The sequence below is a fragment of the Diachasmimorpha longicaudata genome, chromosome 7, assembly GCF_034640455.1.
Source record: "Diachasmimorpha longicaudata isolate KC_UGA_2023 chromosome 7, iyDiaLong2, whole genome shotgun sequence".
NCBI classification, from domain to species: Eukaryota; Metazoa; Arthropoda; class Insecta; order Hymenoptera; family Braconidae; genus Diachasmimorpha; species Diachasmimorpha longicaudata.
Genome location: NC_087231.1, coordinates 4,184,416 through 4,256,504, shown reverse-complemented (window position 1 = coordinate 4,256,504; position 72,089 = coordinate 4,184,416). Strand labels below are relative to the sequence as shown.

The following is a 72,089-nucleotide window of genomic DNA, read 5'->3' as shown; positions in this document are numbered from 1 at the left end:
AACGTTTCACCAATCACACGGACGCAATAAAAGAGTTCATTGTGAAGTAAACAGAATCGATCTTGACTGGGTAACTTTATGCCGAAGTACTAGGCGTACACACAAGTCACGTGCAGATAACAATTTTTTTTGTCTGACGTTAAGAGCCTATCGCCTGTGTTTGCCCTCCCGTATCCTACATAAGACATGAGACTGCACGATTTTCTGGGACTGCAGTTCGCCAGTGGCTTTCACGTTTATTCGACAGAAAGAAATTGTTTTTATTTTATTTATTGTCACACCATCCACCGAAAATGCGTGTGGGATATTTCATGTGAATTCCACGTGATTGTGCGTGACATTAAAATTTTTCATTGTCTTTCACGTTTTAATAGTAAAAAGTAAGAGGGACAAGAAATTGAGAGATTACCTTCCGCCCAGGGATGTTTTTCGGCCCATAAAATAGTGATTACTATCCATTTAAAATCTAGGTCGATCGGTGAATATCCTAAACCGATCGAAGCGATGTAAAATAACAATAAAATTCTTTTTTGTTTACATGGAATAACCCACATGCATTCAGCTGCCTGAGCCATCACTTTTTAAAGAGCTAAAATGGCCCGTAAAACCAATCTAATGCCCCGAGAACTTTCCCATTCCCTGGAAAAATTTTCTTTTTTTTCATTTTTCAAACTCTCTCCGACTGGCTCTTACAGCTCCATCCTCTCTCGATAGTTCTTCGCAGTTGCAATTCTGTTGTGAGACTCGGGTCATTCACATCGATTCGCGGAGGAGATTTAAAATCACGGAGGGGAGATGGAGCACAGTTGTACGCCCAACGGCTACATCCTAGGATTTTCATACCCAAGAGGATGAAACGTACGTTTCTCGAGAGCTACTCCACACGCTGGAGATGTTTAAATTCATCTTACGTAGATGCGCCACGTCAAGCATCATCCGATGAGTACTTGGGACAGTTATTGGCAAAAATAGTCGATTGGTAGCGTCTTGGGCAGGGGATAATCGCCTTCGAAGGGTTCTGTACTTCTTTTCAAAACAAAGTTGAAGAAATTGGGAAGATTTTCAAGATGTTCTGAGTGGCCTTGAACGTACGAAAGGAAAAATTCTATCAAAAAGAGAAATGTAGAAAAATTATGTACTAAGCATTGTTAATGGAGCCCAATGTGACGCCTTCGTGCGAAACTGGTTTCCCGGACTCCAATAAAATCGACTAAAAGAAGAAATCCCTCACCCCTTAGCCGCGTAAAAATATAACAATCAAGAATATCCTTTGACGAATAAATTGATTTTTCCATCCCACAAAATTGAGGGAAAAATCTACTATTCACGCTGCCGTGAATTGGTTAACTGGAAATTTCGCATTCCGCATCGAATACAATAAAAATGTATAGCACTGTATCACGCATGGATAGATTGAGTGGGGAGTATTGAGCGTTGTTCATCAAATTGCAAAATCCAAATAAGTATTTCAAGGTGGAAAAAAAAAAATATTGAAAGTCGGAGGATGAAATCGATATGCGGCGGCCGATGCCGAGTGGTTGCGCTTCTACGATGGACATTCATGGATTCACAGTAATTACTCCCAATCGCGATTGGAACAATCGAAATTGGGATCAAAGTTCGATTCGCCTGGGTGTAGGGAAAATAGGGTAGAGTGGAGGGCTGGGTGGGGTGAGAAATTGGGGCGCAGAGCAGATTGAAAGTTGAAAACACACGGCCAGACTATTGCCATCCTCGTGAAAGGGCATTAAATTCTCAATCACGTATTGTTATTCTCATATTTTTAGTTAACTTCTGTCCTCTCGCATTATGTTTTACTGTCCTTTAAAAAATTATTCTCGCTACTTTCTCACACCTATGCCTATATTTTCAGCATTTTTTCGTTCACATAGTCGTATGTCTCGGCTGTTGCTTCACTGTCGCTTATGTGCTACTCTTCAAATTAAATATACTTGTATCAGCATCAGCGTGTATATCGTGTGGATAAAATATTTTTGGGTAATATTGAAATAATAATGAATATTGAGATTAATTCGCTTGGTATGGATGGTGAACAATAAACACATATGCACGCACGAGTTTTCATAAATCATGGATTTTAAATGGATTTTGAGAGTTTATGTGTTCTTCAGTGATAAATATTTACTGTTCCAGACCGTTGATGAGTTCTCAGGGTATTCTCTGATAATTAACGTGCATTATGATTAAGATATACCGATGTGCAGCACCCAAGTGCCGCTCTAAACGATTAAAAATATTCTGATATTCACAGTTGAGTATGCAATACACAGTGTCAAGGGGATTCCTGTGTAGTTGAAATTTCTGGCTTCCAGATATTTTACACAGGTCACAGTAGAGAATGCAACTCAGAGGGGGTATGATCGTGGCCATTGCACGTGGTTACATCGAGAGCTTAAGGGGGATCTATACGCATTGTAAGCCCAGAGTTTCCGAGCTTTCGGAACACCATGAAAGTCCCGGTATTACGAAACACTAACGCAGGGCGCCGGAGGGGGAGTTGGGGTGAAGGGGATGAATCTCTCTGAGGCATAACCGATACTAATTTTTCTGTGCGCCGTTGTACAGAAACGCAGATGGGCGCTTGTCTATTATAGGAGCCAGTGGTGCGGCGTTAAATGCGGACAAGCTGCTGAAGCACTTCGGACAAGATGAGATGAAAATAAAATGAAAAAGAAAAATGAGGAAAAATGTGACGGTGGAGAGGTCATGACCCAGGGCTTTGCACTGCACGGAAAATATCGCCGATCCTTATCCCCCAGAAAATTCAATTTCACTGGTGCCAAAATTTATTCACTCACCGAGTTAAAATGAAATTTCTTGCTGCTGAAGGATGGAGATTGAAGGCTCTTGATACGAGGGCTGAGGATGGGTTCGCTGGAATTAATGGGGGACAATTGTTATTTCGGGCTTTCGGTTTCTTCAAAGGCAGGTGGGAATTCATTGGGAATTGAGCGGGAAAGAGAATGTTTCAGGAGGTAAAAAGGTAACGAGTGATTTTAGAAAACTCATGATCCTGACAGGACATGGATTTTTATTTATTTGAGTAGTAACTGCTTGGAGAGATAATGATTCCGAATTGATCTCCACATTGTGTATTAATCCTGACTATTCAGAGGGTAGTAAATTTCGTTGAAGGATCAAGTGAATGATTTTAAAATCCATGAAAATTAAAAATTTAAGAGGAAATTAACATTCCGATTTTTTTTTAATTAGAAACTTTTCCACCAACGCTCAGAGTTTCCCCCCTGGAATATTCCGAATAGCCCGAAGAACCTTCAATATCTCAGAAAATAATTGATGTCCAAAGTTTTCGAACTGCTGTCTTCGATCGGGAATCCCCTCTCGTTCCCCCCCAGCACTAAAAAATCGGGGGAAAAATTGGATGAACGTTGAACTCCAGCTATTAAATCTGCAAAGTTTATCTGTCATTTGTGCTAGTCATAACATTGAATGCGGCAATGAGTTTTCCAACTTGTTGGTCGACATAAACTCAAGGCAACAGAATCGCATAATGAAACAAGACAAGAGCAAATGCTCAACTGGAAGATACCACTCGGCGGTAATATGATATTTCAGGGTTAATTGCACACTCGAGTCCAAGGCTAATTACGATTCTCGAGAGTGACCAAGAGGGTTAAATGGTGTGAGTGTCGATGCGAGAGTCGAGTAAGACGGCTCCGAGTGCTCAACCCAGTCATAATGATGGTTGACCTTGTAACTGTTCTCCATAACTACAACCAGCAATAATTATACGTACGAAATACCTTCATACGATGTACACCAGCCACCGCCACTGGCCCATGATGAATCAGCCATTCAATTATCACTGGAATAATTAATTAATTTGGTATTTAATCGCCTGCTGATCTTCATTGAAACAGTTCAACGATGAGATTCCCGCTATTGTCGAGGATATGAGAAATAATTACCGATATTTTCAATCCACTGTCTTCCCTAGAATTAAAATCACTGCAACGAATCGGCGGAAGGGGGGGGGGGAACAAAAAAAAGTCCCCCGAGGACTGAGTAATCGGGCTTTCAGTCAATAAGAAATTTTAATTGACGTACGAGCGCATCGCACTTACCCTACTTTCTCGCCATCGATAATAGAAAATTACAATGAAAAGACGCGAAGGCCTCGCTATGCCAAAAGTCATTTCACGTACACCATTACGCCACTCTTGCATTATTTTTTCATCTCCGGTGTATTTTCAAACAATGAAGTTACTCACAATGCATAATACGGGTTGTTCCGATGCCAGTAGAGTGTGAAATTAAATAGAAACGGGGGAGGGTGGGCTTTAAAGTTGAAATTGAAAACTAGACTTCGCGAAATAAACAAGAAAACAAGAAATAGGGGGAAGTGAATACAATGAGGGAAAACGTCTCGACACGAGTCGTTCGCGTGGGGAATTTAGGGAGTCATGTCTGCGAGAAAATGTTGGAAAAAATGGGGGGGGGGGGGAGGGGGGGAAATAAATATCAACTGAAATTTTATAAATATTTGAGTCACATCGCTTGCACCTCTGCATGACTTACCGCCTCCTACTGTCTGTCTCTATTCCTTCATTTCATATTTCAGGCGATGCCATTTTACCTTCACCGCTCGCTTCCACATTTTTTTTTGAATTTATTTGATTACAGGGATCGTTAGTATTATTTTTTATAGACCGTAAGGGAATTATTCAGACACTATTTCATTTGGAAATTAAGGAAGTCATTGACAAATTGAGGTGCCGGGTGAGAGGCGTACGCCAAGAAATATTCGTTAAATATTTATTTCATAAAGGAAATGTAAATATCTATAGAATATATATTTATCGAGGGCGAGGATTTTTAGAGAGAACAGGGGCGATATTTCATTAGTGGCCATTCCACCCGGTCTTTGTGATACTGATAAAAAAAACAATAAAAAAAAATTCATGGCTGTACAGAATTAACAGAGGAATCTCTGTGAAATTGGAATTTACATCATTAGCCGAAAGCTGTGAATGAAGCCAGACTGATGGGAATTCAACTGATACATTTCTCTCATTTGACGACAAACAGAGATTACAATCGCTCTAGCACAACCGCAAGAACATTGTAGCCAAGGAGCTGGAGTACATTATAATGCCGTTTCATGCGTGAATTTCACGATGCATTGTACTGACATTGTTATTATTACTGTTCAGTCATACGATAACGTATGAATCCAGCTCGCTGCCTGCCCACATGACGAGTGTCACTCGGGGCTCGTGGTATTCCCTCTTTGAGTGGTTAGAATTATCATGCTGTGAAGAATAAAAGCCCAATGCGCATGCCGACTACTGACGACAATTTGTAAATTCCCTCAGTAATACACCATGTGAAATCAATCCACCCTTGGCATGAGGTAATGGCAGAAATAGCTGATACGTGGAAAATTCTGTTCGTTTGTGAATAAAAAATTGATCAAACACCATTCAAAAATTTATAGAACAATGAGAATTAAAACAATGGTACCGTTATCCCACCACGATAACCCATACATACGAATTTTCATCGTCAACGGGGATCCGATATCTCCTATTGTTCGAAAGAAATTGTAGTGTGATAAAATTCCCAACGATATCCATTTCACGGAAAAATTATTTGGTTTGAAGGTATCAATGACGGTAAAATCTCTAGCATAATAATCGGGTTTGAGAACAACTGCAGAATCTCGTGGAGTGGGCGACTAGGAAGGTACGAGGACTTGAATAATGCAGTGGAGCTGGTGGAGCTGCGATCACCACCGTCATTTGAATGCCAGACCAGAACGGATCAACTGACGTAGACCAGGAGGAACACGAGGAAACGTCCTTATTACCTCAGTACTGCTGTGAATTCCGGTGTTGAACGCACCGAGGGCCTTTTCTACTGGCGCTTTCACCGGAGAATGTGTTTAGTATTCCGTATATAAAAGCTCATCGTCGCTGGGTTGATCCTGCCTGAGTGACACGGAGGTCTAGAGTTTGCAGTTGTAATTCTGCAAACGGTGGCTCATTGTTAATAGTTCAGGAGGGCTTCTGTCGTAGTAAATTCTTCAACAATTTGTTGACAGAATGGAGAAACGGTTCCTTATTACGTCAGTGTTGAGAATTCCATCGATTAGAACTCATTATCCCAGAATATCACAAAGATAATTCTAGAGTTGTTGATTCATCGTTCGGGAGGAATTCCCTTCCAAGGTAGGCCCTCATAATTTATTGGCGGTTGCGATCGCAACTGTCGTTCAGGTCACAAATGTCACACCGACCGGATCAGAAGGTACATCCCACCGTGAACACGGGGAAACGTCGGTTCCTTATTACTTCAGTAGCGCGGTAAATTCCAGTGTTGAAGACGCCCAGGGCCCTTTCAACTCGTCCTTTCACCGGCGAACGTGTTTAATATCCCGTCACTGTAAGCGACGTATACCAACACATCTTCGTCGCTTGTCTCAAAGGCGTTAATGTCGTCCTCCTCTATCATCCCTTCTTCCTCAATTGCCTTATTTTCCAACGCAACATTCGCAATGCGCTGTGCAGAGCGATCGATCCATCTTCCTGGAGAGAGCTGGGAAAATGGAAAGGGCTCTGTACCACAGAAGACTCCAGGACTGTACGAGGTCGGTGGTAGCAGATGGTATGCCAAGACAATACAGAAAAGAATTTCCGAAGACCACGACAACAAGCGAACAGTGAAACAGACGCACAAGTACCCGATTTTCGATTTTAAGTCGTTATCACAGACTCTTCGATCTGCGGAGAGGTGAAACGTGTGGTTCAGAGTCACGTGTGGTGCTGCAGATTTGAAGTGGAAATGAAGAAAAAAGGGGGTGGAAGACTCGCTGCGATGGCCGATATGTAGGTCATACCTGATAACCTTCAATTGAAAAGCAATCAGGGAATGTATAGCCAGATCCTACGAAGATGGATATCACGAGTTCCTGCTAGCATCGAGTGGTGGATCAAGTGACAGATATTGCTCTCCTCAGTCAGTATATAATACTCAAGAAACCCTGGAAAAATTTCCAGGAAAATTTTCCTTGGAATATTGGAAATGTCACGAACCAATTTCCAAATAATTAGACAAAATAAACGGACAAATGTTCGAATAATCAATTCATTAGCTAACGCCTCTGTAACGGAATACTTCTTCACCAATTTCGCGAAAAACCGAAGAGTACCGGTGCGAAACAATCGAATGGGACTATTCGATTGAGTTAGACAGTGTGAATAAGTGGATAAGGACATTATGAGAAGTGAGAGCACCGGAAGACAGACGGACAAAGCGAAAGTAATCGCCGGAGCATCGATAATTTGTCAAGTGTCCTTAAGTGCACTTCCGCTAGGTTAATCCGCCCTACGATTCAACCCCAAACCCTATCCAACTATCGCACGGGTGGGGGAAGGGAATGGCTGCCCTATCCACGGGTATTTAGTTCGGCGGAGTGTGTTGGAGCGAAAGACGCTCTCCGTGGTAATAACTCGAAAGTGCGCACTCGAGCATCAAGCCTCGCTTAGTCGGCGACCAACTGCCGGAGCTTTTTATCGAAAATCAATTCTGGAAATAATTATCACTCGAAACAAACTGTAATTGAAAAGTAAAGCATTTAGAATTCATTATAATTCGATTTATAATTCGATTCGATTTTGTTTTTTCGACGTAGCCTGGGGGAATCGATGGGGACAATTTGTTCTGCTGATGAGGTAATCTCGCGGGAGTACTTCGAAATTTTCGAGTTAAATTCATTTAATTGTGCATACGTTAAACGAATTTCAACGGAATTCACCGGTGAAAATGCTGACTCTGGAGGGAATTTTTATTGTCTCCTTTAACTGAGTTATCAATACGTCTGTTATTCCCCGATTATTTCGACAAAAAAAAAACAATTTCACATTTTGACTCGCTACCAAAAGATAATGCGATACTGAGAAACGAATAATCCATATTGAACATTTCAGTTGTCGATTTAAGCGTTTAAACTGCACGTGTGTGTTATTACAACCGAAAATCCTCAGGGGAATGCACCTAAATACCTCGTGTTTTGGGTGGTAGAGTATATGCGTGTGATGTTGCAGGTGTTACGATCCTGCTGTCACAGACGGTGTTTTCGCTGCTGGTGGCCCACGTGTTGACGCGATCCTCCGAAGCGGTGCCGCTTATAGGTACCTAATATTCCAATCCATCCCATTGAGAGATAAATGATAACAACATTTTTTTCCTTCCATGCAGTGTTAGATAATTATTCAAGTTTCATGGAGAGTCGAATTGTAATTTTCAGGAGAGCAATATCACCCACACACACACGCACAGCACAAAATATTCCATAAAACTGTAATCCTTCCCAGAGCTGTAGAATTATTTAACAAATGACTACAAATCTTCCCACACTTTTCATTTATCTCTATCAGTCCGTTGATTTTTTTAACAAAATTCCCTGATGTGACGAAACAAGAAATATACAATTCAACAAACGGAGCTGGCCGAATCCTCGGGTTGTAAAAGCCCCGGGATTTGACCTACCGTTTCTCCGGGAATCCAGTGTCGTTCACTAATGCGACAGAGCTATATCCCACTGCCGCAAAAACCCTTTCCCAAACCCATACAAAAGTCGTTGTCCTTCTCAACAAACTCTGAGTTGCCCGCATTCCCCACGTTTTAGTCACTTTCGTACAAAATTCACTGAAAATCTGGTAACATTGCTCTAAACGGACAAAAGCATCTTGCGGTGGATGAGAATATCCACCAATCTGCCCAACCGGTTGACCACACTGGTTTAGTAAATTCATATAAATTTGAGAGAGAAATTTAATGCGAGAGAAAAATTTCGCCTAATGGACGCAGAGACTTGGAAAAAAATTACAACAAAAATCCAGGGGGGGGGGGGTGGTGAAATCCCCTCCTCAATTGCGGTCGAAAAAAGCACGAAGAAGATTCGTTAAATAATTTATTTCATTATTCATTTAATATAACTAGTTGGTCAACATTCATTTTTCGTGGTTTTTCACCATTATCTATCATATGAAGAACAAAAACGTGGTCATCTTCTAGATAATTTTTAGCCAATCAGTCTCTCCGCGTTAATATTGACCTGTATGAGGAAAATAATTGTTTAGATTAATCAAATAAATTGTTTTTGCATTTAGAAACATGAGAGCAATATTTCCAAAACCATTCGATCTCGAAATTTTCCCTCTGATTTCTTCATTCTCCTTCAAAGAAAATATAGTCATCAGACTACAGTTAATTTTCTGTCTCGCTTATTCACTCACCTCTGCCATAATATCAGTCTCTAATCTCCTATTACTTGCATAAACTAACAACTCTAAAATCAGCAATAACTCATGTGAATAAATTGCATGATTAAAGCGAAGTAATATTGTGCATCACTTCAGGCAAATTGAAGACTAATGGACATGAAGAACATCTCTATAACTCAGTGATCAACTGCGAAAGTATAATTAACTCGAAACGATAAAATTGTGATGAATAAAACTGTGAAAGTGTATAATTCTCCTATTGTCTAAGTGGTAGATAGTTGAAATATGGCTGTCTCATAGAGCGTGACAGCATCTTGCGTCTGGCTGGACCACACAAATGAAAGTATATGAATTAATACTCCCTAACTCTATCTCACGTATTGACTATCAATCGTTCATTGATGGAAGGAATTATTTATCGAAAAGGAAAAATGGGGGCTCCTGTACTAGGGGGCCATTTCTACGACAGTATCTATTTTTTCAAAGTGAAAAAAGATCGGGTTCGATATGACGATTTATCAAGAATTGAAAGACGATTTTTAAAGAGCCATTTTTTCACATTCAAATTTTGTTGACAGTAAATAAATCCTTCTATCGGTGCTCACTTGCACTGTCGCGCTGCGTTGTCTTCTCTTTGTCATCTGTTCATATTGAATCATTTTTTTTCGCAACCCTCACTCATACACTGATAGAAGCCATTATTTATTATCAACGAAAAAAATTGAATTCGCCGGAAATTCGAGCTGTAAAATTCACCTTCTCAAAATTTCCATTTAATAAATAACCGTACAATCATTGGCTCATCAGAAAAATTCAGTTATTCACATCAAACTCCGGTTTTTTTCAATAGTTATCAACAATCGGCGATCGTAAATAAATCCTCCTATCAATGTTGAATTCATGATTCATGACGCCTTGGCTTACTGCTTCTCAAGAGCTTGAGAATAAACAAATATGTCTAAGCATCGTAAATTATCATCACCCTCTCGACAGTGAGAAGATGTATGGTTTACTTGACGTTAATTTATTTCACCAACAGGAACATAATGACGGGTTTACCTGATAAATGAAACCTGTCAACGGTGCATATGCCAGAAGTCTCGAGTGTCACACGCTTTAGGTCACGATTCGCCAGGCAATATTCACGAATGCATTCGTCAGCGGTAAAAGAAATAAAAATGCGAGGAAAATCGATGAATTGTTCAATATAATTGATAATTTTAACGATATTATTTCATCATTTTATCGGATACCCAATGCAATTTGCACCGAAAAGGCTGTTAGTGTGAAATAAAATCGAATCACCCCTGGCAACTCGACTCGCCTTCATTCTCCGTTATCAAATAACTGTTGTGTATGGATATCACTATGCTACCATCAACAAAACGATCCACGCGAATACACTGTAATGCAGGTTGAGACAACACAAGAGCAGTAACCTATAGAGCATTGTGTTAGCATCGAGGGAAGCTAGCAATATCAACATCGTGCGCATATGCCCATGATATTCAGTAAGATTGATTGGCTCCCTCGAGACTGGTTCGAACCACTGACCAATTTCCCGCCGTCTGCTATTCTTCCGAGCTATGGACTGCTGCCAGTGAATTTACAACATTTCAAGGTTCAACTGCAAAGGGAGGGGGCTGAGGATACAATTGCACAGGCACTGGGAAATTCATTGGATTCGACGTGGATTTTTTCATGAAATTCTGTTGAAATTTTTCTCAATTCCCTTGGCATTCTAACAGAATTCAAAGGCGTTTCGGGAATTCCTCCATCACTAAAAAGTAGAAGCAGTAATTCAAAGCCCATTAACCCGCTAATGTTCATCCCACATAGTCCCTCGGAAAATAAGGGCGAGTAACAAGAAATGCTCGGGAAAATTGTAGAAATAAAATAACGATCAAAAAAGTGGAAATAATTGTAGCGTTTAACTGCATGCTTCTTACATTTACAACTTTTTCGTGTGCATTCTGTTCTCCGTGTATTTAATCAGGAAAAAAAGACTGGAAACAATTTTTAACTCGAAAGTTCTTTCCGGTGGGGAATAAGCGACCGCTGAAACGCAGGATAGGAAGGGAGAGTACTAGCGAAAAGAAGGAAGAGCCGGAGAAAGGCCGATATATTTTTCTAGAATTATTGTTAACTCTGATAATCATCATATTATACAGTACTTTGCATAAATAAAAAAATCAAACAATTTTGTATCTCAATTGTAGTCGAATTGAATTTGCGCTAAAAGTGTTAAATTTTTTGCTGCCCGAAAGCTCTTTTACGGGTTGGAATAGACGAGCGTGAAAAAAAGGGGGATGAAAATAGTAAGTGCGAGGGGAGGAAAGGTGGGGAAAGGTTGACATATATTTTCCAGGAAGAAGTAATGCAGCCGAAATGGGTTGGTCTCGGGTAAATATTTGAGTCTGACGGAGAGTCCGGGATCCCCGGAATAGCTGGATATCCCGAGCTGGAGATGCTGAATTTTGATTGTATATAGGTATATTCCCAGCGCCTCCGTCTCTCTCCACCTGAATAAGGTGCGAGGAGGGGGTAATATCCGGACGGAGGGTCTCTAACGCATTCCCAATTTTCATTAGTGAAAGTTTAACCCATTGCGCCTGAGCAAACTACCGAGAAAGATGGTAAACGATTGCATCCGCTCAGAACGACTGGGATAAACTCCACGAGGGGTAGGGGAGGGGGAAGTGGGGGATGGTATTAATTCGAGGACGGTGAACTCTAGTGCACCAATTATCACGTCGTTACGTGGCTCCTCGAGGATATCAGCTGTTGCTATCAATTAGCGTTCACATTTCAATTGGAATGTTAATTTTTACGTTGTTCGGTGGTAAATGAGATTATGTCGGCGATAATGAATTGGAAAAATTTTCAGTGCATTGGGTGATTGAGGTGATTTATTATTTTTTATTCCAGAAATTGGGAAAAATGAACGGGAACAGAGAAATATTTTTTTCAAGCGTACGAATGAAAAATATTTTCTCCTGGAATTTCACTGTTTTTACCTTTTATTTTTGATATTTCCCAATTATTTCTCTTATAAATTTCGCATTCCACTTTTTCATAGTATCGTTATTTTCAATAAACAATTATTAACCATGTAGCACATCGTCAATTTTTATTCATTTATTCTCTTGATACGTTGAACAGTAAATTTTTTAGGATGACTGGTATAATTCCACGTTTGACTCGCAGAAAAACTACTGTTGCCGCAGTAAAAAAAAATACTATTTTGTTGTGTGCAAGATAAATTCGGATTACACTGGAATGTTAGTGGAGACTTTAACGAGACAGTTCCTCATGATTTATCTCGTGATTTTATATTTTACTTTATCAGAGAAAAAAAGCGAGTCATATATTTCTCGCTGGTAAAATCGTGTGTGACACATGTCGATGCAATAAATCGGCTCTCGCAGTGACACATCGATGCAATATTTCCGCGAAATAATAAAGTTTAGGATGAGAAGAAAAAATAATGTGCAAACCAACTTTCTATGCAACTCGTGCAATGTAGGAGCTTTTCATTTCACAATTTCCTCCCCCGTGTTGTCCATTGTGCTTTATTATTCAGACGAAAAAAAAATCCTATTCATTAGTTTCTCCTAATTAATCTGTGTCTACGTGCTAACTGGGGCCAGCAGTTTTCTACGTCAAAAACAGGGAGAATGCATGCCCGCGTGACTGCAAAACGCATCTGTCAAGATTAACTAATTAATCATTTGCCATGAATTTTACGAATAACGAAAAATGTCATGGTCACAGGGCTTTTGCTGAATTCTTTTGAGTACTAAAATTAATTAAACATGAACGTGCTCGATGAATAAAGAGAAAATCGATTATGTAAAGTCCGCTAATTAAAATGAATATGGACTAACGAAGTGAAAACAAACGTCTGAAAAATTCAAAGGCTTTGCGCTGCATCGTAGGTTTTATTGGCTTTTAAATATTTATTTTTCGAAGTAGAAAGAGAGGGGGTGTACTTTCATGCCTTCATTTCGAGATAACAGCTCATTGCAAGCTATAAATCCGCGTTGAGGAGTTTTTTCGATACCAAGAATAACAAGAATAATTTAATCGGCTCTTTCTTTTATTTTTTCCCATCGAACTGCACTGTTAATAACAATTTAATCCCGGATTTTGTACAAAAAATATACACTTTGAAATTATAAAAAAATACTGCCCGCCTTCCGGAGCTTTTTCATCAAATAATGAGTAAATAAATGATATCGAATTATGTCACATCTTCACATGGACATTCAAATCATCTACAACAATCTCCACGTCCAACAGTCCCGCAACTCTCCCTGTCAACGTGCGAAAAAAAAATTCAAATGACGAGAGCGAAGGAAAATAATATGCAGTGTCATGAAACCCGGATGACAGGTTCAATTAAATCCTCCTGGTCTTGCGGCAATCGCTGCAGCCGATTTTACCGGGGCATCCGGCAATATGAGAACCGTCAACTAGCTTTACCACTGTGACAGCGGTACAGAATTATTACGGCAATGCAATTTACCTGTCTTTTGAATTGCGACGACAAATATTAAACGTTCGAGTGAAAATTCCCGATAAGAAATACCGTTTTATTTCAATTTCGATATTCCTAGAGGAATAAATGAACGCCTTTTCGGGACAATTTTTACTCAATCATTGACCAATTAATGAGCAAATTCATGAAGAGTTGACCCGCAAATGAACTTCGTTATAAATCACCCACCTCCTGTAATTCATAATATCGGATTGTCTCCGCTGGGAATAAAATCAGGGAAGTCGAGCTTTTCCGCAGCCGAGATTTGCATTAATTTACGTTAACATTTTCTCTCTCCAAGCTCGCGATTGCGACGAATTATAAATTCCAATTTCCGTGATTTTGCACACGAAAAAAATTGTGTCCATTACAGGGTAAAATCGGAAGAAACGAATCGAACGATAAATCACTAGACTTCTGGCATTATTCACTGCTTATGGTTCATAAAACAATTGGTAAAAAAAATTTTAATATATTTTTCTCCTCGCACATGATATGGTCTCCCCCCGGAAACCGCAATCAGTGAAATTAACCGTACCCACAGCCCCATTAGCACGTCAATCTTCCCCCTTGACGTTGGCAATTATGACGAATTACGAATTCCAATAGTCCCATTATGCATAAGACGAACGGGTATCTATCGGCGATTGAAATCAATCACTTAATGGGATTAGCCAAACCGCATGAACACGAACAGTTTCAATCCCATGTTACCAGCTGAATTTCACGGGCCGCGATGATGACTGTTGCTGGGTAAATAAAAACGTGATATCGATGGGGATGAGTTACCCACTGGAGAGTTGACATGGCGACGAAATTGAATCGCTTCTCACGAATCGAGCGACGAGTCGACGAGCCCACGTCGATTCGAGGGACATTAATCCGCCTCACCTTGGATTTCATCATAAAATCGAGCCATTAAATCATGTCGAGGGAGCACAAACTGCTGGCAAACACAGTACCATGTGGGTTATAGCCCAGCAATTCGCGGTTAATTTTAATTAAGCATGCAGTGATTGAAGAAGAGAAGAAAACTAAAAAATTTTACGAGAGGAAAAAAAAAAAGATGTGTAAACACAGTGGTACGCTGTGTGCTCCAGTGGCTCTCGTTAAAAATGGAGTGAACACGAGAGTCAGTGACAGCGGTGAAGCGAGGAATTTAAATTCTCGCTCGGCGGCCACGTGCTTGCTTGATACATCCTTAATTAATTAATTAATTAATTAATACCGGGATTTTAATTAAATGAGAGTGAGAACAATTGCCACGGGAACGCACTCCACGTGAGAACCGATAGAGTGCTGGTTAAACCCACCCGAGAAACTCTGATTATCACTATCAAATGAACCAGTGGATTATCAAGTTGGAAGGTTATTTTAGTGTTGGAAAGTGTTTAAATTCTATTAATTAAATTATCGTGGTAATTTCTACCCCCGAAGTGACCCCCGGGAATCGCGTTAAATTCTCATTAACCGGTCTGAATCAATTCAACTTGAGTAGCGAGGACCGCAGTGATCTGGCCACGTATTTGATCAGACACGCGTGACCGAATTTTCCCCACAATAAACGCGTGACGATTTCCGTTGATCTCTCAAAATTCAAAACATTTAAAACTCAAACTAATGGTCTCTTTATTTCTGTTTAAAATACCTCTGTCTCTCTCTTTCTCTGTGGAGCCACCTCATTCTCACGCTCTTCTTCACCCTTCAAGGTCCTTTTACCACAGCCACTCACTCTTCCACGACTCACGTGGTGTCATTTTTCTGTCATCTTATCTCATTACTAATTTCAACAATCAGCCACCAGCAGCGGGAATTGAACTGGGTTAGAAAAATCAACCGTAACGATGCAATGAGAAAACTTTTTCTCTTCATACAGTTTTCAATGTATGGCTGGCATCAGCAGTGATGGGAAAATCGTAAAGTGATTTTTCCGCAATTTCCTCTGCACCAAAGTACAAAGGAATTGGAATTTGAGGGGAAAAAACGGAATGAGATACAGAGGGTAGAGCAAATGCAGGAAAGTGTGGAAGAATTTTACCAGAGAATGCATTTATGCAATCAGAATCAAGTTAGACTCAGAGATGATTTTTTGCAGTGAATAGGATGGGGTAAAAAATGAGGAATGCCGTAAATAACGAGACGCCGAAGTTACGGAAAATTCTCTACGTGTCCCTTACCGGAATTCTTTTCCTCTCCGAGTCCGATATTTTCGGTTTTTTCCCGTTGAAATTCCTGGTGCCTGCAGTATATGCATCGTCCGCACCTCTCGCTGGTGCGGCTTAAATTAAGAGACGCTACAATGTTAATGAATGTCCCTGCCAGCTTAAGCGGAAGTGTGTCCCTGCTACCCAGCAATTTATGGAGCATATTCGCTACTAGGGAAAATGCCGAGCGTTACGATAAGAACCCCACGCTCTGGGAACGCCTCGAGGTGTGTACTTTTATTCCCGGAAGTGAAACCACGGGTGTCCCTCCACTGGTGTTACGTGATAACGCCTTATGTCATGCAAATATTTTTTTTTTAATAAGAGTAAACAGTGGGGCAGGCGGAACGGGAAAGCGTTTCATTCCAGTTTTCGTGGGAACCGGAAAATACGGCCAGTGGGGTAGAGTAATTTTTTCGATAGCTCCGTGAAAGCTTTTTTAACGTTAAAATGCACATGCAAATTGACGCAATATTTTTTTTTATATTCTGGAATTTTGTTTGCGTTGGTAGAGGAGACGGGGGTTTCATTCGATTTGGTCGCTGGACGAACAAAAAATCCGACCTACAGTTTTTGCCATTTTTTACAGCTATTTCACTTTTATATCATCAAATGAAGATTTCCCCCCTCTCCTCTTATGCTGTAAACTCAGTTAATATTGTGGTTAAGCTAATGGACGGCACTGACCGTAAGTCATGCAACGAGAGCTTTTATTTTCCGAAATATTCTGTTATGAGTAATGGCTTGAGAAAAAAATTCCTTTTGCCAGAATATTTACTAGCCACAAGTAAATTATTTTAAAAATTTATAAAAGAAACGATACAAATAAATTATCCCAACGAGTTTTTTTTCCATACATTCCGGCAAAGTTTAAAAAAAAGTATAAGAAATATTTTATTTACATTTATATGGATAGGGATTTTATGCAATTTGGTTGCGAAGTAAATTTGTTGTGTATTGTTTTCGCGTTTTACGGTTATTCCATTTTATGTGATCACCCATAAGGTACTTTAGTGTTGTAAATCTGGCCAATATCATGGGTGAACTAATGGGCCTGATATGTGGTTCGTAAACAGATGAGAGATTTCATATTTGAAAAATAATTTGTTGTGAACGCCGAGTATTACGTAAAAATGCTGAAGTTTTATTGAATATTCATGTTAATTATTCATAAAACCGAAAATTATCGCTCTTACGGTAATAACCCCTCATAACCCCCAGAATTTAATTGAATTGCCAGTATTTTTCATTGAAATTGAAAAAAAGAATTTTAAAAAACAAATAGTCGCATCAAAAGCATTATTTCCCGGAATACCGTGCGAAACACCCCCCCCCCCCCCCCCGCCTCCGCCGCACTTCAATCCCCAGAATGCACCATAAGTCACGTCATCACCTAAGTGTTAATTGAGTAGAGTACCTCGAAGCGATTTGTCATTGTTAAGAGAATACCCGATACGTTTTTCCCGAGGGCGGAAGTATTAAACGCCAAAATAGCTGTGCCACCGAGAGGGTGTGAAGAGTTCACGGGAAGAAATACCGCCAGTTCGCTCCCACTTTACAACTTATTAATTACGAAGTCCTCCCCAAGGAATATGAGAGCCGAGACGGGGCCGAATGAAGATGGAGTCGAATTGTTTTTGTGTGGACAAGACACTCTGTAACTGGCACAAGGCCAGAGCCGTTCGTCTTCGTTGTTGTCCGCGTCTACAGCGAACTCTTCCTGCCAATGGCCAGGATTAATGTTCAACCTGTACTCTCACTGGTATTGATCACGAAATATCAGCCCCGCGAGATTTCTCTCTTCATTCTCATTCGGTAAGTAAATGATACCCTCAATGAGTGGGATCACGGACGTAAAAAATTCATTAATCGCTAATCTCGTGAATTTCTCACCGATAAAAGGATTTTTCTATTGTTGAGAGCTTCTGCGTCTCGTTACCCGAAGCATTTGTTGGTTAAGAGTGAACAAATACTGTAGTACAGAAGAATTATTGCGAGACTAGTCGTTATAAATCATCCGGAAGCCTCTTCCACTGAAGTGCAAGAATGAGTTTGCCGTCGAGCTTCTTCGAAAATAGTCCAACGAGGGTGGAATGGGGATACACCCACTTCCGTTGTGTTGTTAAATACTTTGGCAGTTTTGACAGCTCACGACCCGTAAAACGTCGGATTTTTCCGGCTTGTCGTTAAATTTCACAGAAATTCACTGGTGCTTCTCAACGGAGAGAATTTTTTAAAATTCACGTGCCAACAAATTTTCTTAAATAAACAAAAATGGAATTGAAAAATTCTACAAAATGTTCACTTTATCTCACTACATTGTTTACTCTTCAACTGCACGTTTTTACCCCCGAACCAGCCTTCTCTACAATATTAATTGTGAAATCCCTTTCACCTGAGAGTCGCCCCACAACGTAACCGTAAATTTCAGTCCAAAATTTCCATCAATGTCTCATATTTTTCTTTGAAAAAGGTCCATTCTTTTGTGCCTGGGGGATAAGAAAAATCTTTTGAAGTATAGTCTACCCAAAAAGCGATGGATTATCCATCCATTAACTTGAAATATCTCTCCTGACGGTTTACGCGCCCCCAAAAACGAGCGAATCCTTCATAAACTCGTGTCACTCTACCCCGACCCGGAAATACCTGCAATATCCTCCAAAAAAAAAAATAACAGACGCAATTCAGCAGGCAGGTGGTAATTAAAGGGGTGACAGCTCAAAGGGGTAAGATCTCCCATCTGTTGTATACATTAGAGAAATTGTATTTACGATGACTTCCTTCCACTGTCAAAGGGAATCCCTTCAACGCTTTGGCATTAGATTCAAAGAATGTTTCAAGAAAATAAAAATCATTCACGCTCCCTCCTCTCCCCCCTCTCCCCTAGCTTCACCGAACCGCGATAACAACATATTGTATAAAAGTTAACTTTCTCCTCATACCCCCGGAGCATTCGATTTCCCATTGATCTTTATGATCGCTACTACTTCAGCTCGGTAATACGATCTCCATTTCACGTGAGTCTCTTTATCCTCCCTCTCCCACCCCTCCCCCTGGCTCTTTGTAACGAGCTCTCCTCATTGCGCAAAATTTAACGTTACATTTTCACCGCCCGAAGGCTTTTGTTCCCACCAACGTAACCGTTTATCGCTAGTGCTTCATCCTGACGTCTCCGTGGCTCACTCATTTCCGGAAAATAAACCGAAGGCGAGGATATACCGAACGAACTGGCTTCACTGGAAAATAGAATGCCCCTCCTTATTCTCGTCCATCTGTTTCACTCTGTCCCATCCACTTGAGTCCCTCAGTCAACGTCCATCGCATTCACTTCTCATTGTCTCCTCCCACGTCGTCATTTTTGAAATATCTCGAACTTCTCCCGTGAAAATGCCTCACGGGTAACCACCGTTTGAGGTGAATTGAGCGCAAACTAAATACGGAAAAATTGATGTTTAGATTTTAGTAAAAAAAATTGTAATTTCTCTGATTTGTTGTCTTTTAACACGCCACGGGGAAATTGGAGAACATTCTCTTGGTCTTGACGCTTTCAGAAAGCAAAATCCCCACTGACGTAATTGAATCTGAAGGCAGATCAGGGATTGATCCCCTGCCATGTACCTCCTCGAGATTCACGTGATTTGAATTGACAATTCTCGGTGTGCATAACCCTCCGGATGTAATGGAAATCAGCCAGGAGCTGCACCTGACCAAACCATTAAATTCATCAATGTTATCCCATTCCTTCCAGCCACCCCGCTAGTCCCTCGATCCGGGCGCACCCCTTGCTAGACCCCAATGGAGACGAAATTGCCGCATTTCTGGGAAATTAGCTTTCGATATTCCGTTGAAAGACAGTTCTACCAAACTTCCAAAGATTTTAATTGTTGAACTTATCGAAATTAACAAGTAAAATCCATTTTTGGATTTTATTGCATACTTTAATCAATCACAACTCAAATTTGAAATATTCATTTTATTTTCTTTTTTCCAATCACTTTGACACACATAGTCGAGCCCATTTTTATCGCTCACCTATCTTCATCCCTTCACATCCCCCATTTCGAAAAAAATCCCTCTGATAACCCAACAACATCAAGAATAATCCGCCAGTGTTGACGAGTTTTAGTACCGCATAACCAAGAGGAATGAGAATGAGCCCCATCCTCTCAAGAAAGAAATAAAGAAAAAAACTCAGTACATAAAAAAAAGTATATAAAGGAGTGGAGGATCCCCTTGAACTGCACCACCTCAGCCCAAAAAGGTGCCTTGAAGATACAATTTCGAATGAATAAACCTCAAAGAAATGAATTCTCCGATACCCCCGAACGAGGTATTGATTTTCACCCCGGCATTGAATGCCATTGGAAACTAAACGCTCGAGGCGAAATTTTTAGAAGCCATCGGAAATGGAAGGCAAAATCGAAGCACCACAGACTCTGCAATTGTCTGTTCACCTCTGGTTAATTCACCGAGCCGTCACCCTCACTAATTCACTTCATTACCCGCTGCGCCACTGCTAATTGCTCTCCTCGGTGGTACTGTTTTCTTTTTTATTCTCATACAGATTTATGTGCGTCATCGATTGAAATAAAACGACAGCGAGTGCGAGTCAATCGATCTCTGAGATTCTCCAAGCTCCGGGGGATGGTGGGGTAAAATGGAGGGGCGGAAAAAATTTAATGACCATTCTGGCTGATAAATTACAAATATGTTTCCGGACACTACCAAATTTCACATAATATCACTTGATAATTGTCGGCCAACATTAATAACGCCCTTTTCGATCACATACGCACATCCGTGGACCTCCATTTCCCTTCACCCTCCCCCCAACGTTCCTATTCGTCGGAGACAGGAACGAATCCTGAGATTTCTTACATCTATTTTCCGTGTTTTCAAGTTATTCCGCCGAGAAAGGGGGAAGTAATAAAAGCCCGGGAGATCGTAATACGAGCGTAACGCGTGTTATTAAATTCCCGGTTGCCTCATCACGGCCTCCAAACATATCTCATATCCCACTGACTCGCTTTTTCCCGTCCGCAAGTGCCACTCGAAACCATTTTTCCCCCGCCCTGGGCCCTTGATAAACTAACCCGCCGTCTCCCTAAGCAACCGCAAACTGGTGTGTTTGAGGCTGGAATATGTCGGACTAAAAGTGTGTCAACCTTTGATGTTGATATTCAACTTATGACCTCGGGATTCTCCGGTTATTTCTACTGGATGAAATTCATTAAATGACAATGTGAATACTTTAAATGGATAAGAGGTTAAATGACATTGCACTGGCGGCGATGGCCTGGCACTATGGATTTAACACCCGAATAAAATGATTTTTACTGTATTTTCAAAGCTCCGGAACAACTGGAGCCTTCGAAACGACTTAGTTAAATACATCGTATAATTAAAATTTTATATTTCTCTATTAAAACGTTGTTCACAACAGCAATGAATGTCTGACCTCCCTCCAGCTATCGTCGATTTTTTTTGTACACCAACAAATAATAATTTAGAATGAAACAACAACAATTAATAAATATGTGTTTGAAATTTTAAAAAATCATTTTATTCACACGATTTCTAGCGTTTAAAAAAGGCCGACGAAGCTCAGACATTTATTTCTGTTGTATTTATGTCTGAACGTAGAACATAAATTTTTGTTCGGGTGAATCAGCTAATGCATGATCGCATTGAATGACTAGACGAATGTCCAGTAGATAAATTATGGAGACATTGTATAACCCATGCCCTGCCAACATTTTGATGTTTGAAACTGCATGACCACCTGAATGTGCACCCGTAAACGTTCCATCAAGGCTTATTGACATATTCCATTGTGAATAATTACAGCTGTAAATATACAATATCTAAATTATAACTCACTCGCTGCTGTATGGTAATTGTAAGTGCATCGCACAGTTAATCCAACAAGCTTCGCTGCCGTCTGACTAATGAGCCTTTTCTCTACTGCCGCACGTACGCGTCTTTCTCGTTCTCTCCTCCTACTCGTTAATTAACAAAATGAGAAAAAGTTGAATTCTGTTCACTCGTCTGTCTACTTTTATTTCAACGTTTCTGTTCATGAGTTATTTCGACAACTGCGAGAGATCGAAGTGTTAAACGATTCAGAGAAATTCAATATAAAAATTTAAAATACGTTGGGTGCTTGCGCGTGTGATCCTGATGTGAGTGTGAACGATGCAAAGATAACATCGTGCAACTATTATATCCTTGCATCATTGGCTTTATATGATATACCAATAGAGTGACGGTATTTCAGTGAACATTAGTTAATGCATTAATAGTAGAGCAATAATCCGTTGAAAGAATGATTTTGTTATTCGGATAAACTAGTTCATGATAAACGAACAATTTTATTCATGAAAAAAGTCAATAAAAACGTGCAAATACCACTGAAATACTGAATTCAATGAATAATAATTAGCTCACCATTCACACGCTAATCGCTGTCCTTCTCTGTTTGACTCTCCACGGGGGATTTTTTAAATAAAAAAAATCCTCGCGGAACCAGGGACATACTTCAACTGCATAATGTTCATGGTGGCAAGTAGCGTGGTACTCACTGTCCTGGTACTCAACTATCATCACAGGACGGCCGATAATCACGAGATGCAGCAATGGGTAATTGAGCGATTGTTAATTAGCACTAACGAGCAAATACTTCAAATGCGTGTATATATGTATGTATATGTATACATATCCATATATATCTATATTTACTCAGTGGATATACATATATAGATATATATAAACACACACATATATATATATATATAAACAATGAGTGGTCTCTCGGTGGCAGGCGGGGGGTATGTCAAGTGTCAACAGTAATCGGTGGCCCGCGCTGTGGGCGATATTCTTGATATTTGCAGGTGAAAACGGTGCTTTTGCAGTGGCTCCCCTGGCTACTGTGTATGCATAGACCAGGAAAAAAAATTACGCGGAAGACTATTATCATGAGCAACAAGATGAGGGAGATTGAGCGGCATAATAAATCCAGCAAGAGCCTCATAGCCAATGTCGCCGATATGAATGATGATTATCGATGCAGGAGCACCATGTATCCTAGTATGCCGTCTCCGTACGCACGGTATTTATGATCAAGTTCATTAAGGTTGTGTACTAGGTCGATAATTAATTTGTCTCAGATATAATTGGAAAAATTGTCGTAAAATCAAATCCTTCCTGCAATTTTTCACACCATTTACTCGACAATAAAAGAATTGAAAATTTTCCACTCTGAACTCATGGAGCATCGAACCATGAATTATTCTCGAGTGATATTGACAAATCCGTGTACGCAATAACGCGTGTAATTTCCACCTGAATCGTCCCTCAACTCTATCTCATTCGATTTACTCGAGAATTTCCCACACACGTTGTAATATGCAACGGTAGAAATTCAGTCAAGTGAAAATCAATCGTTGCGACGTTCACCACCGATGTCTCGATTTCGTGGTGCACGAGCCATGTATTCTCGATTGGGAATTGGGAAAGATATATAGTTTATCCCCCGCATGTATCCTACCATTGATAGAGATAATCGATTTTAGCGGAGGTGGACACGATACACCTGGCAGGCCATCGACAGTCGATGAAACGGCTGCATCAATGCCACTCAGTGGTACCCAGAGGGAGCTCCAGACGATTCTCAAGGAGCTCCAGTTTATCACTAAGAGAATGAAAAAGGCTGAAGTCGAGGCGGAGATCATCAGCGATTGGAAATTTGCTGCGATGGTCGTTGATAGGTAAATGAATGACCGATATTTACAGACGATTATTAATTTCATCGGTGATGAAACTCTGAATTATCTGTTCCTAGGCTATGCCTGATACTTTTTACGCTGTTCACGGTGATCGCAACAATAACCGTGCTTTTATCAGCGCCACATATAATCGTCCAGTAGTAAACTGCCCAGGCCCAGCCAGCAACAAACCTTTCCGAAGAAGCCTCCTCCTAATACAAGGTAAACTACACTGATGGAAGAATTCGGTTAATGTTGCCCATTGAATTCACTTTATTTTCGTTCCCATCGACATGAACAAAATATATATTCGTTGGACTTAACTATAAAGATTATTAATCCAATAAAATGAATTTCCCAGGCAGTTCACACCACCTTATTCCCATCGGCGATTCACGAATTAAAAATCATTAGCTAAATGTTGTAACTAGTCTGGAATATTTATTTACCATCAAGCGAATTCTTGTGTCAATGTATGGCCCTAAAATACCCTGAAATATCTCGCCCCAATGACGCCAATCACCTCCCCCCTGTCATTTATATTCCAGTAGAAACGAGAGAACGAGTCGTTCGAGTCGAGATAAAGTGGCTGTGAACTAGCGAAGTGGACGAACTAGTTTCACAGAAAAAAAGCTGCGCCGCCCGGGGGGCAAAAGGAAGAAGGGCCAAACTTCCGGCGAGCTAGAGGGAAAAAAAAAAGATCGGGCCAGTAGTTCCGAGAGTGCAACGAGAAACAAAGTACTTGTAACGCGCCTCCACGGCAGTCCCTCCTCTCCAGGAAGAAAAAAAAATCCACTATCGCCCTCTCAACTCCGGGAGTTCCAGGCGCAGGGAGAATATGTAAGACCAAGTGAAAGACGTGTCTCACACGACTCGTTCAATCTCGATTGTGGCAAATGGAGGAAAACTCTTCAACTATATCCAAAAAAAAACCAACAACACTGAAAACACTCAAAAGCAAACTCTCCAACAACTTCCATTTCAACATCTTCCACTTCTCGACGTTATTCTCCGCGACGCGAGAGCATCGGGCCTTCCACTAATTCCGGCAGACATCCACCCGATTTCCACGTGGAGTTGAAGCACTTGGAGAAGTCATACAGGACTGTTACACCGGTACGTCGTGACACGACAGTCACTGAACATTCGCGGTCTCTATGATTTTTCTGACTGGCTAAAATCCCGGAAAACAAATTCCTGGCGGAACTGACTGCCGGAGTTTCCTCACTACCATCGCCTGCAGCGAGTCCTTAACACACTGTAGCCACTGAAATGTTAATGACTCACTGCTGAAGATGCGGAAATAAAACAACGATGCTCAAAGCTCGCGTTGCAGCAAATAATAGAAAAAAACAAATACATATGTGCAAGTTTTTTTTTTCTTACTACCGCCGCGCGCGAATCGAGACAGAAACGATAATCATAAAAGAAATACTATTAAAGAACAAAATCGATGATAGATTATATAACACGTGTAAACATAAACACAAACTGCCAGATCGATTCGCCCGCTCGAGAGTGGTGAAAAAATGGAGGGGAAATGAAAAAATTTTGAGAAATTTCTCATTCCCTTCTCAATGGGAATATTTCTCGTCTAAGATATTAATACTTAATGTGTAATTACGTAGGTGTATAATACGCTATCGAGCGCCGAATTCAGTTTATCTCCGCGTTATGTAAATAATATATTTTAATTCAAAATTATTTGAAATTAGTTGTGAGCGATTTACGAATTTTATCGCAATGAGATTTATTTCACTACGTTTGCGCGCTAAACGGGGATGTGTTTGTTTGGGGGAGAGCCCGTGGGGTAAAAGGTGAATTTTAATCTAAAGTGTTCATATATGTCTGTTAAAATGCGTCGCGTTTCGTCGATAACACGTGCGATCGTCGAGGCTCCTATAATCTTCGTTAAATAACGAAATACTAATTAAATGGAGGGGAAAAGGTCGCAGTAACGATCTCTTTTTTTATTCCTTGCTGAACTGTCGCACGTGACTGGAAAAAAAACTGATAACACACTTTTTATTTCGCGTCTTTCGGGCCCGTTCCCTGATGAAGTGCTGTCAACTCGACTAAAATTCAATTTAGATGTTGTTCTTTTGCTGTTACTTTTATTTTAATTTTATTGCGATGGTTTAACGAGTGGAATCACAGACGAAATGGGAAATATGTTGATGACACATCATCAGAATTTGATGAGCGCCACGGAAAAATGAATACAAAGGGTGTAATTGCGTTTTTGTGTGCTGCGGATTGAGGGTAAATGGCTTTCAGTAATTTAGTTTTTGACGTATACGCCAGGTCATGGAGTTTTAGGGAACTTCGGGGTGTCAGAGAGAGGATTGACAATACAATTATTCGGACTCATTGTTTTCCCAGGCTTTGAGAGGTCTAATACTGCTAGTTAATTCACCCCTGTCCAGAATGCAATTTTTACGGCTGACAGAGACGTTCGTTAGGATTTTGCCGCTTGACAAAGGGAGACAGTTTCATTTGGTGGTTGTAATATATTTTTTTAGAGTCGTTATCAATGTGGAGTAAATGAAAAAGTTATTAGAGATTAAATTAATCCTTCAAAATGTTTTGTTTTTATTGCAAAAAAAATTACTAATGAGATGGATGATGGCGTGGTTAATGAGAAGAGTTTTCATAACTTTGGAAAATTTCCGATAATTGGATAACATATATATTCCGAGCTCCCGAAAAATTATTGTCCTTAGAATATCCTGAATTAATCTATTGAATTTATCCTCTCAGATGAATTGATTTTCTCTACAAATTATGGGACAGTTAAATTCAATTTGTAATCACCAAACGTTCTCCCCTTGAAATTTCGCGGAATAAGTTAAAAGCCCCGTAAATAATCCGCGAATATGTTATTCGAAATTCGGGAAACTTTTGGCAATTGCCTCCGACAATCCTCGATAGTCGTACAGCATCCGACATTTTTATGAAATCTCCAATTGCTCCATTGAATTATATCCCTCCCCCAAGTGCTCCCTCAGCTACTCACCAGTAATAAAAAACGCCCCGTCGAAAGAGAATAAAATACTAGGCGTGGGCCGTCTAATTATGATCTATAGACGTAGACGTCACTGGACCGGGCACCATCCGAAGCTTATAAATTTTCCCGGGGAAGGCCGACGCCAGGATGGAAAGGCTAGTCCCACTTGGACCTCCACGCCGTAATTCATTGTAGAGCGAAGGGAATAAAGCTGTCTCGCTTCCGTCCACCTCTCGCACCCTCACTACCCCTCGTCCGTTGTACCGATGGCCGAGGACACTGCCGGAAGTATTGATACCCATCCGTGCAATTAATTAACCCTGCAATGATTAACTTGTTACATTTTAATGTTCAATGCCATCCATACATCTCGACTGGGGAATTATCGATTGTCACTAGATCTGTTGAATTAAATACACTCACAATCAGTTTGATTAAATTACAATGAATTTCATTACAGAAAATAGAGACGGAAATTGACTTTCAATATGTCAATTTGATAATTCTATTTCATATCTTATTTACTTATGTTTTTCGTATAATTGAGGTGTGCTTAATTATTTTGGGGGTATTTTTAGTCACGTGCGCGTCAGCGGAAATAAAGAGAGATCAATTGGAATTATCAAAGATAATTGAAAGCCTCGACCTCGCACGTTGACAAGAATATAAAGAAACCGTCGAGCGTCGTCTGAGAATGTGTCGAGAATATCAACCTGCTGTCCGCTGTCTCCTATCAACCCCTCTAATCATGCGCTGGGCTTGAAGCTGACATAGCAAATAATAAAAATATAAACTAGAGACTGGATTCTCGTGGGACTGTTCTCCCAATCCTCTTTCAATGCCAATGAGGATCCACCGTAAGGCGAGTGATCGGCGCTCGGATCACCGGGCTGCCATTGTCACTGAAAATAATAATGAACAAATAAAACACCGTTCAAACAACGTTAGAACGTTTAATGAAGTAATGAATAAACCTCAATGATGATGAAGTGTTCCGATAAATAAATGATTTAAAATAGGTATCGAATAAACATATAAATATTGTACACAGTTGATATGATATTTATTAATTTGGTGAAATTGTGTATTTAAATGCGCGATGTGGAAGTGTTGAGGACTTCAGCCTCAGTCTGATTGAGCTGGAGAATGTAAGAATGGTCAATGTTATTCCAGTCATATCCGCGATTGATGATAATTAGGGCGCTCGGTCTCGTGATACTGTCCTCCGATGTGCGTGTGTTTCCGGCATGTATCGCATTCGATGACGATAGGGGGAATGTACAGAAATGAACTCTCGTTTTCCAACCACGAAGCAAACACCTAATTATATTTCGTACTACCGGGGGGCGACGAAAATTGTGTTAAACACTTGCATTCAGCAGTGGTATTCATGTTAATTGGATACACGATAATTCCGCGGAGGGGGGGGGGATATTATTAATACCTTCAATCATATGATCTACTATAATAACTTGATATACTTAAAGGGAAAATATTTTTTTAACTAATTACAGAAATATCCATAGGAGAATTTTTGCAATTTTCAATCATTTTCGCTGAGATGGGGTTGAAAATGTATATTTTCGTCGGCAAAAAATCCCGCGCAGAACAATTAATTCAGTAATGAGATAACATTTATTTACTGCAAAGTGGAGTGAAAATAAAATAACAATTACGGGGGGTGAAGGAGGAGAAGAAGTCTGGGAATGAAAAAAGAGGGAAAATGGACTGAAACGAGCCCTCCGGGAAATTTGCCCAGTCTCCGGGAAATAGTGAGAGCCTCGCCTCGAGGCATTGAGAACTCACGAGTCAACTTTGTCCAAGTCCATTCGTTGAAAACTTCTCCTAGACCATCGAGCATCCTTTTTTCCTCTTCCACTCATTTTATTATTCTATCTCTTCTGCTCGCGCGATCACTTTGATCTACCTTGTGATATAATTTGTGACAATTTGATTGCTAAAAAAATCTCGGATTTTTTCATCTCATCTGCAGTTGAATGACGCTGAAATAATGGAAGTTTCGGAGTCGATTAAAATCGAGTGTTCCAAATTGCTTTTACAGTGCGAATTTTGTGGGACCACCGATGACAATTATTTTCATCCCCAAATGCACTCTCAATTCCCAAATCACTCCGGTCTCATCCATTCCATTGACTGCAAACTCCATAAGCACTACAAATGGAGGTGAAAAAATCGTAATGATGATGGAGTGACGGCACAATCCCAGTAATTGTTTTGTGATTAATTTATTATTAAAACTATCAGAACATACCTTGTCATCATGATTTTTCCAACACATTCGGACTCCATTGGACAGATGATTTTGTTATTATTGTCACATCACTCCAACACCTGGAATTAATGATAAAAATTCAATTATGGATAATATCGACAGCCAAGAAAACCGTAGAAGACACTTGAATTACATTAATTGCATCTCGACCCGACAACTCCGGTTCATCTCATGTGTTCCGTAATGGCAATTATTTTCTACCGCTCCAGCACAAATGCCTTTCTAATTCTTCTAATTACAAAGGTACTTCAATCCATTCGAAATCAAAGCTTTCATTCCCCCTCTTTTCACCAGTGAGAAAGAAAAAGAATGAAAAAAACGCCCACCACTCTTTCGGAATTCCAACCGTTTCTCGTTATCCTCGAATTATTCGAAGCCTCGCAATTACAACTCTCACCAGAGCCCTCTCCCTCCCACTTTTAATTCTAACCAATACTGATTCTGGTAACATCTATCGAATTTCACCCGTTTCGGGCCATTCTTCGTACTATGATCACGTGTAGAAGTATGAAGGGTGAACATATCCAGTTATAACCACCTGGGTCATTTGGAATTCTTCGTGGAACTTCCGAGTCGGTCGAATGGTTCCCTCGTTATCGGAGAATTAATCGTGGGGCGTTTCGTATCACCCCATTACCCCGGGCTTCGATATCGTTCGTGATGTGAATGCAACTACTGTAATGTCTCTTCAATCGTATTGTTGGCGTTCAAGGGGTTTGCGTTTCTTGGAGAATTCGACGCTCGGAGTTTATTTTTCACTCGAGAATTCCCTTGTCAAGGTGTCCTCAAGAATGTCGACATATTGGTGGGAGCAAGTTTGATGGTTTGTTCGGACGAGGCAAATGAGGGCTGTTTTGGAGCACTGAAATTTCCATAAAACCCGAAGCAATCGTTTCGCATTTTCCATAATTCATTAATTATTTCTTCACCTATCGGGGATGAAATTCAAACTCCATTAACCCACCTAACGAGAAAAATGTTCCGGGGGATAGGCACAGCGGGTACATGTGGAGTTTAATTGCCGTCAATTAAGTCACGAGCCAGAGAATAAGGGCTCGAAGGAAGTTGCAGCGATGAGTGCAGATCGCAGGATATGAATACCGGAAATGAAAGGATTGAGGGAGAATGATGGAGCTTTACGGGTGTGATATTTAGCGATGATAAAGAAAGCCTGAAAGGGTTCAGTGGTGTCTCTCAAGTCGGCAAGGCAAACGATGATAAATGAATGGGCCACGGGGAATAAGGAGCCAGAAATATCGAGCCCCTGCGGGCTACCGAAGGCGAATACGCCACTCGGGAGAATGGACTAGGAGCTGTTATAGATGGTATATGGAGAGTCGTTAGTGACACACGGGGTGAAAATAAGATGGAGTTTGAAAAGTTTTTTCAAACTACCGAAGATGATTTCTTGGCTATGTTGGATTGGATTTTCACTTTCCGCGGGTGTTTTATTTTTTATTTTTGTTTCTGGTGGGAAAACGAGCGTTTTGGGATTTTGAGAGGGGAAGATATGGAGAATTTTATTCACACATCATGTGCATGAGTACAGAGGTCTTTAAAAAAATAGAGTACTTGCATGAGACAAGGGAAATTACAACTATAAAAAAACCAGTGCGGGCATTGGAGATCCCGAACACACGCACACAGAGGCAGGTAATTAGATGGAACATCAGGGGGTGAATTGAGACCAGATGTTTCGGAAATTGGGCGTTAAAGTATCGTTAGATGAGTCAAGATAATTAATTAACGAAATTTAAGGGAAATATTGAAGAAACACAATGGAATTGATCTAGGATTATTCGGGCTACGCGTTTGTATGTCCATATTAAAAATCTTTATCTCTACTTCCTAATATTCGCGTCGCGTATTATTAAAGATGAGAAATGCAACAAGTAAATACAATTGATATATTATAGACCGTTATAATGATAGGAGAAAAACTATTGAGTTTTAAAACTGGAGTCATTGAATTTCGTCTATTCGGAAAAATTGATTAGTGGTCCGAGTTCATCGACAATGTCCAGGGACCCTGCCAATTGATAAATGACGGAACTAAATTTCATGTTGTGAAGTTTTACATCGAGACGTCATTGGTTAAAGATCATTCTATCGAATGTACACAATTTTTAGATGAATACTGCGAGTTTAGAGGTACATAAAATTTGTTGAACAAAAAATAATTAATTAATGAGCATTTAAATTGATCGCTGGACGAGACAATTCATTGACATTATTGAATTGGAAGTGAAGCGGAAAAACAAACGCTCGGCAATTTCGTCAAAATTCATTAGTAATTTTTTTTTTAAACAAACCGAGATGAAAGATAGCGTCACAAGTTATATACTCGCAAAGACCAACGAGAACGCGCAAATTTACTTATCCAAATGAGATTCATTAAAAGCAAAAGCCCAAGTAGAATAAAATGTAAAATAAAATAAACATCGTACTACGAGTGACGGAAAAAAAAGGAGGAAGAGGAGAGAGTGTTTGCCAAATAAAAAGCGCGCCACGCAAACAAAGTGGAAGGGGAGGAAACCCATTGGAAGAGAGAAATGAATATTTAGAGGAGGACTGGCATGAACTATCCTGTTCCCAATAGGCTACAGTAATAAAGCTACTATACACGTAATTAAAACATTAGGAATAAGTTTAAATAAATTAAAACTTGTTGGAAAATTTGTCATTGAAAAAATGAATGATAATTCAATTAATCTGGTAGAAATAATATGACACTATTCCTGTCAGTAATTTTTGCCTTCGAAAATCATAAAGAGTTGGAAGTTTATTAGATACCTGATGGCAAATTATTCACGAATAATTCTTTTTTTTTTTCAGTGAAAAATATTTTTCTTCTAATAAATTTTCTTCATCAATTGACCGCATTTTATAATTCGGATAGTTTCGGAATTTGCACAGTTGAACGAGAATTTCAATTGAAATAATGTCAAGTAAGAACAAATGACAGCTTTCAATTATAAATTTTCCAACATGTCAATTGATAAAACCAAAAAAGCCGCGGGGTATGCTCAAAATGTAGTTGCAAATATCGTGTAATTTATTTTATATTGTTTAACATTCTGTGGTACGCTGTGACTGTTTATCGATTGAATCTCCCGTTGTGTCACGTGGACGAGTGAGAGAGACGACAGCATGTGAAAAAAAGCGTTGAGGGAATAAAACGAAAAAAATGTGAGTTCAGACACTTGTGTCGTCTCCTGTGTGCGTCGGAGAATGTTTGTTCACTGGGTGGGTGCGTACGAGGAGGAGAGCATGAGGGATGAAAGGGATAAAAAAAAATAAAGAAAAAAAGAAAATGTCCGAGGGTTGGACGAGAGCGATAAATAGAATGGCCGTCGGGGAGAGTCTGCATGCAAACGAGCGAATGAAAGGAACGAGAGAAAACAAATAACGCGCACCAGAGGGTGGTGAAGTGAAAGGATCCGGGTCCTTTCTTTCTTTCCCTTTTTTTTCGTTCATTATTCCTTTTTTTTGGTGGGCCGATGATGATAGGGCAAAGGAACCATTGGCTACGGCTCGATCGATAGTGTCAAAGGAGTGGGTATCGATAAACAAACGCTATTTCAAATTTTCGAGATTGTTTTTGGTCTCCGATACAAAGAAATCAATTTTCTAAAAAAACATTCCTTTGAAATTGTGATTTATGATTAAATTTGTAATTAATTGAATTTAGTTAATAAAATTAATTATTAGTTTCATAAATATTTCAATCTAGTTGAGAAGAAACTTTTTTTTCATCATCGAACAACTGATCATAATTACCTCTATGAGAATGATTTTTTTTTTCAATATAAATAATCCAAGGGCTTTCCCATACTTTACCGTAAATTTATTACCCATAAAAGTGCCAAGTTTCCATGATTAAATCATTCGGTATTACCGCAGTATTAAATCCGGAAAACTCGCTCTCATCCACCCTCGAGACCCCCTAATAAATGCGTTTATATTTAAAAGAATAAATAACAGGGCAAAGCCAATTGTCCAGATAAAATTTAATACAATAATACGATGAATTTAAAGAATAAAAACACGATGATGAACAAAATAAATAATGTTAAAAGTTAAACTTAATTAACGATAATAGATAAAAAATAAAATCACCGGGTTGTGTGTGGAGGAGAGATGGGCGTCATCGATGCTCAGCTCATCCCCTCCTTGCGCTAGTCGTCTCGTTTCTTTTGAAAAAAAAAGGGTAGAAACTGTATTGAAAAAAAAGATGGCCATAAAAACAAGAAATATCATTAACGGGGGAGCGTGTATACGTCTGAAACGGGAAATTAAACTTCAGTGTTGCGAGCTTCCGGTGGGGAAGGCGCCGATCGATCCTGCATACACATACCAGGTGTCTGTACACTCTTTATAATTTTTATTCCAAGTTTACACAAATTTTATCCAACAAATTTTACTGTATTGATTACGACGAGACGAGGAAAAACAACCATTATTGTATAATAAAGAAGTACATTTATTCTACTTTCTCGTATGACACGCCAAAATGCATGTGAACGTTCAGAACATAAACGTGAGATGGGACGAAAAAAAAAAAGATGGCGAAATAATGTATACTTTGCGCTACGTACTGTTTATTGTTTATTGCCACACACAATGGATGACGTACTTTTTGGAAGAACAGTCACGGGAGGAAAAAAAAAATTTTTTTCCACTGACATTTTTATTCATAACCCCGTAATTCTCATTCTCATATATCCTCCGTTGTGAGTAATTTAACGAGAGAAAAATACACATAGAATAACAAAATGTCAACGATACAATACAGGGAAAAAGTTCAAAGTAATATCGCGCTATTATTTTCCCCCTTACCCTATCAATTTTCCCAAAATTCATGAATATCATTGTCATCAAAATTCCTCACATTTCATGTTGATAACTGACAAACCATTGAGTACGTCATTCTATTAATTATAACGAACGATCGTTGAGCGTTGTCATAATTCGAGAGAAAAAAAATAATAATGACGCGATCAACAGGATCAAGCACACTTATTGTAAAATATCTCCGTACAATTCTATTCATTATTAAAGATTCGAAAAAATTTTATGAAACAAAATGATGAATAACTAAAGATAAATATTATTAAATTATTAAATAAATGAAAATGAAAAAAAAAAAACACGAGGAATTATGGATAATCACTTTTGTATTTTTACGTAAAATTTTAACGTGACCTATGACATAAATAAATATTAATCTGTAAGGTTTTAAAAATGAATGACGGCGAGATGAGCGAAATAAATGATAATTAAATAAATAAAAAAGAATATGAATACTGTTATCATGTAATTTTTCATACGAGGTAGTGAAACAGAGAGAGAGAGAATTTTAATGAATAAAACATTTGAATAACAAATAAAAATTATATAAAAAAATAAATTGATGAATAAATAAAACCACGAGCGAGTGTGTAACAAAGAAGTTTAAAAGTGAATGAGAGGATGACAATGTCATAGTATATTTGCATATGTGCGATGAACGGAGAGAATCGTGGATTTGTATAGAGCAATCCCCTTCCCCCCCTCCCTTATTAAAATAAATCTATGATAAATATTCATAAGAATGTAACGTGAAGAATCCTAAAAATTCACGGGAGAATGATTAATGGAAGAAAACCACCATTAAAAAAATGCCTGCTCCAACGAATGGTTTCAATGTCAATCTGTGGCTAATCATAATAAAGAATATAAACAAATTGTAAACTAATACATAGAGAACTACAGAAAAATCGTTACTACTGCATATGTTCATTTGACGATGCCACGTCAATAGAAATAAACAAATAAAGAAAAAATTAAAAAATAATCGCAATTCATCAATGCCAAGTGGACATAACTCACTGATTTATTTCGGTCGAATACCTGTGTTTTGTACATAAAATGATGAAAAAAAAAAACAAATCCGCCAGTGTGTCATAGTAGTATCGATTAATGTTGCATAGTTATCGGAGAATGTTTTATAGCATTAAAATAAGGAATACAGTTAATATCAACTTATTTCCTTATTTACGAGAGAAAGAAGTGAGAAAAAAGAATTTTTTAAAAACCATCACTGCTGTAGTGAGTAGATTAAAACGATCAATTATCAATATGTGGAGATGAAGTCTGCGTACGAGTGAACGCCTCTAGTCTTTCGTTAGATAACATATATGCAAGTGTAGATAGTGCTTCCAATTGAGATATTTTTTATTGCTATTTTTCACAATCGACACCTGCGTTCGTACAATTTTTTATATTAAAAGAATGACAAAAAAAAAGGTGGAAAAAAATGAAGAACAGGCAAGTGTGCAGGGGCGTACGATCGGTGGGTACCTCACTCGTACGCAATCTTTCCCACGAAACAGAAAAACATAAACTCTCTGTTCCTCTCTGTTTATCTCACTAAGTTGAAAGCACAAAAAAGTGCGTGAAATGCTCTAAGAGAAATGAAAAAGAATAGTTAAACGTTAATCACCTATCGTAGCGCTCGTTCTGAATCTTAAAAGCACCGTCTATCGTAGCGAACCTAGTCTCGTAGACACTCGGCAAATGGTTCGATGAGCTTTGTAGTCATTAATAAACATTAACCGTGAAACAACGTTAATCCATACAAATGAAAGCACCCCATTGCCACTGGAATTCATCCCGGAAATTCAACAATTTTTTTTTGTCCACCTCAGACCTCATCAAGTCTTTCAGCTGCAGTAGCAGAATAAATGAAAAAATAAAGTCGAATAAGTAACGCAAAGCTCGCGAATCGCCGTTCATTAATCGTCGTAAATTCTACGAAATAACAAAAAGCAAAAAAAAAATATCTTTATTCACTCTTTCTCTAGTGTTAGTTTATTGTCTCTGTCTTCGAGGATGTAACTCACCTAGAATTTCTCACGAAAGAAAGGGAGAACGAAAAAGAAGTACTAATTAAACAAAAAGTGAATTGAAATCGTGATTAAGTGTATCATTCCTTCTTCAGTCGTTTCCATCGAACTTTGCCAAAACAAAAAAAGCCAAAATGGGAAATAATGAGCCCTGAAATAAGGGAATATCGCACACTATATAGGGCCTAAGTACTGTCTAAACAATCCAAAGGGAAAATAAATCCAGGTATTGTGCACTCACTTGTCTCAAACGCCTGACAACACTCAAAACTGACAGCTTGTGTAATAATCCATAGTTGTGTACGACAAAGAGATAAAATCTGTGACAACAAAAGTTCTCCTATTGTGTTAAATAATCTTGAAAAATGTTAAACTTCATTTCACCCATCTCTCGACAATGATTATTCGGAATGAAATCGCGGCTTTGTTTCCAAACTGATGAGTAAAAAAAAAAGCAACAAAAACAAAAAATGAAAAACCAATACCTGAATGTATAAATTATTTTTGCAAATAACACGAGTGCGAAGGGGGAGATATAATTACCGTTAAAATATGTTCGATCGCTGTAAAGAGATATTTAATTTTAAAACGATAAATAATAATCGATTGTATCCTCTGGCAGAAAATATATATATTAACCCCTCGATATATCATCTCTGTGTAAAATAATCAACGATTTTAAATGAAAAACAAAAAACGTGGAGAATATAGTGAATTTAACGAGAATTTGCCTGCCTGCGAATTGCCTTTTTTTAAGATGTAAATTAACCAATCCAAGGGGCTCCATCAATTACTGACAAAAAATTGAAATTACTGAGAACAAAGGAGATGGTTGATTCGGACATTCACCATTGGAGGCAATCCAAACAAGAGAAAAATAATAATAATAATAATAATGGTATATTGAAACTGAGGTATTCTCACCCCAGGTGTTGGGCCCGTTGAGGCACCAATTGTACTCTAGTGAACAAATGGAATTTAAAGAAAAAACAAACACAGGCTGACTCGGTAAGTCAGTGGGGGATTTGCCGGGGGAGCTAAAAAAAACTGCTCGAAACGACGCTATACAGCTAAGCATTAATTATAAGTTAAACAAAGATGACACATGACGATTGCGGTGAAATGAAATGTGGTTATGCTACAGACAAATGAACAATGTAATTCCCCTGTAATTACTGATATGAAATACAGAAACATATTAATAATATGGATAATTAATAAAAAACGTATGAAATACGGCGGTTCTTCATTATTCCTGGAGATAATAAATAGGCTTTAATCATTTGTGGCCGACTACTTTGGCAGTATCTACTAGCGAAATAGTGGGGGGATAACTGGAGGAGGTAAATTTCCGACTTTTGTTAAAATTGAATTTATCTTTCGTCAAAATGGAATTTTTCGGTCGGAGGAAGGCCTATTCTGTTTTGAATTACCTTCCGCCTCCGTGGAATGATAGAGAAGCGGGCAAACAAAGTTGTACCAACTTCAGTTACCTACGGTAGGTTTGGCCCATCCGTTCTCTTCGTTTTCAAATGTGGGAACTCTAAATATGCAGGTGATTAGTCCAAATAGTGGTAACTAAGGCTATCAGTAGTATGACCCTCACCCGGTCAGGAGAGTCATGTGGTGAGAATGGCGCAGACAACTGTCAAACACTGTTTCTATGGGCTATTAATTTAAGGATATTGGAAGATTCGACGAAAATGTCTATTAATTTGGATGTAAGACTGAAGCGAGCTAGTAAAATCTATCACGAAGGAGTGAGTAGTTTGATTTTTAATGTTTTTTAACAAGAGGGATAAATATCGCAGATGAATTGACAAATAGGTTATTCAAGGAAACAGTCACTGGATTACTTCTGCTCCAAACGAATTCTGAAGTCAAACATGATGGAATCTCGCTGACAATGGAAGGATCTGTCAACTTGCAGTTGAGTTCTAAAAATGTGGGAATTTTTGAAGCTTTTTACAACTCAGTGAAGGTACCAACTTCTCCTTTATTTTTATAAATATTAAAAATTACTGGCTTCTGTGTCGATATTGCCTCCTCCTCCCATCATTAAACTAATCACCTCCTCAAAATTTAGCCCATCCAACTGGTGCAATATACTCTAGCAGTGGCTCCAGCTGGAAAAATTCCCAGTGGAAAAACTGAAATCCCCTTCGAGCTGCCCCTGAAACCTCGTGGATCGAGAACTCTGCACGAAACTTATCACGGAGTTTTCGTCAATATTCAGTATGTCATACGATGTGACATAAAACGGAGTTTCCTTGCCAAGGACGTTAGCAAGTCCCTAGAATTTATGGTAGAGAATAAATTGGGACTGCCCAAGGAGATTTCAGTGTCGAATAAAACCGTCAACTTCAAGATAATGCCAGAGTCACTACAGAATATTCGGGACCGAGCCAATGTCCCTCGTTTCTGCATCACTGGGAAAATCAATTCGGTCATTTGCAAACTCTCTGAGCCACTCACTGGAGAGGTAGTGATTGAACGTTGTGAGACAACGATCAAGTCTATTGAACTGCAACTAGTGAGGGTGGAAACGTGTGGCTGTGCTGAGGGATACTCTAGGGATGGTGAGGGCTTCTTCCATTGGAGAATATTTTATATCTTCTTTTATTGAAAAACATCACATCATTTTTATTATTCACAGCAACCGAAATCCAGAATATACAGATCGGCGAAGGGAATGTTTGCATTGGTCTGCCGATACCTATTCATATGATATTTCCCAGGTTATTTACCTGCCCAACATTGAGCACAAGTAATTTCAAAATTGGTAAGACCCAGTGACTAAATACTTCCAATCAAAATTTTTGGAACATTGTACAAACGGTCATGCCATTTGGCATAACGTAGTAATCGATTTTGTCCTTGAAGTGCCTTGAATTACCTCAAACTCAATGATAATTATCTTTCAAGGACGTTTTAAATTGAATTCTATGCGGTCCTAATTTTATCTAGAATTTCCAATAAGAATCCTAGTAATATAAAAATAAATTGACACAATTCTCATTTCAGAATTCGAAGTAAATTTGATCGTCGTCTTCGAAGATGATTACCTCGTCACAGAGAATTTTCCGATAATCCTCGGGCGTTACTGAACATCGTTAACGATTTTATAAATTCTAATAAATCTACAGAGATTATTTGTGTAAAAATGTACATTATAAGATTGATATCATTTTCTCCTGCGCTATAAACCATGGGTAATAAAGATACTCATTAAAAAAGGCTTTAAAAACGACCAACGTTTTCCAACAATAAATTCGTCTAAAGGAGAAATGTATCAGTTATTCGAGACCGATTTTTTGAATGAAAAATCTGTAGTATTTTTCAAGACTTCTATTTTGGCTCAATCCAACTGAGACTAATAAAACAACATATCCAAGGACAAATGTCATAAATTTGTTCTGCTTGAACCAGCCGACGATTCCAGTGCTTGCAGTCCTTCTACATAATAATATCACATTTCAGTGAAAACTATTTTTTTTTAAATCCCTTATTTTAAAAAAACATTTCATTTCATGGTCGACTTACTTGAGTGTGCTGAAGTCTTGACTGTAAACCAGGAGATACCGAATTCTCACCAAATCATTATTCTGTACTAAATAATACTTGTTTGGAATTTTATCCCTGACGGACATTGCAAATCCCTTAGGGGTAGCACCGTCTGTAAACAAGAAATCGCCCATTATTCAATGCTAAATCAGAGAAAGCTCAACTCAACTAATTAATAATCTCAATTACTGCTGTCTCCTTTTTTCACGTCTGGATGATTAACAACTTCACACAATGCGATGCAGCTCATCTCGCACCCCAGCATACTTCCTCCCCAGCTATAGCCTACAGGGCTGAACCGCAAACAGACCCCAAGTTCACTCGAAAGATAAATCCCATCTCCAAAGAGTCCAGGCTGAAAAGTTTATTGAATCCATAATAAATTTAGAGAATTATTATTTTATTATATTACTGTCGTTCTAAAGCTGAACTGTGACGAACGAATATTTATGATTGTTGACTGATTACCAGGTATTTAAAGAACTCGTTTACCTGGCTCATGTGTTGCTGAATACCATAATGAATAATGGAATGAAAGTTCTCCAATCTACTTCCATGGTACGCGTAAAAAGTGGAATGACCTTTTATCGATGCTTTCCAGCGATCCTCCTTGGGCGATTGATTTGGAGTTGCCACTTGGAATATTAAATTTGGCCTTGCAACCATCACTTCGGATGGCACTCTGCTCAGTATTGTCTCGTACTTGATAAAATTACATTATTTTCAATGAGAAACTTGTGAACAGGTGTAATGAGGTCGGGTGAACACTGACTAATGCTTTTATGTGAAATAGTTCGTTAATTCAGGTGAAAGTGAAGTTGTCATGATAATAATAAAAGGGAGAAGTGAATATTTTGCTCCGCTATTGGATGAAATGCCCAGCTTACATTTTCTTTCTTAATGGATTTAAGATGAGGATCTCGAAGTGTTATTAACACCCAATAGAGCAATTCAATAGCTTCCCTGTGGTTCTCATACAGCTTTGAATCGTCCAGTCGTTCATAGACGAGGGCCAGCGGTGGGATTCCATCCACAACTTTTCTCTGAATATAAAGAGGGGAATGTGAAAACATTTGTGATAATTTTTTCTTTGAAATCGTCTTGAAAACGAGTATCTTTGTCCATTTATGATTATTCTCACCAATTTCTCAACATCTTTGCATTCGTTCTCGATATAAGCCGCGGGAAATGGCTTCAAACAAGTGTTGTGGCGATAGGTATTGCACGCAGTGACGAACAATGACCACTTGAGATCAGCAGCATGAGGATCATGATCCAAAAGTGTTTTTAATGCCAGGACTTTCTTCTGGAATTCCTCTAATTCCATGGAATTTATCGAAAGCCCATCACTAATCACATTCAATGTCACGTCATTACGGGCATTCGCGTTATCTATTTTCATTTTGTCTTTAAAGCTCTTCTTATCCAACCACTTGCTGTACATCTGGGGACTTCTCTCCAGCCAAGCCATCTTCAGATGTTATTGGGAAAAACCTGGAAGAATGCCTAACGTTGAGCGAGCATTTTTCATCTGTCATTGGGAGAAAACTTGCGAATTGAAATTGGACGAATGATTTAATAACTACGTCATCATCTAAATGCAATTAAACACTTCTGTTACATATAACTGGTGGCTGAAGAGATGACTGTAATTAATCGAACGTCATAACCTCAATTCCTGATGCTTTCGGTAATAAAAAAAAAATCTATTTATGTTTTTAACCAAAATACTTACACATGTGACCTACACGAAATTTATTTACAACATTCATTACCCTCTGATGACCCTTGATCCTCGAATATTCCTGTGCCTGACGTTTAACCCAAACTCCAATTGTTTTTCTCTCCACTTTTCATTTGTCAATTCCCATCACGAACCACCGAAAAGCAAATCCCCCCTCCCCCTCAATCTCCCCAAAACCTCAACCATTCACCTTCAGCAGTAAAAATCCGGTTTTTACAAGTACCTTGTCACAATGTTTACAATTATCCAGAAATCCCCAATGTTTATTGATAACGCGGGATACAAGAAGTCCCTAGCGATAAAAAAATGTCCCCAGACAGGCCAGATGTCACTAGGTTCCACGTAATCTTCAAAAAACCGATTGCAAAGAAACGAAAACAGTGATCACAATTCCATCGTTGATAACTCCAATCACGAGTATCTAATCAGTTAGAAAAACCCCACGTTATCATCATCAATCCCCGGGCGCTTTCATTTTGTTGATGAATGAAAAATTCCACCGCCCACAGCAGCCCAATAACCTCAAATAAAAAAGCAAACCCAATGGACCTTCGGTTTTATGAGCATGTGGCAAAATAAAAAAACGAAAATTCGCAAAGAAGTGGTGTTTTTTGTAACCGTGAATTGGCAGCTATGCTCCTCAATGTCATGCCTCAAGGTAAACTATCGATGACGTCAGTGTACGTCACTTAACAAGTGGGAGTGGATGGATGGATGTCGGCGCACGGTTGTGGTTTTCTGCAAAATCGCCCTCGGTATTTTGTTGGCGACCTAACCACTTCGACGTGATAATGCTACGTGTGTCTTTGAGAGATGAGGGACCGACCAATCACGCACCATAACCCATACACAGAGTTTAAAAGAATATCTCAACGATCTAAACATTGCTCGATGAAATACGATAAACGCGACAGTTGTGTGTGCTAATACAGTGGAAATTTATTGTGATAACAGAAGAAACGATTCTAAATCGCACGTGTGATATTGTTGTTGCTAGAGAGAGAGAGAGAGAGGAGGGAGTGATTATTAAATCGAGATTTTTCACTTGGTACATGGAAAAACACCAAAATACGTGTGCGCATGCCCGCGCCCGCATGACGTCACGAAAATTGTGGTTTTGATCAAACGAAAAAGAAGAAAAAAAAATGTACAAGAAGTAAACGAGGGAGCTGTGCAAGTGTTGTATCTTTTACTCAAAAGTGTCTAATATTGTTATTCAACGTTTCTCATATTGTCCCTGGATTTTTGTTTTCACATATTTTTTTATTACATTTTTTTTTTTGTTATTATTGTGTCGTTACAAATGATATCATCGCGAGTCGATTGTGTTGGAGAACGATGATGGGTGCCTCTCGTGTAATGATTTGACTGTGGTGGTGCTGAGTTCCCCCCTTTTTTTTTATTTTTTCATCTCTAGAGAAGGAAAAGTATAAATAAGATCGAGTGAGAGGGCTGTAGAGTCAAGTGGTTCCAGTGTTGAGTTACCGAGAGAGACAGAACAGTCGTGGACACGAGGGATAAGAAGAGGAGAGTCCCGTGGTGTTGGTGGACGCCGCGGGAATTGTGCCGGTTATTTTTTTTTTGGAGATTAATTTGAGGGAATACGAACGATATTACTGATGAAAAAACATTGTGTGAGTACGTCAATGATTTAAATATTTTATTTGTACATTATAAACTTTTTAACATTCACTCTGGAATGCATCCTGCATTCTCCAGCAGACGGGGTCGTGGGGGAGGGGGGGCATATGACATTGACTGTATTTGGTACCAAAAGTTGAGGACGTTATATTGCACCAGGTTATTGCGATATTTTTATTCCGCCATTGGTGTAAATTAAAACGAGTATTTTTACAGCTCCATGATTTTTCATGACGCTCATTAATTCAGGGTGATCGAGAGAGCATCGAACGAAGGATACGATTGATTTTTTTTTTTCATCGTCAATTATTTGAGCGTAATTAACGTCTCCAGTCCCTGAAACCCGAGAATTTTCCCCATTGACGAGTGGGAGCATCTACATTTTTATCACAAGTGATAAAACCGAATGAAATCCATTATGAAATAGTCATTCCCTTGTTAAAACACTCGGGAAAGAATCCATGAATAATCTCTGATAGTAGATAGCAGAGAATTATCCAATGAATAATAACGAGCGTAAACAAATGTTTGGCCTCTTAAATACCCAGGATGTCGATGACTTTTTTTCGTAAGTCAAAGTACACAGTTTTATTTTTCGTCGCTTGTCCGCGTGGAGATAAAATTCAACGGGCGGAGAGAGCGTTGCAAAAAGGATGAAAGGAGAGAATTGAGAGAAAAAAAAAGGGGCAGAGAATCGCGTGCATACGTCTCACTGGATGAGCTGCATACCACAAGATCTGGCGTTTTCGTCTTCTCCTCTTCTTCGTAGAAAGATCCCTTGCTCGCCTGATACCGCCATCTGCGCGCCAGCCTTTTTGCAATGTGCCTGCATCGGTACTGCAGGGAGCTGCGCTATTTATTATTCTTACTTAATTCAAATTACTGGACAAACGAGTGACACGCACATATGCATCGGTTAGACTGTCTAATAAATCCTTGTAATGCTATTGATGACGAAACAATGAGTAATAAGTATTGTCTGGAGGTGATGGGAATAACCTCGATGTGTTTCAAGCTCAAAGTCGCATTTGCTGATGGGAAATTATGCATTGCAATATCATTTTAGCAGAATGCAAGAAATTGTGGTAAAATATCGTACAAAATAATAACGTGAGAAACATCAATTTGTTGTAAAAGGAATTGTCAGGTCTCGAATTCCTTGAAATGAAAATTTAATCGACAAATTCTAATACACATTGAATAATAAGTACTGCTAAGTGCCGCCGAAGGTGCAAAATAATAATGTGTATTTTTCACATATCATTCGTGTTAAATACACGTGAAAAACAAATATTACGTGTGATGGTTACGTTAACATTATTGACTGAAGCATACGTATGCCCCGAGTGTATTATTTCGTGTGTATCAACGTGAGATTAAAAGGTCATTGGATTAAATTGATAATCACGAAAGTGTAGAAAAATCCCGGGAACATGCAGGCAATCCATTGATGAGAATTGTTCACTCTCGGAGGAAAAAAACATTTACTCCATTTGTTACGTAAAGGCGTCATCAGTATCTCAGGTATTATCCGGCAAATCTGATCTCCGGGAACCTAGACCTACGCAACAGACAGCACAATACTTCTTGCGAGAGGTATCACGAGACCTAGAGAATGACAATGAGCAGTATGTAAAGGGGATGTAGAAAACGTTTGAAAAATATATCTCGATGGGACGACAAATAGTTGGGGTTAACTTTGACCACGACCTCGTCTCATCGTACAAAGAAATATTCAATGTGGGTCCCCGGTTTTATGGTAAATTTTTTACCCAACGTGTGTGACCTAAACGTTGACTCTTTCTATTAACTGGAAAGAAAAAAAAATATATGTACGCGACAGAAATGACAGCTCTACACACCCAGAGGTGTCTCTGTGTTTTTGTCACTTCCTACTTGACAAGGTCTTTCTATAAACACATGGGTATCTTTTGCGCTGGGCTAAAACATTTCCGGAATTGAAACTTTTATTTCGTGCCAACAAGAGGTGACTTTGTTTTTGTCTAAATTGATCCCTCGCCGGGTATTTATACGTACTGGGGGCTTTTTTAGGGGCAATAGGAATTTATTCAACACTATCATCAATGGAGTATCAAATACGTCTGAAGTTCATCGTATTCTCAAAGTCGTCAATAATTTTTAATCATTGACGGCTGATATTGCTATATTGCTATGGGAGGAGGGATTCTAGTCTTATCTAGTACAATGCATTCTTGTTTTGAATTATTATCAATCCGTCGTCCATTGAAGCTCGTCATTGAGAAACACTTATTACTGCCATTCGATGCAGAATTTTTTATGGAAATGGAAAACAATGAGGGTCTCGTCTGTTTCCAAATTATTCTCGGAAATTTGAAAACTCCAATTGCGATTTTCGGGGGTATTTCGAAATCACAAACTCAACAAAAAACAACTCAATAAAAACAGCACCCACTGAGTATTCAAAATAAAATTCCAATAGACCAGGAATGATGAAAAATTTTGAATAAATCCACTGACATGATTTGAATGCATTGAACACGCGCCCAACAAAACAACAAATTCCAGTATGAATTGAGTCACGTAGAGATGATGTCTATACAGTGTTGGGGTTTTAGTCGAGGAGGTCCTGCACGTGGCAATAGGACCACGTGGGGGCCTTTAGCCTGCGTCACCGAACCAACACCGACACCCCATCGTGTATTGATTGAGGGTGGCCATGGTCGTTTCCATGGTAACGTTTCTTTTACCTGTACGACGTGCACGATCATCCAGATATACGAGGTAAAGGTACCAACCCTAGCCCACCCACTGTGTGTGTGTGTATATCAGGGCGCTCAACACCCGCTTGTGACCCCTATTTTACTCACACACTCGGAGGGGGTTAAGGGTTTTTACCTGTGTGCCTTGGTCGGTTCGCATCTCTCTGATAGCTACAAGGCGAGGGGGTTGATGGGGAGATATAGGAGGGAACCACCCACGGATTATCAGCCCACGTACGGGAGTACAGAGAATTTTCCAAGCTAACTAACCCTCCTCCCCTTCTTCACCTCTGTATGCCAGGGGTTATGTAAGTGGTCAAGGAGTAATGGGAATTACAATATCAAGGACGAGTCAAGTGCAACTCTGTGGGGGAATTTAAACAAATCTTATGCGCTCATTAATTTTTCAGACGGAGAGATTTAGTTGAAAAATAGGGTTTAAGTGACTTACACTGCTGGAATATTTTTTCTTATTTCCGGAAAAATGGTGTTTTCGTGTCAGGAAAATATTTCTCTCTGGTAATAGCAGAATTTGGTCATGAGCATTAATGAATCAGTGAAAATAGCTGATGAGATGATTCAAACATAGTTAAGGTATCCACTGGAATAATTTTTAATGTAGGTGGATCAATGACGACTAGTCAACGGGATCTTAGGGAAAGCCAGTTTAGCTCAATGAAATCGATAAATATACCCTGTCTTCTAGAGGCCCAAGTGTCTAGACTCTAGGAAGCAATACAACTATATATTGTTTGGTTTTCACACAGCCATCGTTCTGCCTATAGATAAACGCACGGCACTTGTTCGATCAAGTCAGCGTATTTTATTTTCGCATGCACATACATACACATATATATCCTTAGTTAAACGGTTGGAGGCCTTTTTTTTAATAGTAACTCGAATTATTTTTGTACGGATGGCATATAAATATATTTGTGTTCTAGAAATATTGTTAGAATCACACGAGACTGCATTTTTAGTGCTCACGTGAGGCTAATTCAAGTCGAGAGAATTGAAATCCAAGGAGGTTACTTACCTCACGATAAACAGTTGTATTTTCCTAATTGCAGAGGATTCAACGGTGAGAGGGAATTGTGCCAAAATTATGGAGATGTATTAATCAATAAGGGCTGTAACGATATTACTCCGTCATGATCAAACACAGGCATCAAACCCAAAGGGCACTAAACCCATCAACACACAGTCTCACCCCATCCCTCGATAGGTTCTCACATTCCCTTCCAGTCCCCACTGGAGCCGGCCAAACCACACTCTTGTTACCTCAATGGGGGTGGATTGTAGCCTGTTGCTCCTACATTCCCCCTTACCAACTCTTGCACAACATCCCCTCAACACCACTTTGACACTGAAACTTCTTAATGAGAAATTCTGAGGGGGAATTCACTGAATAACAATTCATCAAAAATATTTGTTGTTATCGTGAGAAAAATTGGAAATGTCCATGTGAAGGAATTACATAAGAATTCGTTCATCCCCACCGCGTCATCCATATCCCCTCAAATCTCCTCCAATCGTTCTATTTTTACGTCCCAATGAAACTATTGAAATCATTTGGTTTTTTCGTTCTATAATTTTGCAGAAAGACGATGCGGAAAATTGCGTTCTCAGGAATAGTTTTTAACAAATGTCGAAAAAACTGTTTAACTCATGTCTTTCTAAACATTCATCGTCAAGTTATCTATCTCAAGCAATAGAAATATCTACCAAGCAATAAAAAATCTGCAAAATATTTTAATGTTTCATCCCAACACGTTTGTCGGCGATTTACATGTGAGAAAAATCAATGTTCTGTACGAAGTTTTTTCTTGCCATTGAATTATTTAGTTGGAAAGATGTGCTGAATCGGAAAAAATATAAAAATGGAAAGGGACTCCCAGGAATCCTCTGCTGCCCCAAAATATGAGAAAGTCCTCATCATTACATACTCTCTGTCATACGCTCGCTGCCCCCGGTCGCCCCAATACCTCCACCTCGCCTAATTTTTGTTCCCCCAGCTCAGAAAAAAAAAACCAACCGAGAAAGCGTAAATGTTTTCCTTAGCCGCTTGGCTTGGATCTAGTCCGATGGTGCGTCTCTCTCTCTCTCTCTCTGGTATCGAGTGAGAGAGGGCTGATTTTTCGTAGACGCTCGGCGTCGCTTGTTGGTAATGAAGGCTGCGGAAAGGGGGGGGTAGGCAAGACGCCGCGGAGGAAGAAGAAACAGAGAATGATGAGAGGGGCGGGTGGGGGAGGCTGGGACGCCGGGCGTCCAGTGGATCGCGCCTTAAAAGGTTCGACGCCGTACGCACCCGACAGCTGCCAGGCCCTCCACCTCCTCGCCCTCCTCCACCAAACAAGGGTGCTGTGTGTGAGCCACCGCTCCCTCCCTTTTCTTTCTTGTGTTGTATTTTCTTTTTTTTTTTTGCGTCCCGCTAACCCCAGCAGACTCTGGGTCCATACTTCATCAAGATTGCGAGGTGTTTTGCACTCTTTCTCTTTTGCCTTGAACGCTCCTGGGTTTTATCCCCATCTCGTCCGGCTGACTCGGCCGCGTGCACACAGGATGGTGTCACATTTCAAGCTTATACGCACCGTCGACGGCTGCACACAAGTCGATGTTACCCGGCGCCTGTGACCCGTGCGTACTACCTATCTCACTCTTTCTCACCAACCCCTGCGTTATTTACCATTTTCTAGGGCTTGCGGTGGACAAATGGGGGGGAAGGGGGGAAGAGAGAGGGCTGTCATGTGCGTGCGACAATAAAGCTGGAGGTGGAGAATGTTGCGTGTATTACACTCGATCAGGCGAACAACTTACAATGCCTCGGATAGTTCAATTTATTATCGTGCTTTCTGGATGACGAACGGGAGGGGAGGAATTCATATTTTATTTAATGATGTCGTCACAAGTGATGCGGTGGAATTGTAATATTTATGGGGGTGATGAATGAGGTTTTGATACACGGACGGTTATGTTATTTCATTAATTTCCGGTGAATATTTCTCCTCGATTGAGATGGAGGGAAAAAATTCGGGAAATCGGGCTTTTGTGATTACTAAATGCAGCCAAGGCGTTTGTTATTTTTTTTTTTAGAAATTATAGAGAAAGTAAACACTTTTTGGGTGAAAAATGGTATAATTTTGCGAAAAAAATTCATTTCCAATTTACATAACGAATAGAGAGCTGAAAGATAATAATGACAATGCGTCTCGAGTGAGTTGAAGGGCAGGGAATAATCGATTATCGTAAGGGCGAAACAATTACGTATGCTATCCTCGTAACAGTGTACGGTAATCCATCTATCATTACAGAGACAGTAGTATTTTGCAGAGGGACTTCCGGCTGATGTAGCTTTGATATTTCTCCTGAAAGTTCCTCATATCCTTTGGAGCCCTGGATTCTCTCAGATTTTCACTCTGAAATCACTTCACCAGTAATAAGGGTGTCCTAGATTCATTACGTCCTCGAGAAACTGGTCAAAACAATGTGCTTGAAGGTCCCTCCTCGGGGACAATGTGCCCCATCTTGCGAGTGAGAGACCTTCAATGGAAATGAATTTAGTATCGATTACGTCATCAATTTGTGTTTCGAGTATGTGCAAGAGACATTTTGAATCATTTTTGCGAAAAATTCAGCTGCCACCACGGCATCATAAATGACCGCGTATTATTTATGGAGTCTTCGGTAGTTTTTTATTCTCGCTACCGAATACCAGAACTCTCACGTGAATTTAATGTATCGAACCTTTTCACTCCGCGTGAAGAAATACCTCGTTTTAGTGAATCCAGCCCCACGCGTACATAACCCGATGGAGAATCTGTGTGTAACATGTGTTTTTCAGCCTCCTACAGAGGCATACGCAACGTCCAGGGGATAAGAGAGCACGTGGGAGAGGCGATGGTTCCTCCGCTGATGCTGTCCCTGTGAAAGACAGTCGCGATGCTTCAACGCTGCATTATCACCACACGCGTAATGGTTTTGTTGGGGGTCATGTGAAACTTGAGACGCACTGGTTGAAATTTTTGGAAATTTCGGGGATAATGTGACAGTGGTTCGTGAGAGACTAATTTTACGGAATGTCTCCGTGCGAGTTTCTAATACTGTCACATTTGATGATTCTAACGAATATTTCTAATTTATAGAAACAAACAATTCAGCTCTTTTCTTGAAAATGGAGAATCACCGTAATGTCCCAACATCACATTATCATTCATGATTCCCTTGAACTTCTGACTCAGATAAACCAATTTCTGTGCTAAACTGATTCCCTCTCCTCCTCCCCTCCCCCCTCCAGCATCAAAGGTATTCATTTGCGACTGTCATTAAGATACGAACGAAAAAAAATAGATAAAATATATGTTATCTCTCTCTCCTCAAAAAATTTGTTCTGTAGTACAGCACTCGAGGAGATTTTTGATAACCAAAACACTCGAGTTGCCGGAGTCGTTTATAAAAGTACATACGCAAGGTGCAGGAACACGATGAGGGGGAAAAATTTCCAAGCGTTCTCTCCCTCTTTCTCTCTCTGGTCAGGAAGCTGGGGCGTCTGGAGGCACTGAGTTGTGCAGCTTGCGACGATAATTGATAGATTTTTCGAGCTCTTGTGTGCGCGCCGCAAGCAGAAAGGGTTCAACTTAGCTAGCAACACTGCTGATGAGAGGGAGAGAACGATCGAGGGGATGTGAGGGGGGGGGGGGAGGGGGTGCGGTGTTGGATGTTTTGGCAGAGTATGAAATCGAAGAAAAAGGAGAGAGTCGAGGAGTGCGAGGGAGAGGAGGATGAAACGATATATGGCACACGTCACCGGGAGCACGTGCTCTGGTTTCTGGCGGCTGCTCCTGCTCAGCCTCACCCCAACACCCAAGATTTGTTCTACTCTCTCCAATTCCTTCTGAACAGTTGAACTATCTTGCTTCAACTCGGCCCCCAGATGATCTAAATTTAGATAGGTTTGGCTTTCGCCGTGTCATAGGACACGCAGCTCTCGCCAGCCAACGAGTTACCAATAATGCGTCGATGCTGATTTCCTACGTCAAGTACTTCAGTTGTTTTCTCACTAGTAATGGTAAATCGAGCTCAATTAGATTCAGTGGAGTATTATTTTTCAGGTAATTTTTTTACTCCGATATAATATGCATCGGTTATCCAGTTACCGCTCGTTCGACCTCTTTGTTCTACCCACGTTCTATTCGCTCCTTTTTTTTTTATCGTTGGTTGATGCATCGTATTGTGAGGATGACACTTCGGAAAAGCGATAGAATCACGTTAAATTACTACTAGATACTATTTATGGTGATACTGCTTGTTATTTAGTCAGTGGAGTTTGTTTCCAAGGGAATTGGTAATTGACAAGAATGATTTTTGGGGGTAGCATTTAATGTATCATTAAAATTGGGCTATGGATACTTTATAGATGACACTACCAACTGAGATATCGCTATACCTTAAAACTGTACTAGCAGTGATATTTAATTCTCATGAAAGAATAATCAACTTTTCTTACCGTCCATATTCCAATTTACCTCATCTCCGATAGCAGACGTCATCGGAATTTACAATTGGCTTTACCTATACTTCTCACGAAAAGAGGACTCTGATGCAGGAGAGAGAGATGATATTGGTACAGATTTATTTTTGGAATGACATCTGAAGTTAACTCGATAGAATAATGTGTCACCGTATGACCCTTTCACACTCAGCATCAAATGAAGCTCATAGAAATTCGGGGGGGTAAAATTGACCCAGTATTTGGACGGAAACAGGAGGGAGGAAAGAACCGGGATCAATGCTGATCCTACGTCACTCAATCATCAAATATTTAAAGCGTCGATCACGGAGTTGCGACTAATCACTCCAATTATGTGAAATCAACAACGACCTATGGCTCGGGGTTGTAATCCATCCAGGGGAGCATGTTGCCCTCCTGGATCGTCACACGTCCTTTGAGGCAGCATGCTCCCTCATCACATAAATTGCCTCCTGTATGAGGAAAATTGATAATTACGTTTCGTGGCTGGGGACACGAGCCCTCCTCTGGGCTGTGCTTGTTTCAACCAGTGCCATGTACATTAGCTCGGCTTCTTGGGTTGAAAATGAGACTGGAGGCAACAGCAGCAGCCGGCCACGGTACGCTGTCAGCTGCCGACAGATTTATCGAGTGGCACGTGCCGATCCCCGAGTCAACCATGTCGTTTTACTTTCCTGTTTGCTTCGGGAGGTACTGGAAGAATTTAAAGCACAGAGCTTTGAAATCCGGATGAATATCAATCACAACCATCGACACAAATTCGTGATACAATTGTCATCTTATTTGATACTGCTGAATGACAATTTAATGATCTTTCAGAAGTTTAATTTTGACATTTTCATGCCAAGAGGTGAAAAACCGACTAGTCATTATTCTCATCCGCTGCAACAGCATGATTTGATAATTCTGTCTATTTTGGAATCATCTTCTTGAGACGTATTCTCTGGTAACCCGTTTAAGAGCACTTCCAAGTATTCGGAGCGAAGTGCATCAGGATCGAGGATGGATTAAGTATTCATCGAAATATCATTCCACCACTGATCCATCATGTTATTCTTCCATCACCATGTGACGATCCTTCGTTCCTCCACTAGCGAACAATATCACTGCATTCCATACCCACATCCAGAGCTCGAGCTTTATAGATCTTCGAGTAATTAGCAGATATATATGTGAATTACATATCCATTCGGGCGACGTAGAAACCCGGGTAGATCAGTAACAATTAAATTACGTCACTTTAGCTCTCGACTGAAATTCACCACTATTGGCCCATCTCGCGGGTTAATTTATACAAAACCATTGGTTGAATACCTCATGAGAGTCATTTCTCCCTCTGGTTTTGGGTTAACCAAGGCATTTGGACTTCATGTACTACGTCTTGCGATATGACATTTCCCTTATCCTCCTTTGACATATATCAAGAGGGCTTTGGCTTCAGTGGTACATTACCCATGAACCATCACACTATTCACCCTATGATAAACGTTTATAATCATCGGAGTTCGACCTCACCAATACTCACGGCTGCATATTCAACACCACTTGCTCATTCCGTATCTGTACATTCGTCATTTTTTATTAACTCGGGAGTGAGACATCTCTTCTGTACATGAGGATGGAGTGCAGATGTGACAGTATCCGACGTTGGGGATTTTCAGGTGTGGCTTTAAATACAGGAGATTTTTCTTTAATTAATGGAGTTAATGGAGGAATGTCATTTGGTATTTCAGAGAAGAAATACCAAATTCAATTACACGATTTCAGTTCTGAGGGTTGGAGATAGGTCATGGTATTTTGATACACAGCGGTTAGAGCTAATGAATTATTCATTCGAATTGCGAAGCTAATGTTCCTGGAATCAAGGGAAAATCGGAAGATCGTTTGGTTGCGGAGAGTCGGTAATACGAAGTTATCAGGTTAACAAATACAATATTGCATATTCATAATAATGGGGGCAGTTAAACAATTGCACGATAGAAAATTGTCGTAATGAGGTGCGGATGCAACGGCCTAACATCGAGGGGTGGAAGGGAGGGTCCCAGTTAGATGGGGGTGATGCTTGTCGATTAATCGAAAAAATCGCTTTTGCCATGACCAACATTGACGAATCGCGGGTCAATGCTTTTGAGGGGACCAAGCTAACTGAACTTTCTCGCGTTTTACCTAGCGCTTGATAAAAATATAGCGTTAAACGACACGGAATTCCAGATAATGGATTCTGTAGTCGGACCAGGGATTGTTAAGACGGGAATTTTGGCATGGAGCCGCTTTAAAATTCAAGAAGTTGGTCGAGAAGTACAGAAGAAGGCGTTGGCGATTACTGTCCTAAAACTCCGACTCTCCGCCTTCGTCTCGCTGTTGGATCACATCGTCTTCGGGTATGAAAACTATAGGCGGAGATTAGTGTGTGTTAGCACTGGGGGAGAGCGCTGATGAGAGCGTTACAAGCGGGGGTTGCGGATGCTTGAGCATTTGTTGGATCCAGAAGGGAGTGGGAGGGGGGAGGGAGGGTGTGTTGTGTGGGGAAAAAGCGTATCGGTGTGGTATTTTGGTTTTGGCTCGGCACGGGCTGCGCGCTTCTGGGAGTGAAGTTCTAAAAACAGCGGAGGTAAGTCCTACAAGAGGCAGGCAGCTGCTCTTTTCATTGCTAACTACTAGTCGCTTGATACCGTATGCGAATACTCCATTGCTACCTTTATATCAACCACCATTCCAAACTCAGAGAATATTTTTCTAAAGATTTTCATTTGAAATTCTGACTTATAGTTTTACTGCACTTGTATATTACCGAGTAATTCATTTTTATAATTTTTTTTTTGGTTTTTTTTTTGACAAAATTATTCAATCCACTGACTCCACTGTTGGAATTATTTTCTATGTATTCTCAATGGTCACGAGATTGAAAATAAATATCATTCACTTGTATTTGTATCACCGCAAAACTATCAAATCCACCATCGCGCACTCAGTCACTTCTTCTTCTTCTTCTGGGCCTCCCTCGAGTGCCGAATGAGAGTATAACCCCGCCGGTTAGCTTCCCCGATTTATTTCTTCACCGCCGAAAATTATTTTTGGTATCTTTTCCTCGGTTTGTTAATACTCCACTGGCCAACAACCACCACTCTATACACACTGACTTACGGGTTTGCTTCTAATACGAAGGCAGGTTCAAATGTGATCGCTACACAACGCTAAAATTGTAACCCCCTCGTTTCACTCCGAACACCACCCCGGTTACGCACCTCTCCATCGGGTGGAGATCATCTCCTTTGGGCTTTTTCCCTCTTGACTAGTCAACAACAGAGTCACATCATAGTTAAGTTGAGGTGTTTAGTGTGGTCACTGCCGTCGATCAAAACGCTTCGATATTTTGAGATTCAACAGTGGACTGTGATTGTCATTAACATGACATCTGAGTTACAGTGAGTCATATGTATTATGTATCGTCAATGGTCACTTCATCGTGACTCGGGGTATGGAAGGGTAGCCACGATGGGGAGGATCACTGCAGTTTATCTTTCACGATTGAATTATTTCTTTACTCACATTTGTAGTCGGAAGTGGCCAATTTGTACCGACAGTCGTGGACGTTCCGGGGTATGACAGGGTGTCCAATGAAATATTCAAATTTTTGCTGTCTCTGTGTGCGTCTCTTCATGTCTTTGGGATACGTTGGAGTGCGTCGCGAGGAAGGAAACCTCATGGCGATTTCGTCAATCCCTTTTTTTTCTCTCTCGAACGATTGATGCTACGATCCGTGACCTGTCAGCATCATCTTCAACCCTTCCCATTGCAAAATGGCTGTCCCGTGAAATCATGGCGGCCGGGTCCTTGGTTAGGTGATAAATTCATTGCCATTTGTGTACCCTGGTTATGCGTGCCATCACGTGTACCTTCACCGATCTGTACAAACATCTCTCTCTTTCCCTCGTTCCCTCGGACGATCGATATCACACACCATTGGCTACTAGGGTTGAAAACATTGTGCGAGTATTGTCAACGGAATTCCACATAAATTAAATTTCCACCGTCGAGATTTCCCACATGTCCACATATTCATCTAGAAACTCATTTGAATTTTCCCTCGGTTTATTTCACGTCTCACTCCCTCCCCCTTTTTTTTTGATTGGCACTTTTTAATGTCACGTGTGAATCAGTGTCGAGGCTGTACACTCGCAACTTCTTCGTCAATTGCCAATTGTTTTGTCCTAATGACAAAAATATATCCCACAAAGTTTTGGCGTTGAGTGCTTTTAATGGATGACAAAACCCATTGAGAGTGCCAATGGGGTATGTGTGCATTGGTAAATTCACTGTTAGCTCCGAAAAGTTGTACAATTATTATTATGAAATACATATGCGCTGGAGTTAAACTGAAATGTTACAGTCATTCTCCCATCGAAACGGGGAAGTTCTTGATATTATGGACGTTATGCGGGGGATTTTAACGGACAACTGAGGCTTTCACTTACCAAAGTATTGACTCAACTCAACGGGGATGTTTTAATACTGAATGAAAAGCGGTCCATTGTCAAGAACATTGTCAGCGTTGTGATGTTTTCAGTGAAATATTCATTCAGTAAAATCCATATATTTATTCCTGGTGAAATCAACAAATTCAGGCGGAATAAGCCCGGATTTTTACGTCGGGAGATAACATTTTTCAGTCTTTTTTGATAAATGTTTGGAGTATCGCTGTGACTCCTTTGAAGCGGGCCAACAATTTCCAAAGCGTTCTAACCTTCTCTCTAAACGCGCCGTGTCAGTTTTTTTTCTCCTTTTTCTCTCTCTTTTCATTTTTTTCTGAGCGTGTGCCAAGTGCGCAAAAGTGCATATTTCGTATGTTAGTCATGGGCCTCGCCCGGAACATGAAACTCCGCCCAACAAAGAAAACGCCTCCTTCGGGGGATTTTTAATCGTGAAAATTTTAGACCAAATGAGGAATTTTGAAAGAAATATTCTCTCCGTGGGATTTAAGAATTATTCTCCGATTATTCTCTCGTCGGATAAAAATGATCGATTGGTCATTTCGAATTACGTAGTCTTCCGTAATTTTTAGTACATATTTTTCTGTCTTGGAGCGACTCCGGAAATTTTTACCCCGAGACAATACACCAATAAAGACTTCAACTAAAATTCATGAGATGAGGTTTAAAGGGCACTTTTTTCAGGACATTTAAATACTTCCTTCGTTTGATATCTCCTCTCCCTCCGGTAACTCGTGGAAGAGACAGGGTGGAACGGAAATCCGGCGGTACGACACAGAGAGTAAAAAAAAAAAGTGTTCGTGTCAGTTCGTGGCGCAAGTTAAAGATGAAAAACCCGAGGATTGGTGGCCACCTGGTATTTTCGTTTAGGTCAAGACGTCGTTTCCTCCATTCACCCTCTTGGGTACGCACGTTCCAAAATCCGTGGGGTTCATCCCTGCATCTCCTCTCGTATCACATGTCGGCAGTTTGACTGCGGATGTTGGGGGTCTCACAAGAGACAAACGCCTTGAGGTCGATACACCCGAGGGAGATGTCCTCAACATAGATCCCAACCAACATTTCAATTTGTCCTCAACGTCTTGGCTCTATCATTTATTCAGACCCTGAGAATGTTGAATTCCAGAGGTTCATTACGTATCCATGTTATCAGAGTGAAATTTCATTAGCCTAAAATCATCTATTCTCGGCTTTCTTCATAACTATTTTTTTTTTGTTCATTTTCCGGGGGAAAATCAATCTTGCGATGATTCAATTTATTCATTTATCCAATGGAGTCGGTAGGATTGAGTTCAATCATCAAATGGAAATTATGGTATTAATTGTGAATAATTTAGACGGAGTCGAGAGGTGAATTATCGTGAAACTGTGCTGGAAATTTTATCTGAATGTTTTCTGAATATTTTAATACTTCTTACGAAAATTTAACATCCATTGGCACTTTTGTAGATGTTATCCGCTCTGATTGAACACTCGCGTACCGTCAGGTTTTCTCGGTAAATTATTCAGATCCAACTAATGGGCACAAAACCCGACGGATCGATATATCGACCTCACCGGGGATCTTGGCATTTTCGTCCTCTCCCGACACGGGATGCTGCACTCCACTATCTCATTCCAATGTAATGCTCGTTCTCTCTGCTCATATTACCCACATCGGAGGTATTCTATTCCGGATATATGGATTTCAAATCTTTACCCCAACCCCTCGCAGCCCAATTTCACCTCATGTCGATCATTCTTCTTCATCCGATAGCCCCATCGGGGCAGGTTACGAATCTATTTCGATGTTTGGGTTTTGATTGACTGGGTCACGCGGTTAACCACCATTATTTGATAATGAAAATGGACTTTCTGCGATTTTCCGATGAAATATTCAGCGTGAGAAAACCGATAGCCCAAGTGGGCTTCGATTTTAATTCAAATTGACGTCAGAATTCAACGTTCCTGTGAATTATTCAAATTATACCAAAAAAACAAATTCCAAATTGGGGATTTTTCATGTTTAAGTCATTTTTTTCATTTATCCATGAAATACTTATGCGAATGAATTATTAGCCTTATGGACTAACAATATTTGAAGTCAAGTAAAATGGGCTTCGGCAGATAAAGAACTTTGGTTCGTCGAAAATTATTTTCAATTACTCCTTTCTTAAATTATCTTTCTTCCATCATAAATTTGTAAGCACTCAATTTTATCTCGAAGGCTAAGAAAACCTTTTGCAACTAACAAAAAAAACACAAGGAAATTGGTAATTAGTCGATTAATCCCCATCGCCGTACTTTCCTCCATTTACAATCCTCTCATTTTTATTACTTTTTGTATGTGTTCTCCTGTTAACCTGCCAACGAAATAAGTGGATATTAACTAAATAGATAAAGAGGTAAACTCCACTTGAATATCTCATCATCGATTGGGTTAATTCTCTCGGTTGATTTTCTTAATATTAAGTTTTGATAACGCTTCGTCAGACTTGAATGGTACATCGTATAAAGGAGTTTCGTAATGGGTTACCTGTCTATCCGTTTCATTTCATAATGTTATAAAGTAAATGACATAATGAAGCTGAGAGAGGTGCGTTCAGCCTCGACTACTCTGTGTACCTCTGCGCAACACCATCATCATTTAATAAATTATGCATATTTTTCGTTTTATTCCGACTCATTTTTCGTTTCTTATTTTCCCGCAATTTTTTTTTGTCCTGGCATTCGCGAAGTTGTTGTTTACTGCATTTTTTACACTCCACAATTACCAAATTTTAGAGGCAGAGAAATCTATTACACCCTCCCACTGAATCTCATGCATGGAAACTCTAAAATTCACGGAAAATTCACTATATTCTATTCCATTTCTAGCACTCTTTATCACCTCGAAATAATCTCACGTTTTAAATTATTAAACTTTGCTGCACACGGGGTAACTCGGTGGATTTAAAATCCAATTCTGTGGAAATCACATGCAGAGATCTATTTCGAATTCAGTCTATAAAATTTAATGGTATCCATTGACTGGAAACAACTGACAGCTTCGGTTTTTATTATAGGAGACTCCTATGCCCATTAATTTTGAGAATTATTCCCATAATTTTTTAGGGTAATTACCCTTCAGAGAGGGAATAAAACTATAAATTTTTTTATTCATCAGTTCGCGATTATGCGGTTGCATCCCTAATTCGTCATCTGCGGAGGCCAATGTACACGGACATTTCTCGACGTGATTGTGAGCGACAGGGGGTGGATAATAAATACCCGTATTATACGCGACTAAGATGCGTCCAGAGGATGATGTCCATCCCCCTTTTTTATCGCGAATGCCCCGTCATTTTTATGAGAAGTAAAATATCCTTAAAACTTGAATACGGAAACTTCGAACTGAGGAATAAATCACCTCGAGTTCATTTGAAATAATTGCCATTATTATCTAAAAAATATCAATTTTGAATTTACTCTGTCATTTTGGGATTGACTAAGTAACGTCGAAACACTCTTTCTCTTTCTCTCTCTCTTCCTCTCCGATCGATTCCCATAAAAAAATTGAAAGGATAAAATTAAACTCCCCAGAATCGAAAGGATAATGATTGAAATATTGATGTTCTCTCCACCTGATTGAAATTGTGATGTCAAAATTGATTCATAAACCCGTCGAATTCAGATTTCAGAGTGAAAATAAAAAAATTGACTGAATATCTCTCTACCTTGTATATCTGTCGCCTGTCGTCTACTGTTTCAATTCAGCCTTTTTTCAGATAAATAAAAATGAGAAGAAAAAAAAATAACGGCAAATGCCACAGTTCACGAAATGACCGAATTCCGTCAAGCGCAGTTAACGATTTTTATTAACTGTCCGACTTGATAATACAAGCCGCGAGCGAATACTGTCAACGTCCATTATTAGCAGCGTAGAATTAAAAACAAATTTCCGGTATAAGTGACAGGTAGGATTAACCGTCCGTTTCGCGTTTAATTTATTTAAAACAACTGATACAATTCCCACCCTAGGAGTAAAAATGAATAAATCAATTGACCGGGGTTGGGAGGAGAATCATTAGCCGGTGAAATCCGATCCTAATGACACTTTAACGAGCTCGAAGAAAAAAAAATTAAATAAAACAACAGCCTCCCGGGAGGAAAAAGACAAAATGGGAGGAAATCAGAGGGGGAGGTTTACCTTTGGCTCGGTAGATCAGTCGGTCTACACGTCGACCAGTATCACTGATCCATCCATTCGTATCGAGGAGGTGCACGTCATCGATATTAATTTCTTTTGTTTTATCTCCTCGGTGTTCACGACAGTTTTTTTTTTAGTTTCCTCTCACCCCAGTGAATTAAATTCCAAGGAAGCGTCTTTTCTCGCGTCAGTGAATATCGGTAGTATTCCTCACTTTAGAGATATAATCAATTTTTTAATTGACAGAGGATGAGGGATTTAATTTTTTATATCTTCATTAAAATTTCATAAGTAATAAATCTATTGGTTCTTTAAAATGATTAGTATTATGGAGTTGTTAAAAGTTGTCTTATTCTGTTATATTTTAAAACACAATCTTACGTTTTAAAACTGAAACATTTTTCCCTGTCTCCGTTAACCCTGGACCCACTCCATATTTTGTCAATAAAATGCCAGACACGAAAGCAATCCTCTTGAAATAATTATTGGCAAGTTTAAATAAATAAGTCAGTAACGAAGTGACCAAGCTGGAGGTATTATTCAATCGTCCGTTTATTTCGGAAGTAAATTGGTCTGAAAGGGAAATATCGTGGTTTTTTTTACAACTGATGAAAACTTAAACAAAAATATCTCTCGACGTTTTCCTGAACTCTTGCATCAACTATTTACTCTTCAATTTTTCCCCTCAAATTTCCTGATTAATAAGGGTAACAACGAGCAACAAACAAAAAATCACTCCTCCATTGAGAAACCCGATTCACGCTAATCAAAAAAAAAAAAAAATCCGAGTATGGAAATGGCACAAGAGCCTCGAAAATCGACTAAAAGCCTAATTGAAAAATCCCCCAACCAATTTGAAAACAGTGATGCAACAGAGCTCAGCTGACAAGGGGTTGAATCTCAAGAGGTGCAGAAGTAGAAGAAGAAGTAAAAAAAAAACATCTATTCGATTCACCCAAGAAAGTCCTCATGTTTTCCTCTTTCCTCCGCATCAACTGGGAAACATGCTCGCGTCACACATACCGTTTTCTCTCCCAGGGGGTGAAAACGAAGAGGCAAAGGAGGGAGAAAACCCCGCAGCCCAAAGAACCGAGAGAGAGACGAGGAGAGAAGAGAGCGAAAAAAAAAAACAACTACATAAAACGATAAAATGTGTGGGTAGTGGAAAGCGTTGGTGTATCGCGCACTCGCGGAGGCAAAACAGACGTTGAGTTGGTACTTGGTGCTTCTGATTGGCCGAGTAACGACTGACGTAAGTCGCTTTATCGACCAATGAGAAACACCGGCGCGGCCTCGTAAGCTTTCCCCCCAAGCTAACTGTTCCCTCCACATGTGTTGGTACATGCACACCATCTATGCTGATGGATGTGTGAGTGTGTGTATGTGTATGTGTTTGTCCGACTTGCCGAAAAGCACTGGTTGAAGCAGGCAGCGAGTCGTCGCGACTGGTACACGACGGCCGGCCGCTGGCTCCTCTCTCGCTAAGAGCCACACGCACGTTGTCATACTTGAAGAGAATCGAGTTTGAGTCTGACGATAAAATAAAGCGTTAATAAATTCACTGAGTAAAATCAACGAGAGGAAAATTCTCGGACTGTCCAGTTGTTTTCACCTTCAACAATCGAGTTTCAGTTTGATAATGTGCTGAACAGGGAAAAAAAAAATTACTTAATCGTTTCGTTTCGAAGTGGATGTTGGTAAATTTGATATTGCGAGGAAAAATCCGGCATTTGAGCCGTCAAGTGGCGAACGAAGGGCGGATTCTCCAGTTTAATTGGAGGAATAAACATATCAGCGGTGATGTTGAGTTGTGGATGGTTTAAGTGAAACAGTGAGATAAAGGTCAGCCACGGTATCACGAGATTTTCCGATTGAAGGGATTTTTTAGAGATTTGAATATCAGTAACTCCCTCTGGAGGGCGAAAAATCTCACCGCCAGTGGAGCGTGTGCACTGTAACAGTGTTGTAGGGGCCGTGAAGTGGATAACACTGGGGGCTTCATCACTTTGAGCGATAAGGAAATTTCTAAGCTCTCGGTGATATACCCGAGACATCAGCTACAGACTCTACCATTGTTTTGATACGTCTTTGTGCACACGTGCCATTTATTTTCTCTCTTGTTTTTGTATGAAGTGTGTGGGGTGTTTTCGGACTAGAACACGTGACTTTTTGTTTTCGCGCTGCCGGGGGTTGGGGGAGAATGGATTTCACTAAGGTTTTTCTAGTTCACTTCTAGTCGATTTTTTTTTGCTCCTGCGTTTCGGTTTATTTACGCCAGCGGAATTGCGGACTTCTGCGGAACACCGCGGGCTTTCGGGGTGATTTTCGGTGACTAACGGCAGAAGATTTAAACGTGGGTGTGCGACAGGATGTGGTGATGGGTTTCCCGATGGTTTGACACTGAATTGTGAATTACGTGTACTCAAGTGCCTGAATTGTATCAGTTTTTTTTTTGTTCGTAATTCTTTGTTTACACTTTCATTGACATTTGTACACCGATTTTTTTATATTCGTGTACACATATGCGAGATCAAGACAACAACTTTGAATTTGGTAAGTTTATATCCCGCGCAGATGTTATTTTTTATTAATCATTGAGAGGGCTGGGTATGTTCACCACACCATTGCAAACCCTTTCTAGTCTTTTCCTTTTTATTTCTCACTGCTCCTGAAGTTGGACACTTTTATTTCGACTCGATTGAGCAATTCGTGTAAACTTGGACGGAAAAAAAAATATAATTGCAGTGCTGGGAGAATTGAGATGTAAAGTTTGCAAATGGTCGCGTAATTGCTCGCATGTGACTTTTGGAAAGTTTGCCGGTGAGGACAGGGCGAGGAGGGGAGGGGGCATTGTCTCCTACTGTCTGGGAAACATTAACCCTCTCCTGGGTGGAAATAAACTTAAACTTTAGTTTTTACTTCAGCTGTCATGACTATCGATTGAAATAGGGCGATTTGATGGGTGGATTTTTCGGGGGGTAATGTGCCTAGGGAATGGAGAAAAATATAAAAATTTACCTACAGAGAAGCCCAACTTGAAGTTACACCGGAAGTGTACGCCACCGTGGTCGGTGAACCCACCCACCACGTTTGCTCTTGTATAATAAACCGAATTCGATCGGTAGTGACACGGAGTTTTACCTTCTGGTCTCTTTCTAACATTACCCCCCCCCCTCTCCACCCGCCGACGGATTTGTCCACTTGTTCATGCAAAATTAAATTTACCGCGACGAGTTTAGAATTCTCAGCTTTTTTCGCATGTGATCATAAATATTAGTAAAATGTGTTTCTCCGAGTCGCGAACTACATGGGAGTAACAACAACACATTTACTTCGGGCATTAAAAATCAACGAATGGTCTGATTGACTTTTTTTTTAAAGACCCTATATTTTCTGAATTCATAAAGAGTATATTAAAATATATATGAGGCATATGAGGGCGAGATGATTGTTTAATAACATTGCTAATAATATTACTAAATCGTCTAAAAAGCTGATGGCACTTTGCTAGAAAGAAAATGATTTTAAATTTGACTAAAAGCTCAATAAAATGCCAGAATTTCCGTAATTGATTTCAATTTCCAAAATTATAAATTTATTCCCGCGTACTCACGTATTTTTCAATCGCAATTTTTCATTGTACTTCTCTCCACGACGATATCTAATTGAATTTAATGGAACAGAAGTGGGAGGAAGCCTGAATTTCCCACGACCTTCGTAACAATTTCGGCGATTTTTAGGCCGTCACGCTAATATCAGATCGATGTGTACACGGATGCTACGTTGGGGTTGGCTTGAAAACTACCGGTGAGGCCACATGCCGTGAGGCTTTCGAGTGTGTGGTAGAGGCCGATATTTGGGTCGCGTGGGGTCTACAATTCTCCCACTCCTCTTGCGATCGAAGCCACACACTGGCCGATTTTAGAGGTCCATAATCAGTTAAACTCCCTGTTTAAGCAAAATACTAGGGCTGGACAATTGTTCCGGGCTTTTAAAAAATGTAAATAACGAATCTGTCAAGCACAGTTCTTTTGTGTTCCGTGACCCTCTGAGCCCGCTCTAACTCCTACACCACCCCCCCCACCCCCACTCCCCCTTCCCCTCACCCATCACCTACTCCTCCACCGCTCCCCTTTTTCCCCCCTTTCGACGTGGGGTGAATGATCAGCAATCCACCATTCAAACGCGCGAAACCGAGCGAAGTGGATAAGGTACGAGCTGTGGTCAGTCGGATCGATTACCTCGGGGCTATACCTATATCTTCCCCCCACCCTCCCCCCCTCCTTTCAGAATGATGCGCCCCATAAGAAGAAAGCAACCGAGCATTACCTTGCCTATAAACTCCTTCACTTGACGGTTTTTTTTTTTTATTCTCCTATCTGTTATTTTCCCTGCGGAGGTCAAGCTTATGTATTTGTCAGGGAATTCAGGGGTGAGTGGGGATTGATAGAGATGGGTCGAGAGGGACGGGGGGTTCACCCCCCCAGGGACTGGCTAATTGCCGCAGTTTTTATTCCACTGGTGCGTTTGGAAGTGTAACGATTATGGAGGTTAAGTGAGCTTGATGATCACGTGAGATTTCTATCGAAATTCTGATAGGGAATGACAATGTTTGTGACAAGGCCGTGGGATTTGTGATCATTCAATAGCTTATTTTTGTCAAAAAAATGTATTTTTATGGAGAGGGAGGATATTTATGAATCGAGAATAATAGCTCTTGAATTTTTTAATAATATGATTGGGGGAATTCAGCGGAATTTCGAATTAAGAATCACTTGTTGAACTAGAATTCTTACTCAATAAGTGCTTCCCGTTTTATTTCATCCCCAACGGTTGACGCGAGTGGGAAAAAATTGTTGGAATGAAAAGGAAAATAAATATACTATTTTTGGTGATAAGGTTTTTGGATTACTTATTACTGAGGAGCTTATTTTGTATGAAAACTATTGTTATAGGGAGGGAAAATATTTATAAATTAAACGTGATGACGCGAGCATTTTTTAATTATCAAATCGAGAGAAGGGGGTTATATTTTAACGAAATTTCGAAAGCCTCGATCCATCGATTCCTCGTTTCCCAATATGAAAATGAATAATAAGAATTACTTGTTGAGCTACATCTTTTATCCAACAAATGCATTCCATTTTAATTCATACCCAGCGGATGACAATGAGTGGAAAAAAAAAATAGTTGAAACAGAGAGGAAAAAAAATTGCACTTTTTTTTCGTTGGAAACAAGCAGAGAGGGAGAGAGAGAGAGGGTGAATACGACAACGCGCCGGGAAAAACGTCGATAAGACGCGCACACGCCGCGAGCGAGAGAGAGCCCAGCCACCCGTGGCTGAATTAAAAGTCGATACGCTCAGTTTTTTTATGTTCCCCACTGTCATTCTTCTCCTTTTTATATTTCCTCCCCTCCCCCTCACCACCGTCATTTTTATTATTTTCTAGTTTTGCAAATGTTCGTGATAACACTGGCCAGTGGACGCTACCTTTCACTCACCTCTATCAGTAGATTTTTTTTCACTGGCATTGGGCTGACTTGCGACCGCGCTGCATCGGTATGGTCATGTGCGTGACGTGTTAACGAGATGTATGTCGATACCGTACTCGGGTATCACTGAAGAATTAAAATGTTGCGTTAATGGCTCGTTACTGTACGTTAAGAGGATTGTACACCATTCGTTATAAACGCATATTAATTAGTCGGGTGGGATTTACACTATTATTTCCACGGAATTATTGACATTAAATGTATCTCCGTGACGTAATAGCCGAATAAATTGAGCTAAAAACTTGATTTTGCTGGGTTTTTAGAATTCTTTTTATTTCTCGACTCCAGAATTTCTGAAAGAAACGCTCACTGGGGATTTATTAATGCTGTAACAACGATAAAATGCATCCAATCGAATTCTATCATGAGAAAGTGGATAATAAAGAAATGAAAATAGAGGAAAAAAGAATACGAATCGAGCGAGAGAGAGAGAGAGAAAATGTATCGAGTAGTTCTGGATAAAACGGGATGGGATTATCATGGGTATAGTTATTATCAAGCTGACCAATACTCAACAGCCAAGACAAGACAGATAATTTCATTCGCGGCACATGCGAGTACGGAATTTTACAAGTAGTGATTACATTTACATTGAAATAAGAAATTAGCTCTTTTTTTCTCACCGAGATTGTCAATCAATTAAGCAAATAAATTCAACGATAAACAAACGCCTATTGATACTGATAATAATGGTTTAACAATTCTCATTGTTTCAGTGTTTTTAACATTCCATCCGGATATTTAAAGCCACTCTCACTGGTCCTCAAGAAGCAGCAACGATGGGTAGAAAAAAGATACAAATTTCTCGTATCACGGACGAGCGGAATCGTCAGGTATTTAAATTAACCGAATCCAGAGAATAATTTTTTTTTAGAAAGTTGAGTATCAACAGAGATTTAATGTAATGCAACCTTCCTCGAACAGGTGACATTCAACAAGCGGAAATTTGGTGTTATGAAGAAAGCTTACGAATTATCAGTACTCTGTGACTGTGAGATTGCACTGATAATATTCAGCTCGAGTAACAAACTCTATCAATATGCCAGCACTGACATGGACAAAGTACTACTCAAGTACACGGAGTACAACGAACCACACGAGTCACTCACCAATAAGAACATTATCGAGGTGAGTTTAATAATCCATTGAATTTTTAATACTCAAATAAACATGTGGACATAGAAAAAAAATCCACGAACTGTGGGCTTGACTCTTCCTTCGACTTGTTGCGATACGTTGAAGATGGTAAAACATACCATAAAGGGACAAAAAAAAAGCGTTAAATTCTTCTCGAGTAGGATAGCTTATGATTTGGATTGAGTAATGACAGTAAAACGTTTCGTCAATGGCTAGCACCAACAGATGTAAATTTCAATAGTATTATAATGCACATTAAGTGATAGTTGAGTGCCCTCGGGCGGTTTGGTCACGTGAACCTGTCTGCTGACACTTGCAGGCGCTCAACAAGAAGGAGCATAAGGGCGCAATGTCACCGGAGAGTCCGGAGCCGGACACTAACGAATACAATCTCACACCACGTACCGAGGCCAAGTACACGAAGATCGACGAGGAGTTTCAGATGATGATGCAGAGGAACCAGCACAATGGGACAAGGGTAAGAACTTTTATTCCACATTTTTTTTTTCTCTCTTTCACGTTTCTCTCGGCTTCTTACCGAATCTAATGGTACGCGCTGTCTGAAGGCCATCGGTCTCTCGTAGATTAGACAAACAGAATGATTAAAGACCATACGATACACACGACAGTGATTTGTGATCGACTATCGATTGATTCAGCCTATCGATTTGTTAACTCACTGTATTTTATGGTGGATGTTCAACAGGGTATGGGACAATCGAATTACACGCTGCCAGTCACTGTACCGGTTAATACTTACGGTGAATCACTGCTTGGATCTAGTCCGCAAATGGCTCATACTAGTATTTCACCGAGACCATCATCATCTGAAACTGATTCAGGTAATAAAATGAGAGCAGGATGGTAGCAAACAAGAGGCAGTAATTTTGAAATGATTATTTCATTACTTCTACATTTTTTATTGATTAAAAAATAAAGCTTCAGGTCTTACCACCCCACCACTCAATTAGTTCTCAAGTTAAAAACAGCGTCCTGATACTCATTTCTTCTCTTCTCATTTGCAGTTTATCCACCAGGTGGAATGCTAGAAATGAGTAACGGCTATCCACCGTCAGCCTCACCCCTGGGTGGCTCACCATCCCCAGGGCCATCACCAGCTCTTGTTGTTGGTGGTAACAAGGGTGCAAATCCGTCCCGCCACTCACCCCAACCGCCTCCACCTCCTCATCCACACAGGGCTAATTTACGAGTCGTTATACCCACTCCACTGTCACAATCGCTCTCTGAAGATACCAGTTACGATGTAAGATTTTTGTCTGTGAGTTAAATTTCATCATTATTTAGAGTACATTAATTCAATATGCATGGAACATTGTATTCGCATTTGCAATCATTCGTCGATGCGATTATATTATTCGTGGCATACAAATACGATCGGTTTAATCGAATGGAGCAATTGTGTTGGGAATAGGGGGGCCACACGCAGACTGCACTCAATACACCGGTTGTTGCGCTACAGACACCATCGGTGGCAGCTGGCTACTCGAGTTTCGGATCATCAGATTATTCCTCAGATCTCGGGAGTCTAACGTGGTCCCATCAGAGGTACGTTGATGACTTGTCAATGTATTCGGCAGCCACCATGTCAAGCATCAGGTAATTCGTCATCTTTATCATATTTCTACATTTATTTCCATTACCTAAACATCTTCAAATATAACAACCGATCATTCTTCCCCAGAACAATCGTATTATTGCGATGGTTTTTTTTTTTATCGCGTATAAAAATAATTATTTGCATTTAAAAAATGTTACTGAGGAGAGGAAAATACTTTTATTGATTTCTAATGAAAACGGATTAATTGTCAAAAACTATCGCAGGAGCTCTTCTCATAAAATAATTTGAAAATTTCCAACTTTTGGTAATCAATTCAACGACCTATTCAATAAGCTGCTGAAAATTGATTCCTTTGGCTATGTAACGCTTCATCACTCCCCGCTCACCCAAGCATTCAACTCAGATGAATGGAATTCCCTCGTCACCATTAACATCAACGTTTCGCGTCATTACCGAAATCTCATTAACACAACTCTCATAAAACCGTGTCAATGCCATTAAAACCCGTACGGATAAATGTAAAGAAAAATATCAATTGGCCCAGTTAAAAGAATATAAAATATGTTGTCCACATATTTTCACTATATTCTTTATCAATTTAGAAAGTATATAGAACTGGCTCAACGAGTACATAATTTTTTTTAATTTTTCCTCGGGTCATATTAAACGCTTGAAATATCCAGACAATTTCCAGAAATCTGAAACGAAAAATTGTCGTTATTTTTACAGTAGCCTTCCTCACTTAGCCGTGTCCAGTAGCACACCGCCGCCATCGACGTCTCCCCTACCGGTGAAAATAAAGAGTGAACCAATCAGTCCACCCCGTGATCCCCTCGGCAATGCTGGTGGTGGTGCTGGAGGTCCAAGTAGTTTGCATCATACAAATTTAACTGTAGGATCTGTAACAACAACCGGACCACCACCACAGCATCACGTAACCCACACAGTACCCCAAACCCTGAATCTCGTGTCTAGCCGGCCAACAAGTAATCCAACCCCAACGCATTCAGGCAGTATAACACCAACAAATTTACCATCGCCGAGTAATGCTGGTAATGTTGACATGAGAACGAGTCATGGTACTGGGGGTAACGGTGGTGGTAGTGGTTCAGACTATGAGAATGGACCGTTGATGAAACGATCTAGGATTACAGAAGGATGGGCTACCTAATGCCGGCCATTTTTAAGGCCCTACTGGTCCTACTCAGCTTCGTCGTACAACGGCTAATAATGAAGGAACAAGAAATAATCATAAATTATATTGTTAGGGTGACAATGAGTTGAGTGACACGAAGGTGGCCGATGGGCTCTGAGGGCTCGTGGAGGGTTCGCCAAGTACGAAGAGTTGTTTTTTTTTCAGCCCTGAGGATCTCCAAAAAATTATTGCAATTGAGACTCTTGATAGTGTTCCAAATGGGAATGATACTCGGGCTTTTATTTTTTTTTTTTACTGGGTCAACTGCAATACGCGGATTTTACAATCTGTTACGTTCTTCGTTCATTGACTTAGCACTTGAGGGGGAGGCTGATCGGGGGATGTTTTTTCGTTCATCGGAACTATGATGAAGATAATTGTGGTGCCATAATGTTGAAATATAACATAAAATATATATAAATCCATATATATTTTCATGTGTATAATAAGAAGTGTTGTTTGTATATATGTCGAGAGAAAAAAAGAGTTCGTAATGGTTTGTCGGTATGGCATATACACTCATCCTACACTACTGCATAGAAATTCCACTCTCTTTTTGTTTTCTAAGTTGCTATTGAACTATCGAGGGGGTCTTTGATTAGAGATAATTGGAGATTAAGTGCCCAGACATTTTTTTTCGTTTTAGTGATATCTTGTTGACGTGACGTATAATTATACCGAGAAACTATGAGAAGTTATATATATTTAAATATAATATTACTGGGAGGATCTGCACCAGGTGTTGGATTCAAAGACCAGAATCTAATGTGTTGGGATTATAACTGTTATATTTTTGTGTGGTAGTCCATCAGCAGCATAATCCGTTGATAATAACTTTACCTCTTTGCAATCATGTGTGACATTTATTTTTAATTCCCTTGTTTCCTCTAATTTTTTTTCATTTTATTAGTTTTTTTTTCAATTATTATTCGGTTCAACTTCCACGAGTAATTGATCTAGTCAAAGAAATTATCAGTACTAAAAAAGAAAATAGAGGGAGAATTAGTGACTAGCTGGATGCATTCAGAGGATTGCGAGAATAAGAGGAAATTTATTATTTTTTGTTTATCAAGCCAAAACGAAGTGGAAGCTTTGTTGAAATTTTTTTCTCCGGAAGTCAATATCTTAATTGTCACAACTTTATTTGTACATTTATTTTTTCCCCACAATTATTGATTTTTTTACTTCATCATGTAATTTTAATTTATCAAGAATGCCTTAACATTTCGGTACTTATGCGCCGATCTGATGAAACTGTTACAGACAATGAAATAGCTGTCGATCTCAGTAATGAATTAAAATAATTACTACAGAAGAATGAACGATTGATTCATCGATAGTTGTTTTTTTTTATTACAATAGTTATAAGCATGCATTTTGAGTGTTTCCCCTCTGTCTTCATTTTTCATTTGACTTCTTTTATTTCCTCTGTTTGCCCCGAGTGAGTTAATTGACGGTATATGTCTGCTGGCACAATGAAATAAAATCAATAAAATTGAGGGAATAAAAACGTTGGTTGCTGTTTCAATAAAAAAATTATCCACGATATTCTGTGAGAATCAGATTTGAAATTTAATATATTAAAGCATGAGGAGAGGAAAAATTTAACGATAGTTGGTTAGATAGGTCATACGTCTAAGTAGCGTTGATTGATAAATAATTAAATTGAGTAAAATTAATGAAATAACCACGTAAACGTAGTATACACACTCACGAAGCGCATATAAATTTAATGAATGTATGTATGTACATAAATATTATATTCGTACATATGAATACATTTTCCACGAGTATTTTGCACGTTTGATATGAAGAAAAAATATAACAAAAACATGATATGAAGTGATGGTTAGAAAATGCAAGCCCCTTGTCCCAATGAAAATTATCATTGAGAGTTTAACTCGCAGGCTTCGGTTGAGAGAATTATACGTAAAAAAATCCCATATAAAAGGGAAAAAATCCTCAAATTACGAGAAATTGTCCTATTTTTTTTACCATTCGAAATTAGAAAGTGTCATCATTCTGATGCATCCTGCCGAGGGATTCTTTCGAAATTACCCACACTTGGAGGAAAGAATAATTAAATAAATGTAATTTAATGTATCCTAATGGAGTACACAGGTATTGAGAACAAAATAGTGCCTGGCACCGTTTGTGGCCCTCTTTTTCGTAATATTAAAAAGAAAAAATCTGGGATATGAAGGGCAAACATACGCGGGAATTTCACAATCCAACGGATGTTATTCCCTTTATTATTCCCATTTTTTAACGAATATTTTGGATCTCCCGGAATCATGCAAATGGAAAAAGAAATTATGAAGGAAAATTAACGAAAAAAAATGACAACATTAAATGGTCAGATTGTAATATCGACTTGATAAGATGATCACAAAGTGCAATCTTTTAGGCAAAAAAAAACACTTTTTTATCGATCTAAAAAGTATAAAAAAATTGTTATTTTTCATAAGGAAGAAATGAAGTTTGATATATTAAAAAGAATATATGTCTCCCCTAGTTGTTTAAAGTGAGTAAAAACATTTTCCTATTGATAAAGACGAAAGAAAATTAATGGTAAATGCTGAAGAACAATTTGAATGACGTTTTATTGAATTCAATTGATATTTTTCCATTGTGAACGAATAACAAATTGTACAATGTTCAATGGTACAACTCGACTCTATGTTGTGCAGTAAAACGAGAATTATCGTTATGTCCACGGGATAAATAAAAAAATCGTTGATTTGGCACGCTATCAACTTATTGGGAATTATATAGTGAGTTGCAGT

At 39.6% G+C, this 72,089-nt stretch overlaps 4 protein-coding genes across 17 annotated transcripts in view; 3 read left to right on the top strand and 1 right to left on the bottom strand.

The window, feature by feature from the left end:
• The window catches only part of LOC135164913 (neuronal acetylcholine receptor subunit alpha-7), a 135,263-nt gene extending 107,055 nt beyond the window's left edge, over positions 1-28,208 (top strand). For all 3 annotated transcript variants that reach the window (XM_064125699.1, XM_064125700.1, XM_064125701.1), the window contains exons 10-14: positions 22,543-22,652; positions 22,904-23,121; positions 23,585-23,779; positions 23,854-23,998; positions 24,325-28,208. In XM_064125699.1, coding sequence (XP_063981769.1) covers positions 22,543-22,652; positions 22,904-23,121; positions 23,585-23,779; positions 23,854-23,938 — 608 coding nt within the window. In that variant the 3' untranslated portion in view covers positions 23,939-23,998; positions 24,325-28,208. The remainder of the gene's footprint in view (positions 1-22,542; positions 22,653-22,903; positions 23,122-23,584; positions 23,780-23,853; positions 23,999-24,324) is intronic.
• Positions 28,209-37,543: 9,335 nt separating this feature from the next.
• On the top strand, positions 37,544-39,210 carry LOC135164921 (vacuolar protein sorting-associated protein 26C). The gene is made up of 5 exons (XM_064125721.1): positions 37,544-37,723; positions 37,801-37,944; positions 38,050-38,542; positions 38,620-38,745; positions 38,988-39,210. Exons 1-5 carry the CDS (start codon positions 37,559-37,561, stop codon positions 39,068-39,070), a joined length of 1,011 nt encoding a protein of 336 aa, XP_063981791.1. The 5' UTR covers positions 37,544-37,558; the 3' UTR covers positions 39,071-39,210.
• On the bottom strand, positions 38,565-41,447 carry LOC135164919 (protein mono-ADP-ribosyltransferase PARP16). 2 transcript variants are annotated; one of them, XM_064125718.1, is made up of 7 exons: positions 41,263-41,447; positions 40,669-41,033; positions 40,415-40,570; positions 40,020-40,229; positions 39,717-39,882; positions 39,507-39,639; positions 38,565-39,419 (listed from the first exon to the last, which is right to left on the bottom strand). In XM_064125718.1, the coding sequence occupies exons 2-7, from the start codon at positions 40,996-40,998 to the stop codon at positions 39,260-39,262; spliced, it is 1,155 nt and encodes a 384-aa protein (XP_063981788.1). In that variant the 5' UTR covers positions 40,999-41,033; positions 41,263-41,447; the 3' UTR covers positions 38,565-39,259. The 2 variants fall into 2 exon arrangements, with proteins under 2 accessions (XP_063981788.1, XP_063981787.1); XM_064125717.1 differs by having other exon boundaries at positions 40,669-41,021.
• Positions 41,448-41,965: 518 nt separating this feature from the next.
• LOC135164915 (myocyte-specific enhancer factor 2) lies at positions 41,966-69,465 on the top strand. Of its 11 annotated transcripts, none has more exons than XM_064125713.1 (8): positions 41,966-42,905; positions 66,109-66,225; positions 66,317-66,520; positions 66,849-67,007; positions 67,236-67,371; positions 67,555-67,808; positions 67,962-68,095; positions 68,838-69,465. In XM_064125713.1, exons 2-8 carry the CDS (start codon positions 66,172-66,174, stop codon positions 69,277-69,279), a joined length of 1,383 nt encoding a protein of 460 aa, XP_063981783.1. In that variant the 5' UTR covers positions 41,966-42,905; positions 66,109-66,171; the 3' UTR covers positions 69,280-69,465. The 11 variants fall into 11 exon arrangements, with proteins under 11 accessions (XP_063981783.1, XP_063981781.1, XP_063981779.1 ...); XM_064125711.1 differs by having other exon boundaries at positions 41,969-42,905; positions 66,864-67,007; positions 67,962-68,146; XM_064125709.1 differs by having other exon boundaries at positions 41,970-42,905; positions 66,861-67,007; positions 67,962-68,146.
• Positions 69,466-72,089: the final 2,624 nt, after the last annotated feature.

What these genes read in the sequence shown, in the direction of transcription:
- LOC135164921 (XM_064125721.1), top strand. Translation starts at nt 37,559, where the DNA reads ATGACCCTCACCCGGTCAGGAGAGTCATGTGGTGAGAATGGCGCAGAC. An exon ending in GTAAAATCTATCACGAAGGA is followed by an intron (nt 37,724 to 37,800) that starts GTGAGTAGTTTG and finishes AGGTTATTCAAG; the next exon opens with GAAACAGTCACTGGATTACT. An exon ending in CACAAGTAATTTCAAAATTG is followed by an intron (nt 38,746 to 38,987) that starts GTAAGACCCAGT and finishes TTCTCATTTCAG; the next exon opens with AATTCGAAGTAAATTTGATC.
- LOC135164919 (XM_064125718.1), bottom strand. Translation starts at nt 40,998, where the DNA reads ATGGCTTGGCTGGAGAGAAGTCCCCAGATGTACAGCAAGTGGTTGGAT. An exon ending in GCAAAGATGTTGAGAAATTG is followed by an intron (nt 40,571 to 40,668) that starts GTGAGAATAATC and finishes CTTTATATTCAG; the next exon opens with AGAAAAGTTGTGGATGGAAT. An exon ending in CAAGACTTCAGCACACTCAA is followed by an intron (nt 39,420 to 39,506) that starts GTAAGTCGACCA and finishes ATTATTATGTAG; the next exon opens with AAGGACTGCAAGCACTGGAA.
- LOC135164915 (XM_064125702.1), top strand. Translation starts at nt 66,172, where the DNA reads ATGGGTAGAAAAAAGATACAAATTTCTCGTATCACGGACGAGCGGAAT. An exon ending in CCAATAAGAACATTATCGAG is followed by an intron (nt 66,521 to 66,848) that starts GTGAGTTTAATA and finishes TGACACTTGCAG; the next exon opens with GCGCTCAACAAGAAGGAGCA. An exon ending in GCCACCATGTCAAGCATCAG is followed by an intron (nt 68,147 to 68,837) that starts GTAATTCGTCAT and finishes TTATTTTTACAG; the next exon opens with TAGCCTTCCTCACTTAGCCG.